The sequence below is a fragment of the Pelecanus crispus genome, chromosome 2, assembly GCF_030463565.1.
Source record: "Pelecanus crispus isolate bPelCri1 chromosome 2, bPelCri1.pri, whole genome shotgun sequence".
Lineage (NCBI taxonomy): Eukaryota > Metazoa > Chordata > Aves > Pelecaniformes > Pelecanidae > Pelecanus > Pelecanus crispus.
Window position 1 is genome coordinate 651,846 of NC_134644.1, and position 63,220 is coordinate 715,065.

General features: G+C 60.4%; 4 protein-coding genes across 4 annotated transcripts in view; 3 read left to right on the top strand and 1 right to left on the bottom strand.

Moving 5' to 3' along the window:
- LOC142593035 (zinc finger protein 212-like) overlaps positions 1-1,496 on the bottom strand; it is a 6,595-nt gene extending 5,099 nt beyond the window's left edge. Inside the window, 2 exon segments of the mRNA XM_075706340.1 lie at positions 836-1,213; positions 1,473-1,496. Of these exon segments, the coding sequence (XP_075562455.1) occupies positions 836-1,213; positions 1,473-1,496 (402 nt within the window).
- A 7,137-nt stretch (positions 1,497-8,633) lies between these two features.
- LOC104038305 (zinc finger protein 777) lies at positions 8,634-14,598 on the top strand. Its single transcript, XM_075706341.1, has 6 exons — positions 8,634-9,024; positions 9,637-9,753; positions 10,224-10,331; positions 11,099-11,212; positions 11,454-11,555; positions 13,700-14,598. The coding sequence occupies exons 1-6, from the start codon at positions 8,634-8,636 to the stop codon at positions 14,596-14,598; spliced, it is 1,731 nt and encodes a 576-aa protein (XP_075562456.1).
- Positions 14,599-22,573: 7,975 nt separating this feature from the next.
- LOC104036383 (uncharacterized) lies at positions 22,574-25,901 on the top strand. The gene is made up of 6 exons (XM_075706506.1): positions 22,574-22,946; positions 23,096-23,206; positions 24,093-24,191; positions 25,199-25,315; positions 25,494-25,607; positions 25,843-25,901. The coding sequence occupies exons 1-6, from the start codon at positions 22,574-22,576 to the stop codon at positions 25,899-25,901; spliced, it is 873 nt and encodes a 290-aa protein (XP_075562621.1).
- Positions 25,902-25,922: 21 nt separating this feature from the next.
- On the top strand, positions 25,923-52,815 carry LOC104028752 (uncharacterized). Its single transcript, XM_075706507.1, has 16 exons — positions 25,923-25,989; positions 28,063-29,102; positions 32,786-33,043; positions 34,234-34,354; positions 36,074-36,175; positions 36,313-36,937; positions 41,355-41,434; positions 42,468-42,548; positions 45,988-46,235; positions 48,481-48,882; positions 48,980-49,106; positions 49,493-49,606; positions 50,300-50,410; positions 50,545-50,668; positions 50,713-51,476; positions 52,730-52,815. The coding sequence occupies exons 1-16, from the start codon at positions 25,923-25,925 to the stop codon at positions 52,813-52,815; spliced, it is 4,350 nt and encodes a 1,449-aa protein (XP_075562622.1).
- The last annotated feature ends 10,405 nt before the right edge of the window (positions 52,816-63,220 follow it).

Sequence of the window (63,220 nt, forward strand, 5' to 3'; positions counted from 1 at the left end):
ATCCCTGTCACCTTCTGCACATCCCTGTTACCTTGGGCACATCCTCGTCACCTTGGGCACGTTCCCATTAGCTGGGGCACATCGCTGTCACCTTGGGCACATCCCTGTCACCTTGGGCACATCCTCGTCACCTTGGGCACATTCCCATTAGCTGGGGCACATTCCCATTAGCTGGGGCACATCCCTGTCACCTTCTGCACATCCCTGTTACCTTGGGCACATCCTCGTCACCTTGGGCACGTTCCCATTAGCTGGGGCACATCGCTGTCACCTTGGGCACATCCCTGTTACCTTGGGCACATCCTCGTCACCTTGGGCACGTTCCCATTAGCTGGGGCACATCCCTGTCACCTTGGGCACATCCCTGTTACCTTGGGCACATTCCCATTAGCTGGGGCACATCCCTGTCACCTTGGGCACATCCTCGTCACCTTGGGCACATTCCCATTAGCTGGGGCACATCCCTGTCACCTTCTGCACATCCCTGTTACCTTGGGCACATCCTCGTCACCTTGGGCACATTCCCATTAGCTGGGGCACATCCCTGTCACCTTGGGCACATCCTCGTCACCTTGGGCACATCCTCGTCACCTTGGGCACATCCCTGTCACCTTGGGCACATTCCCATTAGCTGGGGCACATCCCTGTCACCTTGGGCACATCCCTGTCACCTTGGGCACATCCTCGTCACCTTGGGCACATTCCCATTAGCTGGGGCACATCGCTGTCACCTTGGGCACATCCCTGTTCCCCTGGGCACATTCCCGTTAGCAGGGGCTCGTCCCCGTTTGTCGCCTTGGGCACGTCCCCGTCACCCGGGGCTGGTCCCCGTTACCTTGGGCTCGTCCCCGCCGGGGCCCGTGCCGGGCCTGGGTGCCCAGCGGCTGCGGTGCTGGAGCTGGCGCTCGACGTGCTCCAGCCGCCGCGTGTTCTCCTGCACCAGGGCGGCCAGGGCGGCCCACTTGCGCTCCAGCCGGCTGCCGAAATCCAGCACCGCCTTCTCCAGCCCGGTCACCTTCTTCTCGGCCGTCTCGGCTCTCCCCTCCAGGCTCAGCAGCCTCAGGGCCTGCGACTCCACCTTCCTCTCCACCGCCTGCACCGCCGCCACCACGGTCCAGAGCGAGATCTCGGGCACCGCCGCCGGCTTCTCCGCCGCGGGGCCGTGGGGCTGCGGCGGCAGCGGCTGCCAGGCCTCGGGCCCCCACTCGGGCTCCTGCGGCGGGGAGGAGAGGGGCGATGAGGAAGCGGGGGGGGGGGGGGTCCCCCGGGGCCGCGGCCCCTCCCGCCCCCTCCCCAGCGGCGCCGGGCCCCGGGCGGGCCCGCAGCCCCCAGCGCGGCGGGCGCAGGCCCAGGCTCTACCGGCGGCCGGGGCCCTGCGCCCGGTGCCCGCGGAGGCGGCGGGGAGGGGTGCGGGGGGCGCGGGGGGCGCGGGGGGGGGGGGGGGGGGGGGTGGGAGCCGCCGCCCCCGGTACCTGCGCGGGGCCCCAGCGGGCCATGGCCGCCCTGCCGCCGCCCGTCACAGCGCCCCCTGCCGCCCGCCCGCAGCGCCGCCCCGCGCCCGCCCCCCCCCCCCCCCCCCCCCCCCCCGCCTCGGGACCCCCCCCCTCCCGCTCCGGTGCCCCCCGAACCCCCCAAACCAACCCCGTCCCGGTCCCCAAACCGTCCCCATCCCGTCCCCATCCCCAAATCATCCCCCTCCCCCTCCCATCCCATCCAAACTCATCCCATCCCATCCCCTCCCCTCCCATCCAAACTCATCCCATCCCCATCCCGTCCCCAACCCTGTCCCCATCCCCATCCCATCCCATCCCCAAACCATCCCCATCCCGTCCCCGTCCCCTCCCCTCCCATCCCATCCAAACTCATCCCATCCATCCCCATCCCCTCCCCAACCCTGTCTCCATCCCCATCCCCTCCCCTCCCATCCAAACACATCCCATCCCTATCCCATCCCCATCCCGTCCCCAAACCATCCCCACCCCGTCCCCGTCCCCTCCCCTCCCATCCAAACTCATCTCATCCCGATCCCATCCCATGCTGTCCCCAAACCATCCCCAACCCTGTCCCCATCCCATCCCCGTCCCATCCCTATCCCCTCCCCTCCCATCCAAAACTCATCTCATCCCGATCCCATCCCCATCCCGTCCCCAAACCATCCCCAACCCATCCCCATCCCCTCCCCTCCCATCCCAACTCATCCCATCCCCATCCCAATCCCATCCCCATCCCCGTCCCCAAACCATCCCCAACCCTGTCCCCATCCCCATCCCATCCCCAAACCATCCCCTCTCCTCCCCATCCCCTCCCCTCCCATCCAAACTCATCCCATCCCAATCCCATCCCCATCCCGTCCCCAAACCATCCCCAACCCTGTCCCGATCCCCATCCCATCCGTCCCCAAACCATCCCCATCCCATCCCCGTCCCCTCCCCTCCCATCCCATCCAAACTCATCCCATCCCATCCCATCCCCATCCCCTCCCCAACCCTGTCTCCATCCCCTCCCCTCCCCTCCCCATCCCATCCAAACTCATCTCATCCCAATCCCATCCCCATCCCCTCCCCAACCCTGTCTCCATCCCCTCCCCTCCCCTCCCATCCCATCCAAACTCATCTCATCCCAATCCCATCCCCATCCCGTCCCCAAACCATCCCCATCCCGTCCCCATCCCCTCCCCTCCCATCCAAACTCATCTCATCCCGATCCCATCCTGATCCCATCCCATGCCATCCCCAAACCATCCCCATCCCATCCCCGTTCCCAAACCATCCCCGTCCCATCCCCATCCCCTCCCCTCCCATCCAAACTCATCTCATCCCGATCCCTTCCTGATCCCATTCCCATCCCATCCCCAAACCATACCCAACCCTGTCCCCATCCCATCCCCCATCCCCATCCCATCCCCACCCCATCCCAAATCCCCATCCCCACCCCATCCCATCCCCCATCCCAAATCCCTATCCCATCCCCACCCCATCCCTAAACCATCCCCAACCCTGACCCCATCCCATCCCCATCCCCATCCCCATCCCAACCCCTTCCCCACACCAGGACCATGGCTCCTGCCCGTTATTCCAGCCCACACCCCCCACCATGCCCGGTGCTCCTCCGGCCTGACTCCCCCATCACATCCCACCAGGAAGACCCCGCCAGCGATCCCGGTGCACGCAACCGGCCGCAGCGCTCCCCAGGGACGTGCGCCGGGCACGGCAAGGCACCCCCTCCACCGAGAGCCGGAGGAAGCTGCGTTCAGCCACGGGAAGCATCCTGATTTCGACAGCATCTATTGGCACTCTCCAGAAAAAGACGAGTCCTCCCTCCACCGCGGCAGCACCCGCTCCCGGCGTCCCACCTGCTCCCGGCGTCCCACCCGCCCCGGCTCACAGCGCAGGGTGACCGCGCACCGAGGGTCTGCACGGGCAGGGCTGGGCACCCTCCGCCGCCGCGGCCGGGCAGGAGGAGCCGCGCGACGCTGCCCGTGCTCCAGCTTTCGTCCGCCCCGCTGGCGCCCGCGATCGCGGAGGGCGAGAGGAGAAGGCCCAACACCGTCCTCCCGTCGCCGGGCGGCCACCTCCCGGCTTCCCACCCGCTTTTCCGCTCCACTTCCCGCATCCCGTGTCCCTGTCCGCGCTTAAATGGGCGCCGCCGGCATGGGCAGCGGGTTCCGGCAGGGATACGGCCTCTCCGGCCGCACGTGGATCCGCTGGTGCACGTTCAGGTGGTAGTGCCGTTTGAAAGTCTTCTGGCACACGCCGCACTTGTAGGGCCGCTCGCCCGTGTGGGTCTGGTGGTGGCGGACAAAGTCAGAGGCCCACGTGAAGCTCCTGTTGCAGCAGGGACAGAGGATGAGGTCGTGGTTCGTGTGTTGGTGCTGGTGCAGGATCAGGAAGCTCTCGCTGGAGAAGTTCTCCATGCATTCGTTGCACGTATATGTCATTTTCCCCGGCGACAGCGGGTATCTGTTGGGGCTGGGCTTCCCCCACACCGTGCCGCAGTCCGTGCTCGGGGCTTGGGGCTGGGAGGCAGGGCACGGCGCCCGGCTGGAGCATTCCTCCGCCTCCGAGGGCTGGCAGAACCCTTTGGACGCCCGGACCCGCAGGTGACGCCGGATTTTCTTCTTGGACATGAAGCTGCGGTCGCAGTGCGCGCAGAGGTAGGGCTCCCAGTTGCTGTGGCTCCGCTGGTGGATGACGAGGTTGATTTTCAGCAGGAAGTTTTTCCTGCACACGGGGCAGGAGTAGAATTTCTCCCGGGTGGAATTTCGCTGGCAGGCCGCAGTCCGGCCCACGCAGGAGCCCTCCACGGGCTCTGCCGGAGAGGCGACCGCGCAGCTGGGACCTGCCTGTGCCGTTGCTCTGCAGACATCTGGTATCGCCTCCTTACTCGGCTCTTCGGGAACGTCTGCTGCCAGACCCTGGCCGCCATTCCCTGAATCTTTCCCGTCCTCCTCTTCCAGACCCTTCAAGGGCATTTCAGGCACCGCCGGCTTCTCCGCAGTGACCTCCTCCTGCGGTACCTCCGTTGGGATCCCCACCTCGGCATCTGCTGGAAATTTTTCACGCTTCCACGCGGTTTTGAGGACAAGGCAGAAACAGCAAGAGGCTTTCCTCCCGCCCGCCCCCCTCGCCTCCCGCAGCCTCCCCAGCCAGCAGCCAGCACAAATCTCAGCCCCGTGCTCCCCTTCTAGCTCAGTGTCTTCACACCTGGACTGCTACAGACACCCCAAGGGCGGTTTGCGAGGACAAACATCACTTCGGTGGGACGCGGGGAGTCTAACAGAAACACTGGGGCTCGTCCTTCGAAGCAAATCAACTGGGTGGGCCAGTTCGCACCATGCCGTGCCTCGTCCTTTACGGTTTCAAGGCTGGCAACGGGATTTACTGCCAGAACCCTTTCTTGGCCCGTCCAAATCGTGTAAAACCCTGTCCTGAAAGCCCCAGCCCCAACCCTGCGCAAACCTCCTGCTGCTCTCGGAGCATGCCGGCGCTCCTCGAGGCTGCCGGCCGCGGCAAGGAGGGAGGAAGGGCTCTGTCCCAGTACCTGCTGCGGGGGGAGGCGATGGAGACCGTTTCAGATTCACCGCTTCACAACACCACGCAGAGTGAGGGCAGGAAGGGGAGGGGGTTGGCTGGCTGAGATCCGCTGGGACGGCGGTGGCTTCATGAGGGACGTGCGCTGCGAAGGCAAGAGGAGCGGTGATGATACAGGGCGAGATACAGCCGGGCAGGCGGCCCGGGATCCCTCACATCGGCTGGGTTTGCCAGCCACTCACGTGCACTGCAGTTCGCCGTGACCGCCAAGCCCCTGATTTCCTCCGGGTCCCTACAGTTCCCCTCGCAAGACTCCTTTGTCTTCATCTCCAGCAGACCGTCGTCGCTCGCGCAGCTCGGGCGGTCTGGCTCTGTGGAGGAGAAGGGCGCTCGGCTTTTACCGGCAGCCAGCTGGGAGCTCGGAGGAGCAAGCGCAGGGGCGGGCGTCCCCCCCCTCCCCCCCCCTCCCAGGCACACAGGGCATCAGGATCTCTGCAGCACACAGCAGCTGCTGGCTCAGGGCAGGGTTTCCAGGCTACGGATGTGTCACAGAATCATGGAATAGTTTAGGTTGGAAAAGCCCTTTAAGATCATCCAGTCCAACCATTAACCTACCACTGCCACGTCCACCACTAAACCAATTAAGGGCAGAGTAGCAATTTCATGTTTCCTGGCTTGGTGGCTGGATTATTTTTTAATGAGAGTAAAAACTGGGAATCATTAAGGTTGGAGCACATGCCCCCTGCGTCCTCTCCCACCACAGACTGTCCACAACATCATGGGAGACACCTCAATCCCTGCGGCTGAGGGCAGGGACTGCAATCATCCCGGTAAGCGGCCAGGAGCCAGAATCCCGGCACAGAAGAAACCCACGCACCTACGGCTGGCTCCAGGGACACGTCTGCTCCCTCCAGGTCTGACTCCGCCGACGCGCACAGCTCTTCTTCTCTTTCGATCTGAGATAAGAGTTCAGGCTTGGATAGGGCACAGTCTGTTCAAGAGCAAGACAGACATCAGAGGCAAGATGCGACAGCGTCTCTGCGGATGCACCCACAGCCTGTCATCACAGAGTCAGTCCCAGCCCAGAAAAACTCCATCTCCAAGCGGGGCAGCGTTGGTGCCGGCACACAGGGAGTTACGGACACAGACAGGGACCAGCAGGCAGCACTTCTAGGGGGGAATCCGAAAAGCACCCTCTGGCATGTCTGACAACCCACGCCGCCAACAACGGCAAGAAAATTCATCCCTGCTCCATGGGGGGGAAATGCCTGCTGCAGAAACCCCGCCCTGTTCTCCCAGAAATTCAGCTTACGGATAGGAAAATACCCTGAAGCGCAGGAAGAGAAGCATTCAGGATGTGGATTGAACGGGTGCAGCTCCCCGCAGCCTGCCTCACGAGCTGCACCCGCTCCAAACCACCACGTATCGGTACTGCTGCTCCTCACCAGGCAGGAGCTTGGTGCCGGCTGAGGACGAACGGCTGACTCCCCCCACCGCGACAAGAGGCACGGCCACGAGTTCCCTGCCCTGCTCGGGGATTACGCTCGCCCCTCGCCTCCTTCCTCAGCAATTTCGCTCTGGCTCCTCGGGCTGCGCTTGCGGGGGAGTCCCGCTGCAAGAGGGGGTGGCCCTGGCTGGGAAGTCCAGACCCCCGCTCCATCATCTGAGCACGGGAAAGAATTAATTACGAGCAGGAGGCCCTGGCTGGGCTAAGCAGGGTGCCATAGAATCACAGAATCATTTAGGACGGAAAAGACCTTTAAGATCACCGAGCCCAACCAGACTTTTTGGAAAGCTCATGTGCAGCTGCAAGGGCCACACATTTGAAAATACAGCCAGAAGCACCCCAAACGCTGCCCCGTGAGACCCTCTCCCCTGCCCAGCTCTCCCCCTGCGGTGAGGGAACGCGACAGCTGGGGTCCCCACGCCAGGACAAACAGACGGCACATCCACCACGCTGACAGGAAACCACACGAGGATCTAGACAGACACGGAAGGGGGAATTTCTGTGATGAAAAGAGGGAATTTCTGCGATGACAGCCCAGGGAGCTCAGTGTACCTGTTCTCTACGAGGACAAGACACCGAGCACTTACTACACGCTCCTGCGTGTACCTGCCAACCTCCGAGCGCTGCCAGAGGGGACAGGGAACTGAGAGGATCATTTGAGGGCCGGAGATCCCAGTGAAACGCAAAGAGACAGAAAAGGAACCCCGAGAGAGCTCCCCGGGCAGCGAGGGCGGCTGCAAAACCAGCGCAAACGGAGCCTACACAGGGACACCAGCGTCTCGTAGTTGCTCTCCATCACGGTCCTGTAGAGTTCCTTCTGCCCATCGTCCAGGCTCGCCCACTCCTGCCTGCTGAAGTGCACCGCCACGTCCTCAAAAGTCACCGGCACCTGGGAGCACAGGGGCTGGGCTGTAGGAGGGGGCAGCTCCCCCCCCCCCCCACCTCCCCCTCCCCAAAACAGCTCCCGGCCCCTCAGACATCACCCCCCGGCCCTTCAACGCCCCAAAACGCAGCTCCCCAAAAGCCCCTGTGAGGAGACCCACATGCTCGCTCCCAGCCCCCCACAAAGCCCCCCCCCCCGCCGCTCCCAGCCCCCCAGCACCCACTGCATGCACCCCCAGCCTCCTAAAATCCACCTCAGCCCCCCCCCCCACGGCCCCCAGCCCCTCCACAAGCGACCCCCGCGCTCACTCTCAGCCCCCTCGGCCCCCCAACAGCCCCCGGCGCGGCCCCGCGGCTGGCTGCCAGCCCCCATCCCCAAAATGGCGACCCCCCCCCGGGGGCTCGGGCCCGGCCCCCCGGCCCCGCCGCGTACCGCGGGCAGCCGCGGGGCCCAGGGGAGCCCGCCCCGCACCGCCGCCTCCGCCCGCTCCAGCCGCCGCTCCAGCGCCTCAAGCCGAGCCTGCAGCTCCGCCATGGCCCCCGGGACCGGGGCCGGGGAGGGCTAGAGCAGCCCTTCCGCCGCCCTCCCGCACAGCGCCCCCTGCCGGCCCGGAGGCCGCCGCCCCCCCCACAAGCCCGGGGGCTCTCCCCGCTGGCCGCCGCGCCCCCGGCGTGACCCACGGGACAACGGAGACTTGTGAGGGCTTCCTCCCCCTTCAAACCGGCCACTGCTGGGCGATGGATAGCTGTCAATCATTCCCGCCGCGCTGCGGACCGCCGGCCGGCTAGGGGGCGCTGTGGCGGCGGGAGGGGCGCCCCCTGGCGGCAGGCGGGTTGCGCTTCTAAGGAGGCGGCTCCGGCCACGGCGCGCTGGGACGGGAGCGGCGACCGGTACGCGGCGGCGAGCGGGCCCGGGGCGGCGGGGAGCGGGGAGGGGGAGGGGGGCGAGGAGGAGGAGGAGGAGGAGGAGGAGGAGGAGGAGGAGGAGGGGGGGGGGGGGGCAGGGCTCGGCGGCCGCAGCGGGAGGGAAGGGCCGGGCCCGCTGCAGCCGCGGCCTGGCGTGCGGGGAAGGGCCGGGCCCGCCGCGCTTGTGGCCCCGGGGGGGAGGCCGGGCCCGGCGTCCCCGCCGCTCCTGACCCGGCTCCCCGCCGCCCCCCAGCAGCCCCGGAGGACGGCCCGGCCCGGTGGGAGCCGTGGTGCGGCGGGAGGAGGGAATGGAGTCGCCGCACCCCGCGAGTTTCTCCGTCGCCGCGGCTCCGCCGCCAGCAGCGGGCAAAGCCCCGAGGCCGAGCGGTTCCAGCATCTCGCTCTGGACGGTGGTGGCGGCCGTGCAGGCGGTGGAGCGCAGCGTGGACGCCCACGCCTCGCGGCTGCTCAACCTGGAGCGCCGGACGGTGACCACCGAGAAGAAGTACTTGGACTGCGAGAAAACGGTGGTGGATTTCGGCAACCAGCTGGAGAGCAAGCTGGCCGTGCTGGGCACGCTCATCCAGGAGTACGGGCAACTCCAGCGGCGCCTGGAGAACATGGAGAACCTGCTGAAGAACAGGAATTTCTGGATCCTCCGGCTGCCCCCCGGGGGCGAGGTCCCCGAGGTAACAAATGGCTCTGGGTGGGGAACACACGCACACAGCGACCGGGGCCGCTTTGCCCCGCCGAGCTCCCACACGCCTTCGCCCGGCAGCCATCTCCCGCGAGCCCTGAAAGGTTCAGAGAAAGCCCCGCTCCCCGTCTCTTGTCATGGCTTTCCTCGCCTGCCATGCGTAAGCGTCGAGCCGGGAGCGATCGCTCAGCTCTGTGTGTTAGGTGCAGCCGTATCTCGCTGCAAAAGGACGGGTCGCGGCATTTTGCGATAAACGGTGGGCTCTTCCTCACACCGAGGGCGTGACAGGATCAGGCTCTGCAGGGCGGACGGGTGCGTGCGAATATTGTGGAATGCGAATATTGTGGAATGCGCGGTTCGTTCTCTGAGAATGAGCTGAGCGCAAGCGAACAAAGTCCTTTAAACTGAAGAGCTGAGTCGTTTCTCTCTTTGTGCCACAAGAATGCCCCAGGGCAGGATTTTTTTTTTTTCCCCTCCTTTCAGTACTTGATACACAGCAGCAGCAATAAATAGAAAGGAGGGTGTTTCCTAAGGATGTTTCCTAAGGATGATTCATGGGCTCCAGGTTCCAGACCCGGTGCCGAGTCTGTCGCTTTTGTGATTTCAGGCCCCAGCGTTGGAAAGCAACGCCGCTTACTTTTCTGTGCAAGAGTGGGAGAATCTGGAGGAATGGCAGAGGGAGCTGTACAAAAACATGCTGAGAGGGAAGAACGAATCTCTGATCTCTCTGGGTAAGCATCACTTTTTCAGTCAGTCAGCGGCGCTTCTGAACTACCTCCATTTTGGGGGCTTTTTCCCACACCTGGCAAGCAGATTTGTAGACAGTCCCCGTTGCTGAGGGCAGCGTAGAGCGCAGCGCGCATCACCTCCAGTCCCTCCGTCTCCAGCTCGCCGGGTGTGGACACTGGCTGCAGTCACCCCCGTGTCACAGCCCGCTCCCTGCGGTGCCCGGCACCGGCACAGTCCGCACGCCCCTTCCCTCGTCCCGCTGTGGTTTTCCCCACTGGGGTGGGGTTGGCTGCCACAGGCAGAAGCCGCCGTCTCCCCGTGGGCCGTGCAGAGGGCTCTGCGCGCTGCCAAGCGGTGTGTTGTGGCCGATGGAGCCGGTTGGGGGAGCGCAGCTGAGTGTGTTCCTCCCCGTGGACACGGCGGGCATTTTGATGCAGCACGGCAACCTTGGTATCTCTCTGTTCCTCAACAGATTACGCAATCTCCAAACCTGACCTCCTGTCCCGGCTTCAGAGAGGAGAAGCGCCCTGCAATGGGGATGAGGCGGCCGCGAGAGAGATCCCAGCAGAACCAAGTGCAGGCAAGAGATTAATTAAACTTTATTCTCATGTGTAATGTTTGTGTGTTGTTGTCACCAGAGAGAGAATGTCACAAGGTGATAGTCCTGACTTGCTGTCCTGGTTTCGGCTGGGACAGAGTTAATTTTCTTCCTAGCAGCAGGCACAGTGCTGTGTTTTGGATTTAGGATGAGAAGAATGTTGATAACGCACTGATGGTTTAGTGTTGCTCAGCACTGCTTATGCCAGTCAAGGACTTTCCAGCTTCCCATGCTCTGCCAGGGGCACAAGAAGCTGGGAGGGGGCACAGCCAGGAGAGTTGATCCCAACTGCCCCAAGGGCCATTCCATACCATACGGCGTCATGGGCAGTATAGAAACTGGGGGGGTTGGCCGGGGAGCAGCAATCGCTGCTCGGGGACGGGCTGGGCATCGGTCAGTGGGTGGTGAGCGGTTGCATCACTTGTTTTTGCTAGGTTTTGTTCCTCTTTTTTGTTGTTTTCCTTTTCACTACAATTTATTACTATTATTATTGTTGTTGTTATTTTATTTCCTTTATTAAACTGTTTTTATCTCAACCCACAAGTTTTCTCACTTTTGCCCTTCCGATTCTCTCCCCCGTCCCACCGCTGGGGAGGGTGAGCGGCTGCGTGGTGCTCAGTTGCCGGCTGGGGTCAAACCATGACACTTGCTATGGAGGGAACTTCTCAGATCTCAGGAGGAGCAGGTTCAGAGGGAGTAACAGAGTGTTAGAAAAAAAACGTAACGGGTTTGGTCTTTCCCATTGGCAGAGTCTCTGCTGTTTAGACTTGATGCGAACAGCCAGGACAGCAGCGAAGGAGCACAGTGCCCAACGGGACAGGAGGGCCTGGAGGGAACAGCAATGCTGGCTGAACCTGGACCTGGTGAGTGTCGTTCCGAACGGGTGTGCTTGGACACACGGGCAGGGAGGACACACTCCTGAAATGGTGGGTAAAGGGGAAACCACTTCTCTGCAGGGTGGAGTAAAGCTCCCAGAAGTAGGAATGGGAGATGCTGGAGAGAGGCTGTATATGAAAGCAGGGTAGCTGGCAGCAAATCTCCTGGGCAAGGGGACAGCCAAGCAGTACTGTGATAACCAGTAAAGTTTCCTTTTTACATCAACAGACTACGGCATTCCAGAGCCGAGCTTTGTGGGTGTTGTGAAGCAAGAGGAAGAACTGTGTGCGGAGGAGCAGGGAGCCGCAGAGTTTACCGAGCTCAGTGTGGGTGAGTTCCGAGCAACCCCACAGTGTGCTGTGCAGCTGGAGATGCGGGGAGTCCCCGACGTTCCCGCTGTGGGACAGCATATGCCGAGACGCGGGGACTGAGGAGAGGCAGGCGGGGCAGTGGGGAAAGAGCAAGAGCCACGCTGAGGTTAGGAAAGCAGGCAGAAAGCGTACAGATCATTTTACTGGTGGAAGATTAAAGTGCCGGGTAGACAAGACACTGCAGGTGAGGAGACAGGCATCCCTAAAATAGATCAAACAGAATACAAGGCATCATTAGGAAAGAAGTCAAGAACAATTTTCAAGGTCATCTCCGAAGATGATGTTATGCCAAAGTATCTGGGGAGCTGAGTGAAGTTCTGCTCACTCAGTCTTGAAAGGAACGCAGTAGGCAGAGACGCGGTCCAGAGCAGAGCAGCGAGGTGGAGAGCGTCCGTATCAGGAGACTGAACGCAGTAGGACGACTGAGCTGAGGAAGGTGTGGCAGCGAGGGGGTGCAACACGGGTCTGTGGCTGGGTGAGCAGGGCACAGCAGGAGCTGAAGGAATGAACCTTCGCTCTTTCTCACCGTCCAAGATCCAGGGAGCACCCGGTGAAACGAGCAGGCGTTCGCTTTAAACCAAGCAGGGCAAAGTCTGTTCTTGTACATGTGCAAGCTGTAGAACCTGCTGCCACAGGGCACAGCAAAGGCTGAAAACAAAATGGGATTAGAAGGGGTTTGGGCAAATTCCCAGATGGAATGTCACCTCCGGCTCCCACCCTGCTGCAGGGAGGCCGTCCCCAGTGTTCAGCAAGGCCGTGGCTGATGCAGAGCTCGGCTCTTCCCTGCAGCCCCTGGGTTTCTCAGCACCCAGCCCAGAACACTCTGCTCCCTCTTGTGGGTCCTGTCTCGTGTCCTCCAGGGCAAATCTGCTCTTCTAGAATTTCTTCTGCTTGGTGGCTGCATCCTCAGAAGAGGGAGCTGTGCTCCCGGTGAGCTGGGATGGCTGTGTTATTCCCAAGAACAATGTAATATTTACTCAGTTAGTGAACCACCCCCAGCTCACCAGTCACTTCCTCACCCTCAGTCCTGGTCTCTGTTTATTCTCCTCGTGCCACCTCAGAGGCGTCAGTGGGGCTTGCTCAGTTTTTGATGGTGTTTGCCCTGCTGTGACTAAATCTTAGATGTTTTTTCTCACACCCCTTCTGTAGCCTCTGCATGTTGTCACCTCTCTGCTGTCAGTCACTGCACAGCGCTAGTGAACTGGGGAATGATGCTCTCCAGACAGGAGACCAATCCTTGTTTAGATTCTGCCCTCACACTGTTGACAGCATTCAAAATGGTCGCGTGCTGGCAGTTTCCTTCCTCGACCTTTGGTTGGTTTTCCACCAATGGGCCATATTCATATCCAGGTCAATTAAAATTAAGTGTTCAGGTAGGAATGAGAGAGAAGAGAAAGTTTGAGACAGGTTAAGCGTGAATAGAAAACCCCAGGCACCTAGTTTGGAGATGAAAAGCAATGAACCCTCAGAGAAAACATACTCGTACTGCCTCAGTGAGGACCACGGAGGAGGCTTCCTCATTACATACGTATCCTGAGCAGTAGCAGGCATGTCTCGAGTCAAAACCAGCCAGTGTTCATGTGTCCCCTTTAAAGAAGGGGGCTACACAGGTGGGTCACTACATCCTAGGAGTAGAGGGAAGGTGGATCTCGGGGAATGAGCTGGTGCTTTCTGAAGAGTGAGAAATAGCGAGTCATTGGTGTGGGGAGGGAGCCAGCCATGCTGACAGAGAAGTAAAGGGCTGCCCCAGGCCCATGAGATCTTAGCGCTTAGGAGAAGGAAGATGGCTGGAGATTACTTTGGAAACTGCTGAACTCTGCTGTCTTGGGAAGGCAGCACTTCCCTCTGCCGCCTCCCTCACGGCTTCTCACACTCACTGCTCAGCCAGCTGAAAGGGAAGCATTCCTGTGCTTTTCACTCGGATTCTGTCTTTTCGGTCTTTCAGCTCACTGTTGGTCTGTGAGCACAGCTGCCTTTCACGCTCCCTGTGTAAGACGGGCCTGTTTGATTCCGGGTGGCGGGGGAAGGAGCGGCGGCGGGGGGGGGGAGTTCAGAAGCATTTTGTGTCTCATCAGTGAATGCCCCCTTTGTTGTTCTTGTTAGTTCCAGCAGATGAGGTGATAACATTCAAAATAGAGCAGCTGGACTCTGAGGAGTGCCCCCAAAGCTCAGACCCTGCCGCGACTTTAACCAGGGAGTCAGAGGAGCTGGTTTTCCAGGGTCCCAGCGAGGCGCTGCCCTTTGATAGTCAGTACAGCTCTTCTGTGCAGCAGGGAAACCAGAGCGTGAGCAGGCTGGTGCCATCCACTCTGGGGGAAGAGAGTCTCAGCGAAAGCAACGCTGTCACATTCTATGGGCAGAACTGTCCCAACAAGAGACCTCACTCGTGTACTGCGTGCGGGAAGGGCTTCTGTCTGAAGAAGATGCTGATGACTCACCAGGAGGGCCACGGCACACAGTGCAGCAGCGAGCATGCTGGAGAAGAGGAGGGCTTCCTCCATCAGCAACACCAGCAGGCCCACGTGGAAGACGGGACCCGCGTGGCCACGGAGAGCTTCAAGCAGAACCAGAATGCGAAAGCCCACACCAGCATCCCAGCCACGGACAAGGCGTACGGCAATCCGAGGTGCGTGAAAAGCGTCAACACCAACGGCAGCTGCAAGCCAAGTCAGAGGAGCCACCCACGGGGGCGGCCTTACAGGTGCGACAAGTGTCAGGAGTGCTTCTCCCAAAAGAAAACCCTCATCATCCACCGGCGTATGCACTCAGGTCGGAGCGGAGGGGTCCTTTGGTGCTCATACTGTGGGAAGACCTTCAGCCACCCCTCCAATCTGATCCGTCATCAGAGGATCCACACAGGGGAGAGGCCATACCAATGCAACGAGTGCCCAAAGCGCTTCACGCAGAAGCAGCACCTCCTCCAGCACGAGAAGATCCACCTGCGTGAAAGGAACTGTGTGGTCACACAGAGTGCGAGGAAGGCACCGCTACACAGCTTCTAGGCTCTGCAGGCTCACAGAGCCCTACAGCCCCGGGAGCGGAGCGGAGCGGAGCGGAGCGGAGCGGAGAGGAGAGGAGAGGAGAGGAGAGGAGAGGAGAGGAGAGGAGAGGAGAGGAGAGGAGAGGAGAGGAAGAGGAGTCTCTGCTGCTCAGCGTTAAAGGCTCTCTGACAATTTATCCCAAAGAAAGTAGAATTAGGACCCACCTTGGCACCACTGCCCTTTTCTTCACGGTGGTGATGGTATGCCACAGTACCTCATAGTCTGCCCCAAAAACTCTCCAGAATAGAAGTGGTTTGGGCCTCTCCAAGTCTGAGTCAGTTGTCTGAACTGGTTCCAGCGAGGTTGAGGTTTTTGAAGCCCTTTGCCTGGAGTTTCCCTGGCTGCTCCCCTTGACAAAGTTCTGCTGGTCTCAGTTTCACGGGCGATTTTGAGTTGCGCATTCGCAAAAAGACTCCTGGCAACTAAACACGTGCACAGGGTGAGGCCTCGCTGACAGCTTGTGCGGATGCCCCCTTTGCCAAGGAGGGGCTGCCAGTCTGTTCCCAGCTCTCTCCGTGCCTCAGCACCGGCCAAATGATGTTTTCACTGCTGCTTCTGCTCAGGAAGCTAGCTGGAAAAGATAGGTTCAGTTCCTTCTTTAGAGCTTGAAATCAGGTTTAGTTTGCTGTAAATTATGAAGATAGGGCCATGGTCTCCTTGGAGTTCCTCTGGTGTGCGCTGGGACGTGCTCTGCTGGAGATTCGGTTTGCGCTGCAGTAACTGTGGGGAATTTGTTCCATTTTCTATCACCTCTGAGTGCACCCAAAGGAAGTGGCATCGCCCAAACCCCTTCTCATACCTCTAGAAGACCCCCAGAGGAACTGAACGGGAAAACCACTTGTAAGCCAGAGGTGGGGCACACCTGTACTCCCAGGCGGAAGCGAGTGTTGGGATAACTTTTTGCTGACTGCCTGTACATTAACACTTCTTTTCTTTGTATTTCATTATTGCCTTCATCTCCCTCTCCTGCTAGCTTGGGGTACGGATGGTTTTTGGGTTTGGGGATCAGCTTTCATCATATCCCAAACCATTAAGAAAAAATTTCCAGCATCTGAAATGTGTTTAGCAAATTGCCCAGATACGTAGTGCAACTTCAGGGCCGGCGTTGCTGCCTGAGCTGTTTTAAACCTGCTGCTTGTTTTCCTCATCACTAATTGGCCTTTAGAAACCCCTCTGTCGCTTCCTGGTCCCAAAGTGGCTGCCAAGGGGAGGGTGCAGGTGGCTGGCTCATCCCCTGAGAGACAGAGATGCTCCTCTGGCTCCAGCTGGCTGCTCTGGCAGATGTTTTAGTCTGGAAACTCCTTTGGCCAAGGCATGAAGTCTCTTTCCAGGTCCTTTCTGTTCATTCTCCTGCCGGCAGTGTGAGACAGAGGCGCTCCTGCGTTTGCTTCGGCCCAGCCAGCGAGGCCAGCTCAGAGCTCTGGGCTGTTGAAGCTCATTTGATTCTTGCCCAAGGGCGGATTGGGGCGAGCCTGTGTGAACCCGCTCTGAACCCGTGCTGTGGGAGCTGGCGCAGAGCCACGCGTGCCGAAGCACCTTCAACCACTGCAGGTGTTTGCCTGGTGACTAACTGCTGCCTTTTCTCGTCCCAGTGCTGCTGAGGTTTTTGATTTCACAGTTCCTGACGTGTCTGAGTAGGTCTGCGTGTGATGAGCCCCTCTCTGTGCACGTCTCCATTTACCTTCCAAATAAGAAATCTGTCAGGACAGAGGGTGTCGTGTTTTGTCACTTCTCGGGGTTCGGTGGCCACTTGCTACTATCAAGCAGTGCACACGGACCGGTTTTTCTCCGCTGTTTGACGTGCCGAAGGAGAGTCTCTTGGCAGTTAGCAGTACGGGGCATGTGACACCCAGACAAGCAGTTTGGGTCTTGTCCGATAAGCAGGTAAATTAATCAGTTCTCCAGTGGTTTCCTACTGAGTCCGGTTAAACTGCTTGTTTATGTTTTACACTTTTATCACTTAGACTGTGAGCCTTCGGGGCAGGGAACTTGTTTCTATCTGTAAAATGCCAGTTAAATTTGCAGCAGTAGATAATTGATTTTTAATAAAGATAACATTAAACTTGAGTGGATTAAAGCTGCAAAGTTCTAAATGCTTCATTTTTTTTTTCTTTTTTTTAAAATCATTTTACCTGCTGGTCAATGCCAGTTTGTAGTATCGTACCTTACTGATGGGGAGACAAAAGTCTACCTTGAATTGGAAAAAGAATGGAGTGGGTTTCATTGGGTTTTTAATATTGCAGTGGAACCTGAGCAGGAGCATTGTTTTCCATGTGTGTATCTGAGACCCGAACAGGCCGTGAATGGTAAGAGCATCTAAAAATAGGATGTAAATAAGCTCACTATACAATTCTCATCCTGCAGGGAGATCACATCGATCCTGCTGCCAGCAAAAAGTTTTCAGCAACCACAGCGTTGCAGTTGTTATCAGTTTAGCACAGTCGTTGAGTCTAGGAAGAGCAGGATGTGTTCTGGGATAAAGATGCTGCTGCATTCCCCTGTGACCAGAACATCTTGAACCTTAGGATCACTTCAGCAGTGCTCGTTGGTTATTCTACCAACAACCAACTTCAGGTGCCTTTTCTGGGCTCTTTCTGCATCTTACAAAAGGACAATAACAAGAAACATCAAAGTCCTGCCACGTTGCCATCTCTCCTCCCAGTTGCACTATTGTCGCGTATGTTCTAATGCTGACCTCCTACCGCTTCATTATTATTATTAGACTTTTTAGTTTCAAACATTAAAGAAAAAATGAAGAAGCTGTTGTGTTCACATCTGAGAGGTGTCTCTGTAGCTGCAACCGTAAAAGAATCAATGTTCAGGTAGTGAAAAGATGGGCGTTTTAGAAGTGTGAGCTGGGGAGGGCTATGCCATCTCAACAGTACTCCTATTTTTACTGGAAGACTTCATATGTTAACCGCTGTCTGAGCACTTGATGTGCTCCTATTTCATCACCTCTTGATGCTGCCTTTGATAATACAGACGAAGCAGTATTTTGCACAGTGAGTCACAGTTTCCATATTCTAGCCCAGCTCCCCTGTATTTCAGAGACAAATATGTATATTTATAACAAATCACAGAGCTATTCTGAGATTAGTGCTGCTTAAATTGCAAAAATTCAACCCTGAATCCAAGCAGAAATGTCAAGTGACATAGAAATGTGTTGCTCTTCCAAGACCAAGAGGAAGAAGAGAAATCCTCCCCTCGCACATAGAGTGATGCTTACAGGAAAGAGCAGAAGCTACAGGGGAAGGCAAGAGAAGATGTGGTGATGGGGAGGGAGGGAGTATTTTGGGAATGCAAGTTCTCCTACACCCACCCTGAGATGGATCGTGAAGTCTCCGCACCTTCCACGAACAAGCGCTGAGCTTTTATCATCCTTGGGTAACGCTTCTCAGCGTGCAACTTTTTTCTGACCTTCTGTTACTTGGGCTGCTATAGCTTAGGCTGGAGTAGGACAGCGGCCGCCACTGCAAAGCCAGATGTCTAGGCTGAGATATTCTTCATAAAAGAAAGCAAAGACATGCACAGAAAAAACGAGAAAAAAAAAAAAAAAAAACCCTGACCCAGGTGCACCCAGGACAGCAACGTCTTACTATATTCTCAAGTTCCAGCAAATGCAAACTTTTGCTTAAAAGCAGCTCAAGCTTTTGTTTGTTCATTTTGCAAGTGCTTGCTGTTGTTAGAGCAACTCCAATTTTTTTATTGCTTTACGACTTCAGGTTTTTGTTTATAAACGCCTCTCTGTGTCTTACCACGTAGAGGTTGGAATTCTTTGCATCCCATGGAACCCTGCATTTCGGAGAGGTACGCTGGCTCTCCCGCATCCAGCTCCTTACGTAGCAATTAAATGCAAGATGAGAAGAATGCATCTAAGTACAGAGGAGCCCTACCATCCTCCGGTGGCCTGGCTCTCCGTGCAGGTCTGTCCCTCACCAAGAGGACCAGAACCACGCGCATGTCACAATAGGTGTCACCTAGCGCTGTTGTCAGGTTCTTAAGCCTCTTTCTGTCCCTTCCCGGGATGGGCCTGGTCCTTTCCAAACACTGGAGGGGAAGTCTTCTGCTCCAGCCACCCTCAGCACAGCCCCGCAGTGCACACAACTTGTGCCGAGCTGAGGGGCCCAGCATAGCTCAGCTGAATGTCCCCGGGAGGAGTATGAGGCCACCAGCCTCCCCTGGCCCAGAAGCAGGTCCTCTTCGCCATGGGGTGGGACACCCAGGCAAGGTTTAAAGAAGGCAGGTAAGAGCAGTTCACTGTACTGGAGGTCAAACACCTGATTCCTGCTACCGGAGGAGGCTACAAAGAGCTGAGAGAACTCAGCACCATCCTGAGACCTACCTGTAGCAAAGCACATCAGCCATGTAGGTAATGTTAGCAAGTGAACTTTGCACTTTGCAGTTTTTATCGCCTCTTACGGTAACGGAGGTCCTGTTCGGCATGGTTGATGGCCAGACAGTTTAGCAAACTTACTAAATTAGGATGATAAGGTGAGGTGGTGATTCCAAGTAGACCGTCGGTCACGCAGTGACCTGAGGGTGTCACCCAGCTGAAGGTGCCTCTGTGGGGATGCCTGCAGTGGAGATCCCGGATGCTTCTGGAAGACCTGAATTTGCTGAATTCCCCTGTTGTGGGTGTACCCTGTGCACAAGATCCAATAAATGCTTCCAACCACTTCAGCTTTGTGCTCGTTTATGCAACGTACCTAAGACATGAGCTTCTCCTGATGCTTGTGCAGACCAGGAGAGCCGAGGGGCTGCTGCAACTGCAGATAGAATCATAGAATCATAGAATCGTTTAGGTTGGAAAAGCCCTTTAAGATCATCCAGTCCAACCATTAACCTACACTACCAAGTCTACTCTAAGCCAATCAAGGGTAGACCAGACTAAACCATGTCCCCAAGTGCCACCTCTGCCCGTTTTTTGAACACTTCCAGGGATGAGGACTCCCCCACCTCTCTGGGCAGCCCGTTCCAATTCTTGACCACCCTTTCCGTAAAGAAATTTTTCCTAATTTCCAACCTAAGCCTCCCCTGGCGCAGCTTAAGCCCATTTCCTCTCATCCTAATGGGACCATTAGGAGGGCTACCTCCCCAGGGAGGTCCCCCTCAGCAAGTTGGCAGAGCAGGAGCAAGGCCTCACAGGTGGCATCCTGTGAACCACAGCCGAGGGCCAGGCTGCACCGCACTGTCTCATCACCCCATCCCGGGGCCATGGTGGCACCTGGAACCATGCTGAGATGGACCACAGAGACCCTGCGCTGCGCCCTGGCATGGCGGGCCAGGGCAGGACTACCCGGGCACAGAGGGGATCCTGCACCCTCACAGCTCTGAGGGGATCCTGAGTCCCCATGGCTCTGAGAAGACCCCAAGCCCTCACGGCTCTGAGGAGATCCTGAGTCCCCATGGCTCTGAGAAGACCCCAAGCCCTCACGGCTCTGAGGGGTCCCCGGTCCCTAATGGCTCTGAGGAGACCCCGGTCCCTCATGGCTCAGATGGGTCCCCGATCTCTCCCAGCTCAGAGAGGACCCCAATCCCTCCTGGCTCTGAGAGGGTCCCTGGTCCCTCGCGGCTCTGAGGAGACCCTGATCTCTCATGGCTCTGAGGGGCACCTGATCTCTCATGGCTCTAAGAGGGCTCCTGGTCCCTCACGGCTCTGAGAGGATCCCCGGTCCCTCCTGGCTCTGAGGGGACCCCAATCCCTCCTGGCTCTGAGAGGATCCCCGGTCCCTCCTGGCTCAGAGGGGACCCCAATCCGTCCTGGCTCTGAGGGGATCCCGGTCCCTAATGGCTCTGAGGAGACGCCGGTCCCTCATGGCTCAGATGGGTCCCCAATCTCTCCCAGCTCAGAGGGGACCCCAATCTCTCCCGGCTCTGAGGGGTCCCCAGTCCCTCATGGCTCTGAGGGGACCCTCGTCCCTGCCGGCTCTGAGGGGACCCCAATCTCTCATGGCTCTGAGGGGACCCCGATCTCTCATGGCTCTGAGGGGATCCCGGTCCCTCATGGCTCTGAGGGGACCCCAATCTCTCATGGCTCTGAGGGGACCCCGGTCCCTGCCGGCTCTGAGGGGACCCCGATTTCTCCCGTCTCTGAGTGGACCCCGATCTCTCATGGCTCTGAGGGGCCCCTGATCTCTCATGGATCTGAGAGTGTCTCCGGTCCCTCCCACCTTTGAGCAGACCCTGGTCCCCACCGGCTCTGAGGGCCCCCCGATCGCTCATGGCTCTGAGGGGCCCCCAGTCTCTCATGGCTCTAAGAAGGCTCCCAGTCCCTCCCGCCTCTGAGGGGACCCCAATTTCTCCTGGCTCTGAGTGGACCCCGATCTCTCATGGCTCTGAGGGGCCCCTGATCTCTCACGGCTCTGAGGGGATCCCGGTCCCTCATGGCTCTGAGGGGACCCCAATCTCTCATGGCTCTGAGGGGATCCCAGTCCCTCATGGCTCCGAGGAGACCCCGGTCCCTGCCGGCTCTGAGGGGCCCCCGATCTTTCGTGGCTTTGAGGGGCCCCCGATCTCTCCCGGCTCTGAGAGGGTCCCCAGTCCCTCCCTCCTCTGAGTGGACCCCAATCTCTCATGGCTCTAAGAGGGCTCCCGGTCCCTCCTGGCTCCAAGGAGACCCCGGTCCCTGCTGGCTCTGAGGGGCCCCCGATTTCTCCTGGCTCTGAGCAGACCCCGATCTCTCATGGCTCTGAGTGGACCCCGATCTCTCACGGCTCTGTGGGGCTCCCGGTCCCTCATGGCTCTGAGGGGACCCCAATCTCTCATGGCTCTGAGGGGATCCTGGTCCCTCACGGCTCTGAGGGGACCCTGATCTCTCATGGCTCTAAGAGGGCTCCTGGTCCCTGCCGGCTCTGAGGGGCCCCCGATCTTTCGTGGCTTTGAGGGGCCCCCGATCTCTCCCGGCTCTGAGAGGGTCCCCCGTCCCTCCCGCCTCTGAGTGGACCCCAATCTCTCATGGCTCTAAGAGGGCTCCCGGTCCCTCCTGGCTCCAAGGAGACCCCGGTCCCTGCCGGCTCTGAGGGGACCCCGATCTCTCATGGCTCTGAGGGGCCCCCAGTCTTTCGTGGCTTTGAGGGACCCCCGATCTCTCACAGCTCTGAGAGGGCTCCCGGTCCCTTCCGGCTCTGCGGGGCCCCCGGTCCCTCCTGGCTCCAAGGAGACCCCGGTCCCTGCTGGCTCTGAGGGGCCCCCGATTTCTCCTGGCTCTGAGCAGACCCCGATCTCTCATGGCTCTGAGTGGACCCCGGTCCCTCATGGCTCTGAGAGGGCTCCCGGTCCCTCATGGCTCTGAGGGAACCCCAGTCTCTCCTGGCTCTGAGGGGATCCCGGTCCCTCACGGCTCTGAGGGGACCCCAATCTCTCCTGGCTCTGAGGGGATCCTGGTCCCTCACGGCTCTGAGGGGCCCCCGATCTCTCATGGCTCTAAGAGGGCTCCTGGTCCCTGCCGGCTCTGAGGGGCCCCCGATCTTTCGTGGCTTTGAGGGACCCCCGATCTCTCACAGCTCTGAGGGACCCCCGGTCCCTGCCGCCTCTGAGGGGCCCCTGATCTCTCCCGGCTCTGAGGGGCCCCCGGTCTCTCCCGGCTCTAAGAGGGCTCCCGGTCCCTCCCGGCTCCGAGGAGACCCCGGTCCCTGCCGCCTCCGAGGGTCCCCCGATCTCTCCCGGCTCCGAGGGGCTCCCGGTCCCTCCGGGCTCTGCGGTGCCGCCGGCCCCTCGCTCCTCCGCGCCCCCCCCCTCCCCCCGCCGCCCCGAGCCCTCCCGCCGGGGGGCGCCGCAGTGCGCGGCGCGGCGGCCGGCAGGGGGCGCTGCGGTGCCGGCGCGAAGCGCGGCGGGGCCGGGGCCGGGGCCGGGGCCGGTGTCGGTGGCGGTGGCGGTGTCGGTGGCGGGGCCGGTGGCGGTGGCGGGGCCGGTGGCGGTGGCGGTGCCGGCGGCGGCCATGGCCGGTCCGCGGGTCGGGCGAGCGGAGGCGGTGGCGGCGCGGCTGCTCCGCCTGGAGGCCCGCCTGGCGCGGGCGGAGCGGCAGCTGCGGGCCGCGCTGGCTCTGCGCGGCCGCCTCCGGGCGCTGGAGCGGCGGATGGAGAGCGGCGGCGGCGGCGGCGGCGGCGGCGGGGCCCCTCGGCTGGCGGCGAGGCGTGGGGCGGGCGGCGTTGGCCGGGAGGCAGCGCGGCCCCGGGCATGGCGGGTGCCGGTGAACCTGGAGGACGTGTGGGTGCACTTCAGCGAGCGGGAGTGGCGGGCGCTGCGCGGCTGGCAGCGGGCCCTGCACCGCGCCGTCATGAGGAGCAACTACCACATGCTGCTCTCCCTCGGTAAGGGCCTGGCGCCGTCCGCGACCCGGAGGCGGGAGCGTGGCGAGGGGTCGGAGCGGGAGGCGGGCGGGCGGCGGGTCCCCGCCGTCCCCTCGACGCTGCCGTGCCGGCGGGAGCCTGGGCTGCGCCTCACCTCGCGCCTCCCGCAGAGCCGGATGCTTCCAGACGCGACGGCCAGGCCCGGTCGGAAGATGGAAACCAGCCGTGTGCTCGGAGCTGCGAGGACGGGGACGGGAGAGGTGATCCCGCGGAGACCGGCAGCAGTGAGTGGCTTCGGGACGAGCGGGCTGTCAGGACGTAGACCGCCAAAACCCGGCAGCTGGGCTCTTTTGGGGACTTGCTGTGTTGAGCATGGCCTTCATACGTGGCTCTTGGGCACCTCATCCCTCCCGGTCTTACCAGAACGCTACATCAAACCTCCTTTTTTTTCCTCTCCCGGTTGCTGAGCTGCGACGGAGTTGCAGTTGCCGGTGCCAAACCTGCAGTCCCCTTGCCTTTAGGCCGTGTCTGCATGGCCAAAGTGGGATGACGTTCTGTTTTCCAGCCTGAAGGCCGGCTGTCGAGAGGACTTTCTATTCTGTGTGCACAAACCTACAGAATGTAGCTGGTTTTACACACGCACGAAGTATTCATTGATTGTGTTAGAGGTATAAAGGTAACGTGCAGAGCGGTAGCCCATCTGTATCTCCTTATGTATTTCCTTTTTGTTTTTCTTTTCTCAGTAAGTTTCATTCATAATTCTGACGAGTGCTTTTCTGATGGGTTAGAAGTGTGTTTTACCGAGACTGACTGAAAAGGGAATGGCATAGCGCTGGCAGAGCCAAAAGAGAAGCAAAACTCGAGAAGGAGAATTCAAGTGGCACTCTCCCGGGGCCACGGAGAACGTGTTTTCATTTGCTAATGGGCGCCGCAACAAAATGGAGTTTACACTTGCATGAAACTCTTGTGTTTCTGAAGCTCAAACATCTGCGGAGGGTTTTGTGACAAATACTTTAGGTCTGTTAAGGGACCTTGGTCAGTGAGAACTAGAACTGAAGTGAGGTTTTCTCTAGAATGTGAGCTAGAACAGAGCTGCTGTGCCTGGGATGGGATCAGAATTGGAATTAATTTTGTGTATGGAATTAAAATAACATTGGTTCCTATTAGCAGAAGACAGCATAATCCATATTAAGCAAGAGGAAGAGTTGTGTGCTGCAGATCAGCAGGAGGGGGAGGCTGGAGAAGCTCCTGAAGAGTCCTGCCCGGGTGAGTAACTGCATACCTCGGAGGGAAAATGAAACACAGGCATTACATTCCAAGGGCTTGGTTTTTTTTTTTTTTTCCACCTCTTCGCACGTATTCCAAATCTTTTATAAAAAGCTCACAAGTTTTGAACAGACTCGCCACCAGTCCTGACGGGTAGAGGCTGGTATTTCGTCTTTCCCTTCTCACGGCCATTTTGGAGCTTGCAGAGTATGTGGCTGGTTTTCATCCAAGCAGTGCAGTGTGGAATAGGAAATGTTTCATTCTCCCTTAAATTCCTTAACTTTGCTTCCCTCAAGTTGATAGCTCTAAGCTGGTTAAATATCTAGCGCAAAGCGGGTCATTAGTCACTTTTTGGGGCCGATGGGTTAACTGAGGAGGTGGAAATCAGTGCCAGAACGAGGTCTGTGGTTGGTGCCACCCGCTGCACGGCTGCTTTTGCACGGAGGCAGGGCCGCCTGCGCTGTCCTGGCTCCAGGGGACTCGGAGTGCCTGTGGCAGCTCCTCAGCTCCACGGCCCCTGCAGCCTTCTCTTGCAGGGGCCGCCGTGCCTCTCCTCCTGCGTATCCAGCGGCCTCAGGTTGCCTTTTCCCTCCTCCCTTCTCTTCTGTGGTTTTTCTGTGTACACGAGCAAGCACACCGACTCCTTGGTAGTGCTGCTGCGGTAACGGGCGGTACTCGGGGAGGCTGCGCAGCGCAGGGACCCGTTTTTTGCCTTCTCGCTCGGTGGTACCTCTTTGCGTCACAAATAAAGTATTCTGCTTTGGAGCTTGGCTGGCCTTACTCTTTGCAAAGGGTAGCAACTCTATCTGTTGGCTCCGCTGTAATTTTAGTTGGCTGCCAGTGTATGTAGCAAACTGGGATTTTTAGACCTTTCCATCGGGTTTCGTTAAACTGGGCTTATGGGATCTTGTGTAAAATCTAGGGTTGGCTTGGGGTGAAACAAGAGCCCTTGTGAAATCCTGAGCTTACGCTCTTATGATAGGCTTGTCTTGAATTTTCTCCTTTAGCAGAGCAAGCGTTTTATGAGCCTGAGGCTTCAAGTCAGGCCAGGAAAGGCAGGGAGGCGTATGCCAGGGAGCTGCCAGGCGCAGAGGGCGAGGACCTCCCAAGAGACCCTGACACAGGTGAGGATTCCCTGGCAAAAACTCCCACTGCAGGAATTACCCCTCAGGTGGCTTTTTATGTCCTGTCTTCCCTGAGGCTTTGTCAGCACTTTTCTTATCTTTGCGAATGCCCAAATCTTCTGTGCTTTGCATCTTTCTCCAGTGTTTCTCAATTGTGTAAATTCTCCCCGACGAACAGGATTTCAGACTTACGCAACTGATGTTTTATCATGGATTAAACAAGAGGAGGAGCCACGCTGCCCTGAACGACAAGACTTGGAGAAAGAAGAAATCTCTACAGATCCAAGTACAGGTCAGTAATGGATTTCAGCTGAGATTTCTGGGACAGCGAATCTAATTTAAAGCATTTTTCATACTATATTAAATGTCACGACCTTACAATGTAAGCTGTGAAAGAACTGGAACAAACCTCAGTCTGCTAGTTAATATCTGTTCACAAAAATTTCAAATTCTGTCAGCTGAAGAGGCTCCTTCCCCCTTCAGCTGGCCTAAAACTGTCATAGGCGCTGTCTTGGGTTTCTGTTTAGGCAAGCACAGTGGTGTGCTCAGACCTTACGGATCAAGTTTGTACTTCCAGCTGGCTTGATGGTGACTAAACCTGGTACCGATGAACACGGAGCCCTGGCTTCACGCTCCCAAGCAGGAGAGCTATCCTGCAGCGAAAGAGAAGGCAGGTTTAGTGCAAAACAATTTTAGGGCGCGCTGTTTGGAGAGGTGCATGCTAACATTCATTCAGAGGAGGTTTTGTACAGAGCGCACTTGGAGTACGGGTCATGCTTGAGGGAGATTCAATCTTTGAATAATAGAGGGAGATTCATAGAATCATAGAATCATAGAATCGTTTAGGTTGGAAAAGCCCTTTAAGATCATCCAGTCCAACCATGAACCTACACTACCAAGTCCACACTAAACCAATCAAGGGTAGACCAGACTGAACCATGTCCCCAAGTGCCACCTCTGCCCATTTTTTGAACCCCTCCAGGGATGGGGACTCCCCCACCTCTCTGGGCAGCCTGGTCCAATGCTTGACCACCCTTTCCGTAAAGAAATTTTTCCTAATTTCCAACCTAAGCCTCCCCTGGTGCAGCTTGAGCCCATTTCCTCTCATCCTATCACTAACTACTTGGGAGAAGAGACCAACATTCATCTTTGGATCGAGGCTTAACCTCAGGGAAAGGGTGTGCAATTTGGATGGGGATATTAATTAAATACAATCTCCTGGGCCACAACCCGGGACCACTCAGTATAGCTCTCAAGTGGGTAACCGAGGGGGTGCAGAGGAATATTTTGTGTAGAAATCGGTTGGTGGCCTGCAATTCCTTCATCTCATGTGAGTTATTTAAACATTCATGGCCACGTGATGACGTTACTATAGAATAAATCAAGAGGGAAACTCTCAGCATGCTGGGAACTGCGTGGGAACTGCTGACGTGAATGGTTTTGCCCCACAGAAAAAGGTCACCCAGGATATTGCCTTGGTGTGAGGCTGGATCAGCTCCACCTAACTCCTTCCCAAGGGAGATCTGTTCCAGCTGCTCTGAGAGAGCTCATACGGTGGGCTCCCCAGCTGACTCTGTTCCAGACCTTCCAGTCTGTGCTTACACATAACCTGGAGTTACTGGGGTGAGAGGACATGCTTAGACAATTACTGTAGAGCAACCAGTGCCTTTTATGTTCACGCTTTAGCTTGGCCTGTGGTAACACGTTTGTCTGCTGATGTCCCAGTACACAGCCAGAGAAATGAGAGCTCAGGATGTTTCTGCGGTGCAGGTAACTTTGGACTTCTCTGGCTGGTGTTGCTGAGAGACCCGCGGTGCTTCGTGATGCTCAGTGGAGCCTTTCTGTAGCAACCCTCAGGTGTTGGGTGACAGGTCTTAGGGGATAGAAAAATCACAAAGAGCGTTAGAAAGCTGGCCTGAAGAGCATTGGTGAAAAAAATCTGGAAAATGAAACACTGGGTGTTTGTCACAGGAAACAGCAATTACAGAAAGAGGGAATTTGCAGGTCGGCAGAACAATTTTGCCCAGTGGCAAATCTAGAGCTGTGCCTAAGCAGCTGAGGCGCCAGGTGCCTTTTTGGGTTGGATTATCGGGAGTCGTAAATGTTTTCCAAGGAAAGCAGGAGAGGCGTCTAGGGGAGAGGCAGTCTGACTGGCAGCTCTCAGTCTGGGCATGCCTCTGCATCGAGCCGGAGCTGTGTGCCTCTCTGGGCATCACTTGTAAGGTGCGAGAGCCTTCCTCTCCGCTCAGCACTGCTCCGAGCTCTCTGAACAAAGACACGGCAGGAGAGCGTCTCCCCGCAGAAGCCCAGCCTGCAGAGAGAACGGTTCCGTACAAGAAGGGGTGCACCCACACCGACTCGCTGAGCTGGCTTCGGTGCCTCAGCTTGGAGCCTTGCTTCTCTAGATGCTCGCTGGAGTGTCTGGAGAGCAGCCGAGGGCACTGAGGTGTGACGGCGTCCACTCTGTCAGGGAACTTAGGCCTCGCACTTCAGACATCTGAATGAGAGGGTGAAGATGAAACATCGCCTTAGTGAATTTTCATGTAGATTTAAAGAAATATTTGCAAAAGGACCTTTTCTTTTCCTGGAGTTTTTGTTTCAGTGGAATGCTGGTACTTGCTCTTCCCCTCGGTATTAAAGCCTTCTGTCTTACTTGTCTTTCCATTAGCATGACATAGCTGTAGACTTGGAGGGATATTCTTAAGCGGCTTCTTTAACTGAAAGACTCTGAAATCTATCTGTTTCAGTGCATGATGAAAACACAAAGAGGGACACTCCAGCAGATTGCTTTGAAAGCACAGTGTGCGACTCCGAGATACCAGGAAGACCTGGAGAGAAGTTTTCCAAGGATCCTAGCCCCGGAGTGACATGGGACAGTCAGTGGAATTCAGAAATGATGGAAACAAACACCACTGGGAGTGGCCTTGGGGGTGACACTCGGTACGACCGAGGGTTCGGTGAGCACTTAGATTTCTTTAGCACTCAGGAGGAAAACAGTGTCGGAAAGAGACCATGCACATACAACAAATGTGAGAGAAACTCCAGCCAGCAGGAACATCTGCAGACTCCCGAGGGAGCCGGAGAAGGGGAGATGTTTCCAGGCCCCACGTGTGAGAAGAGCCTCAGCGAAAAGGTGTTCCATCTGCTGCACTCGCAGCCGTGTGCTCCAGGTGAGAAAGGAATCGGGCAGGGGGCCGCTCCTGCCTCCTGCGAGGGGCTGCCCGCGGGGCTGCAGCTGGTGGCCCGCACCGAGCGCGGACAAAACCCTGCGGGCGGAACCAGGCTTCGTGACCACGACGGCCTCGGCGGAGAGGAGCAGGCGTCTGCGGAAAGCGAGGAGAACTTCCCCACGGAAAACCCGTTAGCCAGCCCCTGCTGGGATCACCCGCAGGACAAGTCGGAGGCCTGCAGCAGGTGCAGGCAGCACTCGGCGCCCAGGGGCAGCCCGGCAAGCCAGCAGCAGAGCCAGGGCAGGGGCAAGTCCTACATTTGCAGCGACTGTGGGAAAAGCTTCGTTTGCCATTCGTGGCTCGTTAGACACCAGATGACTCACACGGGGGAGAGGCCCTACAAGTGCTCCGAGTGTGACAAAAGCTACAGGAGAAAGGATTACCTTCTAAACCACCAGCGCCGGCACTCGGGAGAGGGTCTCTTCCAGTGCCCCCTCTGCAGGAAAAGGTTTGTGCTCAGGAGGAGTTTCATGAAGCATCAGGAAAGTCACATGCAAGAAACACATCTGACGTTGGCAGGTTGGCCCTGCACAGAGATCAGGGGGTCTGTAATGCACTCCATATAGAAATTCCCACCTGGAATTGGCTGTCACCCTTGCTGAGCGGGAGGCAGGGCCGTAGCTGGATCTCCCAGCTCTGTGCTGGACCCTGGTGGGAGGAGGCGGCTGTCGAACAGCTGTCCTGAGCCCCCTCCCAGGCAAAAGGAGAAGACTGGGGGGGTTATTTTCTGCAGACCGCGTTGCAATGGCCTGCGGAGTGGTTTCACAGCTTTCACTGGTGCCTGTAGCTGTTGGGGATGTGCTGGAGCTGTGTAGGACGTCTGCGGTGCTCGGAGTTACTGCTAGCCATGAATCCACGTGGGAGAGAAATCACATCGACACACGGAACAATTTGTAATGCTTCAGGCTGGAGAGTATCTAAAATGTTATCCCTAGGCTGCTGGGAGTCCAGAGTCCAGGGACTGGGCTGAAAACAAGTGAGTTAAAGTTACTAATTGTCCACTACACAAGTGAAACAGTGTCAGGAGACAGCTACGTGTGTGAAATGCTTTGAGAAAGGAAGTGTTGACCCTGCGGCTGTTTAAAAGAAGCCTCTTCAGGAAGTGGCAGCTAGACAGAGGGGAGCAGAGCCTGAGAGGCAGCTTGTTCCCGCAGTTAAATCACGGAGCTCCTGGGGCTCCATGCTGCTGACCCCCGAGAGAGGAGTCCTGAAGGCTGGGGGTCCTCGCCTGGAGTTGTAAAATGACCGGGAAGCCTGGAATATGATTTTCATTTTGTGTAGCCTTAAAGTTATGTTGCACTTACTTTACCACGTTGTTACAGGTCCTCTGTGTTTGTTCAATTTTCCGAATCCTATGAAAACAGAAAATTTAGATGCTCATTAAACGTTCTCCTTCAGAAACTGTATTTTTACTCATATTCAGTGTCTCCTAAGGGGGAGAGTGCTGTTGAGAGTCTGACGTGTGACGTTGCAAGGACACGATTCATTCCTTTTAGTAATAAAAGGGTCTGGATATATCGTCTGTCACCTTGTTGTCGAGGGCGTTGAGCCTTGTGGAAAAAAAAAAATACAGAAGCAGCAGCACTGCCTGAGTCAGGCAAGAGCCCATTTTGGTTCAGCGCTCCTTCACCGTCAGACAGTTGTGACAAATTTTGTTAAACGGCCTTTTTATGTGCATGCTTCTGCTGAAGTTTTGTTTAGATGCCTTTTTGTTGGTTGGAAATGTCTCTTTTTTTAAAAAAAAAAAAATTAAAATGGTTAGAGAAATGCTGTGGGTCATTCTGCAGGGGGTGGAGAAAAGATGAGCAAGGTTGAAGCAAGAGGAGGAACTCTGGATGTGCTGTCCCCCCACGCCCCCGTTTTCAAGGCAGATCTTTGCTTTAGAAGATGAGGGAATGACCGCCAACGGAGAAGGGGGAACAGCGGGTTTCTCCTCAGGCCGGGATGGGGCTCGTCCCTGGGGTCAGCCCGCCCGGGGGGACCCCGAACGTGCCCCCATCCCCGGGCTGGCCCCGTGCTCCGGGGCAGCGCATCCCCCCCGCTTCCCACCGCCGCCCTCAGGCTCTCCGCGCCCCTCCCGCCGCCGGGCCTCAGTCAGGAGGCCCCGGGCCGCCGCCCCCTGCTCCTGCGGGCAGCCGGGCACGGGGTTTCGCCGCGGAGCCGCTTCCCAGGAGCCGCCCCGCGCGTTTGCCGGCGCCTCCCGGCCCCGCTCTCCCGCCCAGGCCCCGCCGCGGCGGGGAGCGCCTGAGGCCCGGCCCCGCTCTCCCGCCCAGGCCCCGCCGCGGCGGGGAGCGCCTGGGGCCCGGCCCCGCTCGGGCCGCCGCCGCCGTTGCTATGACAACGAGGAGGCGCGGGCTCGCAATCCCCGCCTCCCTTCCCGGGAGGTCACGCTCGCCTCCTCCAATCGGAGTCCCGTTGCTTCGCCTGCTGACCAATGGGAATGAAGGCGTCTGCCCGACCCTCCTGGTGGAGGCCGCGCCGCCCGTGCGTGATTGGCTTTCGTCGGTCCGCGCGCGCCAGCGGGTGGGCGGGGGCAAGAGGCGGCCGGCCAATGGCGAGGGGAAGTATCCCGGCTCACCCCGCCCAGGGCTGGCGGCGCGTGGCGGCTGACGCCCCACCCGATTGGCTGCCACCCGGGCGAGGGGCGGGGCGCGGCGCGGCGCGGCGGAGGAAGATGGCGGCGCGGTGAGGGCGGTGAGCGGCGCGGGGCCCGGGGCGGCGGGTGCGGGCCGTCCCGCGGCGCTCGGGGCCCCTCCGGACGATGCCCTGGGGAGGCCCGAGGGTCCCCGAGAGGGGCTCGGTGTCCCCCCCTCGGCACTGGCGGTGCGGGAGGCAACGGCCGCCCCGGGGGGAGCGGGGCGGCGGGAGAGGCCTGTGCCCGCCGGCGGGGCGGGGCGGGGGAGGCAGGCCTGTGTTCCCCCCGCCGTGCCCCGGGACGGGCTTTGCAGGCCACCGGCGCCCCTGGGCCGCGTCCTGCCTCCCCCCCGCTTCCGCACACGCTGCCCGGGGGCTGCGGGGGAGCGTTCCCTCGGGCCTGGGCCGGGGCTGCCCCGCAGCGCGGGGAGGGGAGCGCTGGGCCGCGCTGTGGAGCGTGGGGGTGAGGCGCAGGGGATGGCGGCAGGGCTGCCGCTGCTCTCGGTGCCGTGGGAGAAGTGAGGGGTGCGCTGTTTTCCTCCGCTCTCAGCTCTGGAGCTCGGCTGTCGGGCCCGGGGGCAATGGGAATGTGCGTGGGAATGGGTAGCGAGTGGGGGCCGCAGCAGGGCTGCAGGTTGGCAGAATGCCCTGGGGCAGAGGTGCCCCGTTTCTTCCTACGGCTGATAACCAGCCTGGGTCATGAACCATACGCGTTCCCAGAAGCGTTATGTGATGGTGAGAGTAGTTGGTAGCGTTAGATCCGGCCTATGTTTGTTTCCGGAAGCGTTCCCCATGTGCTCTGCAGAGCTCTTCCTCTTCCTGGGTTCTTTTTGTGGGTGCGTGCCCTCCTGGCGATTTCTGTCTTCGTTCTTTTCTAACAGTGCCTCTCTGTGGTTTTCTCCTCTTTTCAATGCGTCTGTCCAAAGATCTCCTCTCCGACTGACGTCCCCGAGACTCCAGCACGCAGCCGATACGATGGGGAAGCCCTGGCTCAGACCCCACGTGTAAACCCGAGTCTTCACTTTTTGGAAGTTATTTGGCTATCGCCCTTTTGTTGCTGCCTTCTGAATAACTGTATAATAAGCTTCGTTGTGGAGCCTGGAAGGATTCCTCATGGATATGCAAATTAAATAAGTGCATATATATGCGTACATAAACCTAGGTCTGCATAGTAGTGGTCCATTAAGCTGATCTTAAAGATTTTTGCCTTTCAGATTGCATGCTGTTGCTTTGAAGCGGGGAAGCCGCGTGCTCTGAAAGGGGAGCTGGCTCCTCCTCTCCGTGTGCTGCAGACATCGGCTGTGGCGAGCCCCACGTCTCTGGCAGCGAAGTTCAGCACCGTGTTTCACTTCTTCGTGACCTCAGCTCTTTCTGTCTGTCAAAACCACGTTTTTTCTTGAAAAGTTCAGGCTCGTTTAATACTGAAGTCGATTAGAAACTTTTAAAACCCTCCTCCCGGCACGTTATTTTTGGACTTGTTCCTGGTTTTCATTTTACAATGGTTTATTGCTCGGCGCTGAACTGTCAAAATGCCACCAGTGGGGTGTACAAGAACAGTACTGTTACTTTCTATGGTTTTCCTTTACAAAATCAACCTCTCTTGAAGCAGTGGATTCACAACATGGGCCGGGACATGGGAACACCATCCAAGCATCAGCGACTCTGTTCGAAGCATTTTGAGGACAGTTCTTTTGAAAACGACCCCTTAAAAATTAGAAAAAACAGACGTCTGCTGAAAGAAGCTGTTCCCAAAAAATTCATTTTGGGTGAAGACGGAAACTGGCTCGTTGGCACACCTCAAAGTTTCTGTGGTAGGATAAGTAATAAAACTCGAAAACGAATCCGGAATCCTGAGCACTCCAGGGTAATTAAGATGTTTTCCATTGTGTTTACTTCCCTTAGGTTAAAGGAGGATTTGCATGTAAAGCGCTTCAAGGAAGCCGTAGGTGAAACATGCTACGTGGCAGTAAAATGTTTTCATTTTTCTCTCTGGTATTGCAGAGTGTGGAGGTGGCACTGGGAGGGCGGTGACCGGGGAAATTAAAGGCATCTTGGTGCTCTCTGTGCTAGAATTCCAGTTTTGTGCCTAAATGTTAGGGGGAAAATCCGCTGTTTGTTGGAAATGCAGCCCCGCTGCATGCTGTCAAATGGAGTCGCTCCCTGCGGACCTGTATGTGTGCACGACAGTCCTCATGCTTGGAAAAATTTCCTTTAGAGTCACTGAGGTGATTTTTTGGTGGCACCGTGCCCACAGTGTGGGTATTTGGGGCTGAGACAAAGGCTTAACTTCCACTCAGCCTTCTCCCCTGCATACTTAATTTGGCGTATGATCCCATCTAGCGACAAATTAATGCAACTTAATTATTTCTCTTGGCAGCGGACTTGTACAACTGGGTTTCTGTGTGGGGCAAGCTGCAAAGCGCCTGAACCAGTGAGATGTGCGTTAGGTTAAAAGGGAAATCAAAGCACATTCAAAGGGAAGCACGTACAAACATGGTACTCTGTGGATATAAAGTACAGATACAAAGTATGTACACAGTATGTACATATACATTGCAAAAAATGCAGTATTAATCTCTCAGTATTTGTAGGGTGTAATTTTTTTGTTTGTGTTAACTTTTATTATTAGGGAAGAACTCTTGCAGCCAGGCCTGACAGCCTGTGGCACTGCCCTAGGCCTTAGTTAAAATACACTCTGCGATATTTTCTGGTTTTCAGTGAAAGGAAGAGCCAAATTCCTTGATTAGGCTGGGTGTCGATGGTGACCGCAGATTTCTTTTACCACTCTAATTTTTGAGCCAGTTGTTCTAGAAAGGCATTGTTTCAGTTGAGTCACGTTATTTTTTTAAGTAATTTTACTCATTCTGAGCTACATACAGAAATAACAGTAGAAGATTCCTATATAAAGTCCTTAATTAGTATGCCGGTTGTACGTAACGTGGGCGTTGCTAGAAACAGTTGGCTGTGACCGCTTGTTTACTACTCTTTGCAAAAGAGGGCTTTCAAGGATGTAGGACTCGCCAGTGGCATTGACTATTGAACGCTTTGTTTTAGGTCCCTGGGACATTTGATAACGCTGCAGCGCGTGAGGGGAAGGACTTGGAAGACTGGCAGAAAGGACTCTCCAAGAAAGTGATAAAGGGGCATTACGAATCCTTAACCGTGTCGGGCAAAGGTTAGTTTTCCCTTTCTCGCTGAAGGCTAACAGATCTGTGCTGTTTCTGGTCTGGCTCTTGTCTAACAGTCACTCCTCAAATCTCTTGATTTCTAGTGAATTAATCTTTAGATGCTTCTGAATCTTTGTGAGAGACGATAAGCTCCACAATCTTTTCTTTAAAGGCTGAAGGACGGTCGCTTTTCTAACACCTCCACGACTGCTGCCTCCCTGCGCTCGGATGTCAGATACTCAATCTGTGCGTGTAGGTGATACCTTGTCTGCATGATACGGGTAGAATAACGGAGAGCGAGAGGGTCTCCCCGGGTAGAGGGGTTTAGGATCTCCGACGGTGCCCCTGGTAATGCATGTGCTAGTTAAAACAAAGAACAAAGGAGAGCGGAAAAGGTTTAGATACACGAGCTCAGGAGCCGCAGTGACATACGGTATCCTGAATCCTGTGGACTTGTTAATTCTAGTTACGTTGTGAGTATTTTCATCGTCCCCAAATCCTGATCTGTGTTTGGTTTTGTGATTCACTAAAGAGTATTGAACTGTTTTGATGCAGAAATAGTTAAATAACGTGAATGATGCCCTAGAAAACGAGGAAGTCTGATCGGTTAGTTTTAAGTGCCCAACTGTACATTTGTTTGAAGTCATTGGGTTTTTTTTTTAAATTTGAAGACGTGAGCCCTCACTGGCTCCTCAGCTTTCGGGTAATTCCTTGGATTAATAGAAGAAGAACCTGCTGTAATTAGGGGCTAAAAGTGCTTTAAGGTGTCCTCTGGACCGGAGGAACAGAAGTGCTGTGAACCCCCGGAGCCTCAGTTGTTGCATAGTCTAGCTTACGCTTTGTGACGCTCTTCAGTTCTGAAGAAGCTTCAGTTGAGAAATGCTGATTTAGCCTAACCTCATTCTGTTGCTACTGCTGCGCTTCCAAATTTGAAATTTCATGAAATAATGAGACAATGTAATTCCACTGGTTTTTATTCTTGATATACCTTCTATTTTTTTTTTACAGTAGAGGAACTAGAGTCGGCAGGCAGCTGCCTGTATTTTTTGTACAGCTCTGATCTGTTAAAAAAGTATGTGCTGTGCATTGCACAAGGAGGGATTAGCTGGGGGAAAATAAGTTCTTGCATCAGAAAGGCGGTTAGGACTGAATCATAACACACAGCACCAGACAGCTGAATTACGCCTTTATGGCTGTAATCAATTTGAGACTTTCCACTTTGAACATGTAACTTTTCAACCTTTTGGATATAATTTCTGGAATATTTTAAAAATTGGAAAAAAAATGTTGCTCACCTCCTTGCCAGCCACCCTCTCTAGATGCCAGCGCAGATGCGTTTGCTGCTACCTCCTCGTTGGACCTTTCCCTGAAGTAAAAGGCAGTGGGTTATGCAGGTATTTGCTAGCAAACAGCATCACAGAGTCTTTTCTTATAGTTCTAGGAACAACTAGAAAATTATTGTTCTTTGAGAAGGCGAAAGGCAGTATTTTTCATGTAAATTAACAAAAATGGGTCATGTTACAAAAAAAGGGCATAAATAAACTACAGGGCTCAGAGAGGTAAAGCGAACAGGCTGACCAAAAGCTATCTTCGGCACTGGTCTTCGTGCAACGTATCCTTTGTCTACATCGATACAATTAAAGTAGTTAGGAAATGTCTTTGTAATAATGGAAAAAAAATCAGAGGAAAATAATAACCATCATTTCCGTGTTCTGGTCCTCGTGCAGACTATCCTGTTCCCAAAAGCCATATCCAGGCCAGAGATGCGCTGCATGTCAAGGATCAGCAGGATTTTGAGGAAAGGGAGATTCCCACAAGTCTTAGCGCAGGTGCGTGGTGGTCTGAGATGCGTCAAAAATTAAATTGGCAGCACGTTGAAACTGCACAGGCTCGTAGGATTAGAGGGAGGGGGGATTCTAGCGCATCCCTGCTTTTTTTTTACCCAAAGCTTGTTTTGTTTGTTCAGGTGTAGCCACAATGAATCAGGAATTTTTGTTGTTTGGCAATTCATGTTATGCCACATCAGATGAAGGGAATGTTTGGAATCTTTCTGTTCCAGGCTGCGGTGGTACTGTGATCGGATCCGAGTTGCAGAGTCACGCAAAGAGTTCAGAAACTACAGAACTGTGTGGATCATTTGCAGGAGGATCCCGAGACCTGACTTGCCACATTTTGGACAGGGGAGTAACGCCTGAGAATCACCAGAATTCAGCAACAGATCAGGCAAATCCAATGGGAAGCAGAAGAGGTAACAGCTCTCTTGAGGAAGGAGAATCTAATGAATTCAAAGAGATCCTTTTTTATCGGCAAACCCGTGCAGGAGAAAGACTGTATCTGTGTACAGAATGTCAGAAGACTTTTAAATTGAAAATTGGACTTCTCAAACATAAGCAAATTCACACCAATAAAAAGAACTGGGCATCGTCGTTCATATGCACAGACTGCGGTAAAAGCTTCGGTCGCTACGGAGACTTGATTCGCCACCAGAGAACTCACACAGGGGAGAGGCCTTACAAGTGTACGGAATGTGAAAAAAGTTTTATGGAAAAACCGAGACTCACTAATCACTTGCGAACTCATAACATATACATGTAAGCGGTGTGCCGAAAGCTTTCCTGGGAGAGATTTTTCCATTCAGTTGTTGAAAAAACCCCTCTGCGTCCAGAGATGATGGCTTATAGTCATATATTGATTATAGGGGAAGCTTTAGGATAAGACAGTTTTACTAAACTGGATCAAGTACAAGCATGAAAGGCATCTGCTTGGTGCCAGCCTAATAGTCATTGATTAGGAGCTGATTTTAATTAGCAGCTAGATGATTCATATCTGGGAGGAGGAGTTGTATAGAGCAGCGTTGACTGTACCAAATGCATTTTTAAAAAACGCTTCTGGCGCAGCAGCAGCGCGTGCTAGAGAATGTCTGTATTAATGCAGAAAAATGCTGGGAGTTTTTCAGGTAGGAGAAGAGTGAGAAAATGTCACGATCAGAACAGGATCGTCGGCAGACCTATAAGCAGGAAATGGAGCTTCTAAGAGTGTAGGTTAAGAATGGTTGGGTTTGATGTAAAAACAGCAACCAAAAAAAAAAGAAGTTCGTTCGGCAGTTACAGTCATAGGACAGCAGTGGTGGCAGTGAAAGCACTGTCACATGGAAATAACGACCAATTGCTTCAAACATCTGTTTACTGGGGGGCGAGATGCCAGTTTAATTTCTGAGATTCTGGAAAAGAGCATGGCTATATTCTTAACGTATGCGCAACGTATAGATAGCATTACTCTGTGAACTAAAAAGCGGCGGCTTCGGCTACAGGGACAAGATCAGCAGGCAGGAGGGGCGTCCTGCAGAGCCAGTGTTTGTAGATCACGCGTCTTCTCTCCACAGGCCAGCAATATTCAGTGGTTTTGCTTATTCCAGTTGAGTGCAAAGAGTGAAAAAGTCGCGTTGCCTCCAGTTCAAGCACCTGCTTTGCAGCGAGCCCTTGAGCGAGGTCGATGAGGAGCGCAGAGCAAGAAACGGCTGGTGCTGCGGTGGAGTTCAGTAACTTCTGAACTGATCCAGCCCCAGTGGGTTCCCACCCATCCCAAATATGGGAGTAATGTCCAGAAAACTTTTTTATCTCTGGCTTCTCATTATTTCCTTCTCATAATTGCCCTGGGGACAGCTTTTCTTTTATTCTTCTCCCACGCAGCTTTAACGCCTTAGTTGTCACAGGTACACTGTGTGCTCCTGAATGAGGATTCTTTGGAGCGAGGCGATTCCTTGTGGAGCAAATCCTGTAAAACATCATCCTACCAAAACTGCGGTTCCCTCTGTGAAACAGCTGAAGAACAACCTGGAATAGCGAGGCTGAATCTGTCGTGTGGTCGCACGCCTGCAGCGGTTCGTTCAGGAGCTGCTGGAGGTAAAGCCTGGATGAAAGCCTTGTGTGGGAAGCTCTGCCTCCTTCCCCCACTTGCAAGCACAAAGCTAAGGAGCATCCAACCAGGCAGAGATGGTCGCTTCAATCTGAGGCTTTGTTTGCACTGAAATACAAATAATCATCTTGTTTAGAGGTTTAAGTGGAGATGGAGATTAAATGGAGTTAGAGACGGAAAGCCACGCAGCTAGCGCGGCTATCCGAAATGACGACAGTGTAGTGTTTCCCTTGCTCAAAATGCTAAGCGAATCTTAAACAACAAAATTAAGCAAAAATGTTGAAGAGGTTCAGTAAGAAAACTAGGTGTCTCCCACGTGAGAAGCGTTGAAAGATGGGGTTAGCAGTGGGCGCAGCGAGGGTGAACAGCTAGAGGAGTCATGATTGCTGTAAAGCGTATTCCGTGGTCCTCTTCGAACAGTGAAAGTTCAGATGTGCAGGGGAAATCCAGTCAGAACGTATTGAAATTACTTGCGTCCTGAGAACTGAGCGACGGAGGAATCAGGAAGAGACTCGGTATCTATGATTTGGTGAAAACTTTTGTGTCAGTTCTCTTTGGGCTGTCAGCAGAAGGGCCCTGGTGTGGCAGGTGGATTTCTCCCAACATCCCGACCCTCTCGCCTGGAACCCGGAGTGCACGCGGAATGAAAACAGCTTCTTACAGCGTCCCGCCGCACCGGCTCTGCTTAGGAGTGCAGAGATGTTAATGCAGAGATCCAGCTTAAAAAAAAGATAAGTTTTGTTGGTTTCGTTAGTCATATGGACCCTCCTTCCCCTTCCACTGCTGTTGGCAGGAATTTTGCCTTGATTGAGCCTTGACTTAGCCCAGAATGATTAAGCAAATAGTTTATGTGCGAGAGTAATCGTTCCCTCCGCGTGTTGCTGTTATACTGTTACAAACTTCAAAAATAGTTCTTTCTGAAGCTGTATTTAAACAGTGTGTTTCCAGTCTCCATGGAAAAAAAATAACACTGAAACGTAAAACATGAAAGATTTATGCCCAGTGCTAAGGGACGTGGAGCATTAATGCATCAGAGGTTACTCGGGGCATTTCTGTTCCTTCTACACCCAAGGAGCAATTCCCCGTAGAGCAAAGCAGCCCGGTGTCAAGAAGAGCGGAGTGGTACGATGCCTGCCTGCGGCTCCGCTTTTACAGTGCATCTCTTCAGGTATCTTGTGTTACGATGCAGGGTCGTCCCCCTTGTCACCACACGTAAATAGCCTGCGCGATGAATGTGCTGCTTAAATTAAAAAAAAAAAAACAAAACCACAAACAAAAAAATGCAAACAAACCCCCGAACAACTCCCAAAACCAACAAAAAAACCCAGTAGCATAAGGTAAGCATCAGAAAGCGCAGTGAGATAAACAATTATCCCAGTCCAAAGCTTAAGCTAAGGGAGAACAGAACAAATTTGGCTGAAGTGGGGTATCAGGAATAGCGTGGCCAGCAGGAGCAGGGCAGGGATCGTCCCCCTGTGCTCGGCACTGGGGAGGCCGCACCTGGAATGCTGTGTCCAGTTTTGGGCCCCTCGGCACAAGGAGGACATTGGGGTGCTGGAGCGTGTCCAGAGAAGGGCAGCGGAGCTGGGGCAGGGTCTGGAGCACAGGGCTGGTGGGGAGCGGCTGAGGGAGCTGGGGGTGTTCAGCCTGGAGAAGAGGAGGCTGAGGGGAGACCTGATCGCTCTGCAGCTCCTGGCAGGAGGGGGCAGGGAGGGGGGTCGGGCTCTTCTCCCAAGGAACAGCGATGGGACGAGAGGAGATGGGCTCAAGCTGCACCAGGGGAGGTTTAGATTGGATATTGGGAGAAATTTCTTCACGGAAAGGGTGGCCAAGCACTGGACCAGGCTGCCCAGAGAGGTGGGGGAGTCCCCAGCCCTGGAGGGGTTCAAAAAACGGGCAGAGGTGGCACTTGGGGACATGGTTCAGTCTGGTCTGCCCTTGATTGGCTTAGTGTGGACTTGGTAGTGTAGGGTAATGGTTGGGCTGGATGATCTTAAAGGGCTTTTCCAACCTAAACGATTCTATGATTCTCTGAAAAATTGGGTGATCCTTTAGCGCAGCGTCTGCTGGAGTACTTGGGAAGTTGAGGTGGGAAAAGAGTAGAAGGGGTGTAGAAACTCGCCATTCCTTGCCCGAGTCTTTTCATGGGAACACGCACAGGAGTCGGGAATCGGGAGATTCTCTTGATTCCTCCCTGGGAAACTTTGCTTTAATTCTCTTGTAGCAGGGAGACTAAGAGTTTTTTCATAGACTATGTTATTAAATAAGAAACTTAAGCTGATAATCTGTGTGCCTGCCTTGAGAAATAGTGTTCGTGCATTGGGAAATACAAGCAACTGCATAAACTCTTGGGTTTGTGCAGTCAGAGGAAAAAGAAAATATCTTTAGCAAGATAGGTTTTCTTTAAAGAGAATTTCCAATGCATTTATTTATTTTTGAAAACTTTAGGTCGTGTTAATCTGCAAATGTAAAGCTTGCCCTGCTCTGTACCACCTTGTCAAGAGGAGCGGTGACAGAAACGCACCTGAGAATAAACCAGGTTTAGTTTTAAGCTCCCCTACGTCGTCTAAACAGTAGAAACAAGGTCGGGATGTAGCATGTGAGGCGCTTCTGCCCTTTCTGGTTTAATTATGCTTTACGGATTGCCGTCTGAAGTGTCCTCTCCCTTTCTGTTCTGTTTAGTTTGCAAATTAAGAGAGGTCTGGCATTTCGTGATTAATGTTGGTAAAAGTTCGTTTCTTTTTACAGTTTCTCTGTACTTGTCTGTCTCTCTCCGCTTACCCCTTCAGATGAAGGGTCTCGTCTTGCGTGTTCGATGGGCGCCTCGTGGGCTGCAGGTGCTGCCGTGATGCAAATAAACACAAAACTACAGGAGCTGAGCTTTTGTACGAGAACTTTCTGGGAAGAGATTGTCTTCCCTTCTCAACGTGGCTTTTTAGTAAAAGCAATCAAAAAAAAAAAAAAAGAACCCTTTTCCCAGAAAGCTCCACCTGCTTTTGTGTGGGTTTGGCCTTATCTTGTTTGTTGTGCATAATTTCTATTTTATCCCATCCTGAGTGGATCCGGGCTGTGCCCACGCATTGTGTACACCAGGCATTTCCCGCTGCCCCAGGTGGGAAGCAGAGCTGGAAACTGTTTTGCGGAGGGCGGCTGGGAGACATCAAGTGAAACCGGTAAGCGGCGGGTTCGAAGCGAAGGGAAGGCGATGGTTCTTCACGCAGCGGTTAGTTACGCTGGTGGCTTCCGTGCAGCAAGATGCTGCAGGTGCAGGGACTTTACGCTGTTTCAGAATCAGCTGGATAAATTCCTAGAACAAAAAAAAACTTAAAAAAAAAATTGATAGAAACTCTTAAATGGAGAGATGCCATTTCTGGCTCAGGATGTCCCTGAGCTGCAAGGTGGTGGAGAGGCTTCAACGTTAGCGCTGCACCCTCGCTGCGGTCTTGGGCCTTTCCTAGGCGCCGCCGCCGCTGCTCCTGGGACAGATCCGAGCCCAGCTGGATCTTGGATCTGACCTGCTGCCGCTGCTCTTGCGGAGTTACGTCCTTGTGGGACCGCTCAGGTGCCCGCGGGGGGACATCAGGGAGAGGACACGGGGAGCGAGCGGCGGCGCGGATGGGCTGCGTGGGCGCGGCGTCCACCTCGAGGGAGCCCTGGGGCCGTGGCAGCAAGCGAAAACGAACACTTTACAACCCCGAAATGGGTGAAACGCCCAATCCTGGAGACCCTCGGGATGCTCCGGCGTGGGACGTGGTGTCACAGCACAGGCATCCTGCACCATTCCCAGCCCTCCGAGAGCCCTGGCGGGAGAAAATGCATCCCCCAGGCTGGGGCGCGTCTCTTCCATGCAGAGGGGATGACTCCTCCTGTCTCCCGAACGCTGGATCCCACGGGATGTGCCTGGCTCCAGCACCCCTCACTCCTCCTGCGGGGACAAAGCCACCGCATCGGCCCGTGCTTTTAATTCCTTGCTGCCACAAAGAGCGGGGTCGTTATCAAATGTTGTCCTGGGTGATCAAATTTTCCCCCAGGAGCACTTGACATTCCCAGGGAAATACTACCCTGCGTGGTAAGAGACATTTGAAAAAAATCTCAGGGATAAAACAAGCAAACCCTGCCTGAGCTGACACCAGCTGCATCTGTGGCTGAGAAAAAGAAACCCCCAGGTCCCAGGAGATATTTTATGGTTTTTCCCGTTGTCCCCAGCACGGGAGCTCCTGATCCACTCCGGCAGCGGGCGAGCTCTGGCTCAGCACCGGCTCCGGGCGCAGCGAGTCTCCGACCCCCGTGAGCCGTCGCGGGCAGCGCTGCCTGGCTCTGGATTTAACCCGCAGTTTTACACAGCGCAGGAGCAGCCCTAACCTCAACTCTCGCCAAAACCACGTGCCGGCGAGCGGTCTCGTGGGAGGAGAGGCTGAAACGAGGGGCTCGCTGCCCTGGGCAGGGGATGCCGGGTGCCCCAGCCCGCCTGCCCTGTCCTGCGGGGGCCAGGGAGCCTTTTTGGTCCTGTGCCCTCGCAGCGGTGGCCTTGCCCGGTGGGTGTCTGTAAACACAGCAGGGGAAGCACCGAGGGGACGCAAGAGATGCAAACCACTGCAAGCAGGGAGGGATTTCGGCAGCCCCCGGCACCCAGCAGCAGTGGCGCAGCGGGTCCTTCCTCTCACCCATCACCCAAAGGCCTTGGCTTCGTACCCTGGTCTCTGAGGGTCACCGATCCTGAACAGGTTTTATGGGGACACATTTTTTTTTATGACCAAAACCTCCGCCAGCCCCAGTGACCGTGTGGCTCCCTGTTGTCTCCTGTACGTCAAGGCGTCAGTTTTTCATGCGTTCCATCGCTGTGCCTGCTCCCTGTGAGCAAGAACCTGCTGCCGGAGCTGGTGAGAAGGTGGGAGAGCGGCTGGTCACCGTGACCTCCGGCGGGAGCTGGCTCCTTCCCACCCAGAGCTGCTGGGTGCGAGGGGATGGTGGGGAGTGGAAAAAAAAAAAAAAAAAAAAAAAAAAAAGAGTAAACTGCCATTATTTGCTGGTTTCCCAAAGAAACGGGGCTTACGTGACGGTGCTGTGTCTGTCTGCTGGTCCCCACCGCCAAACGCTCTCCCCCGGAGCGCTCCCGGTCCCCGCCGTCGTGTTGAGGTGCTGCGTGCCGAGCTCCGGGCGAGGGGATGCAGAGGAATCCCGACGCCTTTGGGACCGGGGTGGAGAGGGCGGTGCTGGATGGGTGGCACCTCCGCACGCCTGAGCTGGGGGGTTTTTTTTATTTATTTTGCCGAAGACCACTGTTTCCCACCCCCTCCCCTTAATTGCACAGAGAGAACGAGCTCCCCAAAAAGCTGCGTAAGCCGTTTGCTTTGGGGTCCCTGTCCCACCTCCCCCAGCTTCGGGAGCTCCCCGGCCCCCATGGGGCATCACCAGCTGCCCAAGAGCCTTGGGCTGAGTCTGTACCCCCGGTCCCAGGGGACACCCTCGTCCCCCAGCCCGTGGCAGAGCCCCCATCCTGCCCCGGGCACCGGTGGGTGCCAGCTGCCCCAGCTCGGCCCCGGGGGCCGGGAATTCGGCGGCTGCGGGAGCCCCCGGGGCACTGGGCCATGGGGCGGAGGTGCCGGGGGCTTTCGGGAGCTTCAGGTGCCCCAGCTGGGGACGCGGCGGGAGCTGCGGCGGGAGCGACGGCGGGAGCGATGGCATCCTCCACCCAGCGAAATGGCTGCTCAGGCTCCCGTGACGCCTGCTCAGCCCGTTAACCCTTCTTGTCCCACCGCCGTCTCTGCCCGGAGGCCGGGGCCGTCCCGGTCCATGTCCGGCCGAGGGGACCCCCCCGCCGTGGCCCACCCATACAGACCCCGGCGCACCGAGGTGCCGGAGGAGCTTTTCCCGGGAGGTTGCCGTGAAGGCAGGACCGTAACGCTTTTCCCTGGTCTGGCACCAGCCCCAGCCCCCAGCGCTGTTAGACCGAAGGGTCCCGGGGTGGGGGTGTGGGCACAAGGGGATCCCCCAAGCCCCCTACATCCCTGCACGTGGGGCTCCCACCCGCCCCTGGCCGGGATGGGGGTGCTGGCGTGGGTGCCCGGGTGCTCCCCTCCCCACACCGGGCGTTCACCCTGCGGGCTCCCGGCCCTCCGGCGTCACCGGGCGTTTGCTGGAGGGAGACAGGGGGTCCCAGCAGCACAGCCCGAGGGCGGGCGGCAAAGACACCCCCTTCCCCAGCCCCGCCACCCTGGGGTGCCGGCGGGGATGCGGTGCCCAGCTGAGTGGGGCAGCACGGGGGCTTTGGGCTCAGGGCACCCACCGGGCTCGGTGCTGGTGCTAGCGCTGGGGCTGGCGCTGGGGCCGGGGCCGGGGCTCGGTGCTCGTGCTGGTGCTGATGCCGATGCTGGTGCCAGTGCTGGTGCCAATGCCAATCCTGACACCATTGCTGGTACCAGTACTGGTGCTGGGGCTTGGTGCTGGTACCAGTGCCGGTGCCAGTGCCCACGCTGGTCCTGATGCTGCTACTGGTGGCAGCGCTCAGTGCTAATGCCAGTGCCGATAGCCGTGCTGATGTCGATCCTGACACTGGTGCTGGTGCCAACACCGGTGCCAGGGCTCAGTGCCAGTGCTGATACCAGTGCTGGTGCCCGCCTTGGTGCCGATGCCCGTGCTGGTGCTAATAATACCCGTACCAGGACTCAGTGCTTATACTGGTGCCAATGCATGTGCCGGTGCTAATACCCATGCTGGGGCTCGGTGCTGACACCAGTGACCGTGCTGATAAGGTGCCAGTGCCTGTATCAGTGCTGATGCCCATGCCAGTGCTAATACCCGTGCCAGGGCTTGGTGCTGATACCAGTGCTAGTGCCCATACCGGTGCCGGAGCTGGGTGCCAGTGCCCACAGCGATGCTGGGGCCGGGTGCGGGGCTGGGTGCAGGGCTGGGTGCGAGGCTGGGTGCTGGGTGGGGGCCGGGGCCGGGGCCGGGGCTGGATGCCGGTGCTGGGTACCGGTGCTGGGTACCGGTGCCAGTGCCAGTGCGGGGCCGGGTGCCGGTGCCAGGCTGGGTGTGGGGCTGGGTATGGGGCTGGGTGCCGGTGCCGGGCTGGGTACCGGGGCTGGGTGCCAGTGCTGGTGCTGGTGCAGGGCCGGGTGCCAGGCTCGGTACCGGGGCTGGGTGCCGGTGCCGGGCTGGGTACCGGGGCTGGGTACCGGGGCTCGGTGCCAGTGCTGGTGCCGGTGTGGGGCTGGGTGCCAGGCTGGGTACCGGGGCTGGGTGCCGGTGCTGGGCTGGGTACCGGGGCTGGGTGCTGGTGCGGGGCCGGGTGCCAGGCTGGGTACCGGGGCTGGGTGCCAGTGCCGGGGCCGGGTGCCAGGCTGGGTACCGGGGCTGGGTGCCAGTGCCAGGCTCGGTGCCGGTGCTGGTGCGGGGCCGGGTGCCAGGCTCGGTACCAGGGCTCGGTGCCGGTGCCAGTGCGGGGCTGGGTGCTGGTGCCGGTGCCGGTGCCAGGCTGGGTGTGGGGCTGGGTGCCGGTGCCGGGCTGGGTACCGGGGCTGGGTACCGGGGCTGGGTACCGGGGCTCGGTGCCGGTGCCGGGCTGGGTACCGGGGCTGGGTGCCGGGCTGGGTGCCGGTGCCGGTGCCAGGCTCGGTACCGGGGCTCGGTGCCGGTGCCGGTGCGGGGCTGGGTGCCGGGGCCGGGTGCCGGTAGGCGGCAGTGCTCCGCGCTCGGCGCCGCTCCCCCGCCCGCTGCCGCGAAGCCCGGCGGAGGCGGATGCAATTCCCCGGCTGCCCCTGGCTCCTCGGCGGGGCGGCGGGGCCCGGCCCGCAGCGCGCAGGCACCGACAGCGGCCCCGGCCCCGGCCCCGCTCCCGGCCCCGGCCCCGGCGCGGCGGCGGGCGGCAGCGCGGCCCCGCTCCGCTCCGCGCTCTCCCCGCCGCGGCCCGGCCCCAGCCGCCGGGGCCCGGCCCAGCACCGCGGGGCCATGGCCGAGTGGGCGCCCGCCCAGGTAAGCGCTGGCCCGGCCCGGGGCACCGGGCACCGGGCACCCGGCACCGGAGGCGGAGCCCGCCCCGCCCGCCGCTCCCCGCCGCCGCCCCGGGCCGCGCCGTGAGCCCCGGCCGGGACCACCCCCCCCCCATCCCCCGCCCTGGCCCCCCGGGGCCCCCCGCCGGCACCCCCGGCCCGCCGGGCCCCGGCGCCCTCCAGCCCCGGGCTGCCCCCGGGGACCTGCCCCGGGATGGCCCCGGTGCTGCCGGGACGGCTCCGGGCACCTCTGACCCGGGATGGCCCCGTGCCCCCGGGGTGCTCCGGTGACCCCCGGGATGCTCCGGTGCCCCCGGGATGCTCCGGTGCCCCCAGGGATGCTCCGGTGACCCCCAGGATGCTCTGGTGCCCCCGGGATGCTCCGGTGCCCCCAGGGATGCTCCAGTGACCCCCGGGATGCTCCGGTGCCCCCGGGATGCTCTGGTGCCCCCGGGGATGCTCCGGTGCCCCCAGGGTGCTCCAGTGACTCCCAGGGATGCTCCGGTGCCCCCGGGATGCTCTGGTGCCCCCGGGATGCTCCAGTGACCCCCAGGGATGCTCCGGTGCCCCCAGGGATGCTCCGGTGCCCCCAGGGATGCTCCCATGACCCCGGGGATGCTCCACACGTCTGACCCGGGATGGCCCCATGCCCCCGGGGTGCTCCGGTGACCCCTGGGATGCTCTGGTGCCCCCGGGGATGCTCCGGTGCACCTGGGGATGCTCCGGTGCCCCCAGGGATGCTCCGGTGACCCCCGGGATGCTCTGGTGCCCCCGGGGATGCTCCGGTGCCCCCGGGGTGCTCCGGTGACCCCCGGGATGCTCCCATGACCCCGGGAATGCTCCACACGTCTGACCCGGGATGGCCCCGTGCCCCCGGGGTGCTCCGGTGACCCCGGGGATGCTCCGCACCTCTGACCCGGGATGCCCGTGCATCCCCATGATGTCCCCAGGCACCTCTGCCCTGCGATGGCCCCATGCCTCCGGGGTGCTCCGATGCCCCCGGGGATGCTCCGGTGACCCCCAGGATGCTCTGGTGACCCCCAGGGATGCTCCAGTGCCCCCAGGGATGCTCCAGTGACCCCCGGGATGCTCCGGTGCTCCAGGGATGCTCCGGTGACACCCGGGGTGCTCTGGTGACCCCCGGGGATGCTCCGGTGCCCCCAAGGATGCTCCGGTGACCCCGGGGATGCTCTGGTGACCCCCGGGGATGCTCCACACCTCTGACCCAGGATGCCCGTGTGTCCCCATGATGTCCCCAGGCACCTCTGCCCCGGGATGGCCCTGTACCCCCGGGGATGCTCCAGTGACCCCCAGGATGCTCCGGGACCCTGGGAATGTTCCAGGGACACCCAGGGATGCTCTGGTGCCCCAGGGATGCTCCGATGCCCCCAGGGATGCTCCAGTGACCCCCGGGGATGCTCCAGTGATCCCCAGGATGCTCCCCGCAGGCTCCAGCCCTGGGGTGCCCTGGGCACCTCTGCCTTGGGATGCCCGTGTGTCCCCGGGATGTCCCTGTGCCCCCGGCTGCTCCCTGCCCACCCAGCCCCATCCTGCTCCGGGGGGAGATTCCTGCCTGGGCAGGCCCAGGGAAGCCCCGGCGAGGGCTGGGGGCACGGGGTGCTGGGGAGGAGGTTGCTGCCCTGCGGCGCTGGCAGCTGCCCGCACGGCACGGTGACCTGCCCGGTGCTGGCCGGTGTCCCATGGGGACAGTGACCAGCGCTGACTTTGCGGCCGCACTACAATCCCTCCCCAACCCGCCGGCCAAGAGGGACGCATCCTGCCCAGCGGTGCTGGCGGACCCTCCGTGGCCGCCCCTCACCGTCCCCTCAGGCCTGTCTGCCCCGTTCCCTTCTGGAGCTCAGACCAAGCCCCAGCAGCTCCTTCCTCGCCTGGGCAGCACCAGTGACCGCTCCAAGGGGCCAAATCCTGCCCGGCCGAGTCGTTAGCAGGGGGTGGGCAAGGTGGCGGCCGTAGCGCAGGTCCCCGGGGTGCCTGGGGCTGGCAGCGCCCTTCCCACAGCCCGGGCAGGCAGCACGAGGGCAGGGCTGCCGGCTTCGGGCAGGTGGGTGGTGGTGGGCATCGCACGCGGGGGTCCCCGGCGGGGTGCTGTGGCCAAAAGTCCTTAAATCGGGGGAAAGCGGTGCCCGCCGCAGGGCCGGGGCTCCGGGTGTGACCCGAGGGGGCGACCGTGGGGCCCCCCTCCCACCCACGCCCTCCCCACGGCCCAGGTGCAGGAGTGGAACGTGGAGGCCCCCCACCTGATGCCGCTGCAGCCGCCGCTGCTGCCGGAGCGGGCACACGTGCGGGAGGCGCAGCTCCACTCCGCCGAGGCTTCGCTCTGGACCGTGGTGGCCACGGTGCAGGCGATGGAGAGGAAGATCGACCTCCTCGCCACGCGCCTGCTCAGCCTGGAGGGTCGATCCGGCACGGCCGAGAAGAAGCTCCTGGACTGCGAGAAGACCACCATGGAGTTCGGCAACCAGCTGGAAAGCAAGTGGGCCGTGCTGGGCACCCTCATCCAGGAGTACGGGCTGCTCCAGCGGCGCCTGGAGAATGTGGAGAACCTGCTGAAGAACAGGAATTTCTGGGTGCTGCGGCTGCCCCCCGGCCCCCGGGGCGAGGTCCCCAAGGTAACGGCTCCCAGGGGGGCTGCGGGCCGGGCGGGGGGGACCCTCGGCTCCCCTGGGGAGCGGGCGCCGCTGAGTCGCCGGGGGCTTGTCCCTGCAGGTGCCGGTGACGTTTGTTGACATTGCCGTCTACTTCTCGGCGGAGGAGTGGAAGAATTTGGAGGAGTGGCAGAAAGAGCTGTACAATAACCTGGTGAAGGAGAACTATGAGTCTTTGATCTCCCTGGGTAAACATCCCTTTTCGCCCCTTTCCCGGCAGGCCGGGGTGATGGCCGCGTCTCCCCGGAGGGTCGCGGACGTGGGTGCCCCGTGAGCGGTCGGTGCCGGTGCACGCCGTGGCCTCGGGGCCTCCCGTTTTGGAGGGAACCCTCTGCGGCTCGTGCTGCGCACGCGGGGACAGGGTGCCGTGCCGTGCCGTGCCGGTGCCGCTGCGTGGGGCAGCCCGTGCCGCCTGGCCCCGGGGAGCCGGAGTGGGTTTTTGTCTCCCAAAAGCGATGGCCGGAGCACGGCACAGGCCTCCGGCGCAGAGGTCCTGCCGAACCTTTCGGTGACAGGGAGGGTCGGGCGGGCGCAGCCCCGCCACCGGTGCCAGCCGCGCTGTCTCCCCGCGCAGACGGTGCCCTCTCCAGAAGCGAGGCGCAGCCCCGCAGCGAGCGCGGGGAGGGACCCTGCGTCCCCGAGCAGAGGGAGCTGGAGCAGAGGGAGCTGCCGCCGGACGCCTGCGCGGGTGAGGCACCGGCCGGGAGCCAGGGCAGTGCCGGGTCCCCCCCCCCGCTGTCCCCACCACCTCCCACCTCGTGTTCCCGCACCCACTCCTCACCTCAGGGATATCCCTGCTCCTTCCCCGGCAGTCCCAGCTCCGCAGGGAGCGGTTTTGAAGCCGGAGCCGGGCTCTGCTCCCACTGCACGATCAGGGACCACCACGAGTGACCCCGGAAAATTCCCTGTGGCTGATGTGTCGGGTGTCTTGGGCATCCATTGCTGGGAGAGCCATGCGTCCCCCACCGCCACCGCGTCATGTCAGAGCCCGTGGGCTGTCCCAGTCACCCATCCCAAGGGCTGTGCCGTGGTCCCCCATCCCAAGGGCTGTGCCGGGGTCACCCCTCCATCCCCATGGGCTGTGCCATGGTCCCCCATCCCCAAGGGCTGTGCCGGGGTCACCCCTCCATCCCCATGGGCTGTGCCATGGTCCCCCATCCCCAAGGGCTGTGCCGGGGTCACCCCTCCATCCCCATGGGCTGTCCCACAGTCACCCGTCCCCACGTCTCCCCCGGGGGTTGTTTGATGCCCCATAACTGCAGTGGGACGGGGACGTCCCGCACGGCTGGAGCCCGGGGGTCCCACACCCCGAGGCGCGTTGGCCGTGGGTCGCACCGGGCAGCCGCAGCCTGGCGCCGGCCAAGTCTTTCCTTGAAAACAGAGTCGCTGGTCTCCACCTCCGACATCCTGTCCCGGATCAAGCAGGAGGTGGCCTTCGTCGGGGAGCAGCAGTTCGCAGAGGAGCGGGGGATGCCGGCGGACCCCTGTGCAGGTGAGCCCGGGACTGTGCCGCGCACCCACCGGCCGCCCGACGCCGACAGCAGCCGCTGCCTTTTGGAGCCGTTGCCTCCCCGGTGCAGGATGCGGCCCCGCTCGGCTGAAGCCCGTCCCCGTCCTTCCCTGCAGGCGCGGACGCCCTGATCACAGCGCACGACTTCTTGTCGTGGATCAAGCAGGAGGAAGAGCCCTGCGTCCGCGAGCCCTGGGAGCTGCCGGAGAGGGAGATGCTGACGGGTCCCGGTCCCGGTGAGCGATGCTGAGCCCGGCACCATGGGGCTGGGATGGGGAGCACAGCCCAGGCTGGGCTGTGGCTCGGGGACATCCCCGGTGTCCCTGGCAGGCGCTGACCAGAGCCTTTCCCTCCCCTGCAGCCGGCGAGGGGCTGCTGGTGAAGACGGAGGAGCGGTGCCCCCACGCCGAGCCCCCCGAGGAGGTGGGCTTGCCGGGCGGCTCCGGGGAGCTGCTCTTCCCCGGCGCGGGCTTCGGGAGCCCCGAGGGACAGGCAGCGGCGGCAGCGGTGGCGGCGGTGGCTCTGCCGGCACAGCACAGACTGGGCAAAGCCCCAGGCTCAGAGCCGGGGCCGGGGGCCGAGGCGGCGGGGGTCCCCACCGCGACGCCGGGACCCGCCGAGGAGCGGCCGCACAGCTGCACCGAGTGCGGGAAGAGCTTCAGCGGGAAGAAGAGCCTGCGGATCCACCAGCGAAGCCACGCGGCCGAGCGTCCCTACCCCTGCGCCGAGTGCGGGAAGAGCTTCAATTGCCACTCGGGGCTGGTGCGGCACCAGATGATCCACCGCGGCGAGCGGCCCTACAAGTGCGCCGAGTGCGGCAAGTGCTACAGCCGCAAGGAGCACCTGCAGAACCACCAGCGGCTGCACACGGGCGAGCGGCCCTTCGCCTGCGCCGCCTGCGGCAAGAGCTTCATCCGCAAGCAGAACCTGCTCAAGCACCAGCGCATCCACACCGGCGAGCGGCCCTACCAGTGCCCGGCCTGCGGCCGCAGCTTCCGCTACAAGGAATCGCTCAAGGATCACCAGCGGGTCCACGGGGCCGAGGCAGGCCCCCCGTCGCTGCCGCCCCCCCGGCATCATGCCCCCTGGGGACTAGGGGTCACCCCGCCGCGGACTGACACCCCCCGGCACGGGGGCAGGCGCCGGCCACGCAGCTTCCTACCAAATACAGGCGCCCAGCCGGGGCGGGGGGCACGGGGAGCCCCCGGGGGGGGCCGTGCACCCACAGGTCCCCCCACCCGGGGCCGGCCCTGCCACGGATGGACGCTCTTCGGCCCCCACCGCTCCCCTTACCAGACAATCTCGCTGCACAGGATGGGGAGCAGCCCCCCGCCGCATCCCCCCGCCCCCGCCGCCACCCCCCGCCTGCCGCTCTGCTCCCTGGCCCCCGCTGCTTATTTTTACTGCCCCCCGCCCCGCGCCGTCCCGCTCTGTACAGTGCTTGGGGTGTAGTTTTGTATGGACGATGCGACACGGAATAAAGTCATGCTGGGCTTCAGCGCCTTCGGCACCACGGGGTCCCCCGCCATCTCCCCCCAGTCCTGCGGCCACAGTCCTGCCCCATCCCCGGGATCCTGCACCCAGGAAGGCAGCGGCAGCGCCTGCAAGCTCAGGGATGGGGAAAAGGAGGGGAAAAAAAATCACGGCACAGCATGGGGCAGTGGGAATGGCAGCACGGCGGAGCTGAAGGTTGAGGGGGCTGCCAGCGGTCCCGGTGTCACCGGCTGCGGTGGCTTTGTGCTGGCTGTGCAGAGACCGCCGCAGAGCGCGGAGTGGCTGCACCCACGGGTGAAAGCCTGCAGGGAGAGGGAAGGACAGGCACCGATGGTCCCGTGGGCACGTGTGTGCACGCCAGCTGCGGGTGTGCAGGGGCGGCTGCATGCGGTGCGGGTCCCGCGTCTCCCCGGGCAGCTGCAGCCCCTGCCCCAGCAGGCCCCTGCCCTTAGCAAACACTTCCTAGCATCTCTAATTCCCAACATTTCTCATTTTTCCCGCCTTTCCCCGAAATTCTTGGGCAGCAGGCTGTGGCCAAGCCCCACCCGGGGCACGAACCCTGTGCCCACCTCCCTGCACTCCCCAACACCCCTCTGCAAATCATTTCACCGGCTAATAGAACACAACCGGACGGCAACACCCTGCTCGCATTGGCAGCAGCAACAGGCAGCGCTCCCATGCGTCCTGCCGTCGCTCAAACCACCTGAACGCCCACCCGGCTCCTGCCCGCTGGCACCAAACCCGGCCCAGGTCTCTCCTGCCCTTGATTTGGGTCTATAAGTTATTTACACACAGTTCTAACTGCAGCCAGCTTCCGCAGGCACCCCGAGCTGGGTGTCACCGTCCCCCCGAGGGAGACGGTCGCCCCGGGAGGGCCCAAGCAGCGTTGGTGACCCAGCAAGTGCGGCGGCTCAGGCTGCTCTGCCCGGCAGCTGCTGCCCCACGGCTGGCACTGGTGGTGCTGCCGCCGCGCAGGGACATGGCCGTGCGTCCCCGCATGCTGTGGTTGCTGGGGTGGGGGAACGCATCAGCCCAGGGTGGGCTTTTTAGCTGTGCTGGCACCCTGATGCGGGCTGCAGCTGGAGGAGGTGGCAGGGTGTGTGGGGCTGCAGCTCCCTGGGGACCTTGCACCCTGCCTGGTGACCCTGCGTGCTGCCTGGGGACCCTGCACGCTGCCTGGGGATGCTGCACCCTGCCTGGGGACCCTGCACCCTGCCTGGGGATGCTGCACCCTGCCTGGGGACCCTGCACCCTGCCTGGGCACCCTGCACCCTGCCTGGGCACCCTGCACCCTGTCTGGGCACCCTGCACCCTGCCTGGGGACCCTGCACCCTGCCTGGGCACCCTGCACCCTGTCTGGGGACGCTGCACACTGCCTGGGCACCCTGCACCCTGCCTGGGGACCCTGCGTGCTGCCTGGGGACCCTGCACCCTGCCTGGGGACCCTGCAGGCTGCTGGGGACCTTGGACGCTGCCTGGGCACCCTGCACACTGCTGGGGACCTTGCACCCTGCCTGGGCACCCTGCACCCTGCCTGGGCACCCTGCACCCTGCCTGGGGACGCTGCACGCTGCCTGGGCACCCTGCACCCTGCCTGGGGACCCTGCGTGCTGCCTGGGGACCCTGCACCCTGCCTGGGGACCCTGCACCCTGCCTGGGGACCCTGCAGGCTGCTGGGGACCTTGGACGCTGCCTGGGCACCCTGCACCCTGCCTGGGGACGCTGCACACTGCCTGGGCGCCCTGCGCCCTGCCTGGGGACCCTGCATGCTGCTGGGGACCTTGGACGCTGCCTGGGCACCCTGCACACTGCTGGGGACCTTGCACCCTGCCTGGGCACCCTGCACCCTGCCTGGGCACCCTGCACCCTGCCTGGGGACGCTGCACGCTGCCTGGGCACCCTGCACCCTGCCTGGGGACCCTGCGTGCTGCCTGGGGACCCTGCACCCTGCCTGGGGACCCTGCAGGCTGCTGGGGACCTTGCACACTCCCTGGGGACCCTGCACGCTGCCTGAGACCCTGCACACTTCTGGGGACCCGCAGATTGCCAGGGACCCGGCACGCTGCCTGGGACACTGCTCACTGCCCAGGGACCCTGCATGCTGCCCAAGGGGCCTTGCACGCTGCTTGGGGACACTGCCTGGGGACCCTGCACGCTGCTTGGGGGCCCTGCACCCTGCTTGGCACCCTGCACGCTGCTGGGGACCTTGGACACTCCCTGGAGAGCCTGAATGCTGCCTGGGCACCCTGCACACTGCTTGGGGACCCTGCACACTGCCTGGGGACATTGGGACACTCCCTGAGGACCTTGCACACTCCCTGGGGACCCTGCACGCTGCCTGAGACCCTGCACACTTCTGGAGACCCTGCAGACTGCCGGGGACCCAGCACCCTGCCTGGGACACTGCTCGCTGCCCGGGGACCCCCACATGCTGCCCAAGGGGTCTTGCATGCCACTTGGGGACCCTGCACACTGCTTGGGGACCCTGCACGCTGCCCAAGGGACCCTGCCTGGGCATCCTGCACACGGCCTGGGGTCACTGCACACTGCTTGGCACCCTGCACATTGCTGGGGACCTTGGACCCTGCCTGGGGACCCTGCGTGCTGCCTGGGGACCCTGCACACTGCCTGGGGACCCTGCACGCTGCTGGGGACCTTAGACACTCCTGGGGACCCTGCATGCTGCCCAAGGGACCCTGCACACTGCTGGGGACCTTGCACACTCCCTGGGGACCCTGCACGCTGCCTGAGACCCTGCACACTTCTGGGGACCCTGCAGACTGCCGGGGACCCGGCACCCTGCCTGGGACACTGCTCGCTGCCCAGGGACCCCCGCATGCTGCCCAAGGGGTCTTGCACACTGCTTGGGGACCCTGCTCCCTGCTTGGGGACCCTGCACCCTGCTTGGCACCCTGCACGCTGCTGGGGACCCTGCACACTGCCTGGGGACCCTGCACACTGCTTGGGGACCCTGCACGCTGCTGGTGATCTTGGACACTCCCTGGGAACCCTGCACACTGCCTGGGGACCCTGCACACTGCTTGGAGACCCCACATGCTGCCCAAGGAGCCTTACACGCTGCCTGGGGACCCTGCACTCCACTTGGGACCCTGCACCCTCCCTGGGGACCCGGCCCGCTGCCCAGGGGACCATACATGCTGTCCCCGAGCTGTGCCCGCTGCCCCACCACCCCAGAACCACAGCCGGCTTGGGGCAGCCCAGGAGCAGGGCAGGCCAGCGCGGCAGCGTGCCGGCAGCAGTGGGGATGTGAGCGGGGAGGAACCACAGGCAGGCGGTGAATTAGCAGCATGACACAGCAGCCGAGCAGCGCCGGCACAAGCGAGCAGGGACTGGGTCGGCGGAGGAGGCTCAAGAACATCCTTGAGGCCACGCGGGTGGCCGGGAGGGGACAGGACCCCTGACCCATGCTGCGGGGAGGCAGGGCAGGGGAGCGGGGTGTCCCCACGGGCAGCAGCGGCTCACGCGGCCCCGCTGCCAGGGGATCGGGCAGCTGCCTGCCCGTGGGGTGGACCGAGGAGGAGGATGTGGGGAGCACACGGCCCCCCTGGCTTCGCAAGGGCAGGATTAATCCTCAGATGTCCAACACGGGCACCTTGTCACCCCCGCGAGCGCCACGGCGGGCATCGCTGCCGGCTCGGCACCAACGCGGCCAGCAGCCGGCACAGCTCCTGGCCAAGACGGGAGCGTGGCTTCGGCAGGCGGCGCGGGAAGGATCGCAGAGGGCAGCAGGTCCCGCTCGCCTGGGACCCTCCTCACCGCGCCGCCCCGGCACCGAGTCCACACACAGAGACAGCGTTTCTGTTTTTTGGGGAATTTTTTTTTAACAGAAGTTTATGGTTATATGCAAATTAGGTCATTAAATGATTTGCATAAAATGTTCGCACATCAGCGACTAAGTGTTCCTAACTCCCCACCCCCCGAAAGGTAGTAATCCTACTCGACTAGTGCTGTCACACAGCCCCGCTGACACCCGCGCACGCCTCCCTGCCGCGCGCCCCGCTCCCGGCCGGCCGCGTTCGCGGGCCCTGCCCAGGCTGCCCGCGCAGGCAGAGGCAGGGCCACGGGCGCAGGCAGGCCTGCCGGGTGCTCGCGACGCCTTTACACACGCTCGCGTTATCGCCGCCTCCCTCCCCGGGCCTGCGCCCCGCACGCTCCCAGCGCGCGGCAGGCGTGCGCGGCGCCGGCCGCCCGTGCCCCCTTGTACCTTCCCCGTGCTCGTAGGGGTCCGGGCGTGCCGGCGGGGCAGGCGCCGAGCTCGCCGGCGGCCGCACGCTGGGGCACGCATCCCGCGACAGCTCCCACGCGCACAGTTCCCCCACGCGCACGCCACTCTGTCCGTGGCCGGGCACCCACCGCGTGGCCGGGACCCTGGGCGCGGGCGCCGGGAGGGCCGCAGGCACACCATGTCCTTGGCGGGACAGCGTCCCCGCCCGTCCCTAGCTGTTGGTGAGGAAGAGCCGTCTGTGTCTGGAGGCAGAGCCGCGCGGTCGGCCCCGACGCCGGCCCCGGCCCCGGTTGCCGAAGGGGCTTCGGCTGGGCACGGCGGTCTCTCCCCAGCTGGCGGTCCCAGCCTGCGGCTCGGGGAAGCTGGGCTCGGCTTTGGGCTGCTCGAGGAGCGGGCTGGGGTCCGGCCGGGTCTCGGCCGGCGGCGCCTGGCTCTGCCGGGCGCTGGCCCTCTCCTCGCGCAGGTAGCGCAGCTCGTCGCGGATGTCCGTCAGGACGCCCAGCAGGCGAAACTGGAGCTCGCGGTCGCGGGCCCTCTCCTCGCGCTGGGTGGCCCGCTCCTCTTGCCACATGGCCAGCTCCTGGTGGTACAGCTGGTCCCACTGCTCCTCCAGGTCCAGCAAGTGATGGATGTTAGTCCTCCAGCTCTCCCGGCGGTCTTCCCGCAGGCGGGAGCAGCCGAGGCCGCGGGGTGGGCCGGGGGCGGCCGGGGCGTCCCCCGGGGGGGAGGCGGAGGAGGGCAGCGACTCCTCGGTCAGGGCGCCGTGAAGCGGGGAGCGGGCCGGCGGCTCCTCCTCCGCCGTCGGCTTCTCCCAGGTGGGCCCCATCAGTACCCTGGGCAAAGCGCCCATCTCCGGGCCCGGGCCCCCTGCCTGCTCCTCGGGGTGCGAGGAGTCGAGCCCGCGGCCCAAGGGGGGCAAGTCGGACACCCCTTCGTGGCCCCAGTCCGAGTGAGCGTCCACGGGGTTGAGAGGGTCCTCGGGCAGGGAGGTGACGGAGCCCTGGGAGCTGCACCTGCGGATCAGCATGGCCTGGCGGGACAGTTTCATGTCTTCCTCCGCAGACATGGGGGCCTCGGGCCCGGGCTGCATCCCCACGGCCCCGCCGTGGCCCCTCTCCACCTCCCGGCCTTCCCGTTCCTCCTCCTCCGACATGGAGGCGTAGGAGACGAGGGACTCGTTTCGCAGGGACGGGGAAATGGCTGACATGTCCGGAGTCCGCAGCTCCGGTCCCGACTCGGCTGGAAGAGAAGAAAAGCCCTCCGGTGAGCCCCAGCCGCTTGCCCTAGCCCCCTGCTCCTCCCCGACACACGGACGTCCCCCTCACGGACATCCCCGAGGGACACAGTGGGCCCACGTGCCCCGTCTGTGCTGCCCTCACCCCTGCATGCCTCGCACGCCCCTCGGCCCCCCGCAGCGAGTTCCCCAGGCCCCTGCACGACACAGGGATGGCCACGGCCTTTGCCTTCCCTTGGATTTGCCGCCTTCTCCTGCCACCGAACAACCCTCGGCGGTTACGAAACTGCGCTCCGAGTTCCCCGTTACGCATCCGCAGCCCTTCGGGACTCATGGACCAGGAGACAATCGCACAGGCTGGGCAGGCGTAGGGAAGCGTCTCCGATTGGGGCGTCCCCCGTGGTGCCAGCCCCATCGCCGTGCCGAGGGCTGCACCCACCCCTGCCAGCAGCAAGACACCGCGCCGGGACTGGGCTCTCGGTGCAAACAACCATCGCAAACTTTTAACCAGCCGCCACGCTCCCAGCGGATCTCCATCCAGACCCTGCGCCCTCCCTCCGCCGCCTAAAGCCCCGCAGCAGCCTGTCCCGCACCCTTACCCGAACTGCTCTGTCCTTCCCCTCGGCTGTACTCGCAGATGACGGAGGGGTCGGGGCTCTGCACCGCCAGCCGGGGCACGGCGGAGCCCTCCACGTCCGGCAGCGACGAGGGCTGCCCGTTGGTGTCGATGTAGATGCTGGGGTGGCTCACGCCGGGCTGCAGGTGCATGAAGGACTGCTTGGTCGCGCCGGGGAAGAACAGATCTGCGGGACAGAGAGAATCCAGCCTCAGAGAGCCGCAGCGGCTCACATGCCCCCCGCGGAAGGGCGGACGGGGCTCCCCAGAAGAAGGGTCCCAGGGAAATCTGCAGGGGAGCAACGCTGCACGGGGGACACAGTTGCACCGAGGCGCAGATGCTCCTCCTGCAAGGCCAGCCCGCACGATCGTTCGCCCTCACCCTGCCCGGGACCATCCTGAACTCGCCCAGCCCCGAGGGGGTTGGCACCCCCTAAATGTCCCGCAGGACTTCTTCCTCCAGCCCAGAGCTTTTCTGCTTTGCAGCAAGATGGGCGTCTGGTTCAGAGCCTGCCTGAGTGAAACGAGACCCACGCCGCCCACCCGGCCCCACTGAAACCTGATGGGCCAAGCTGAAATCGAAGAGCAGAGGAAGGAGCAGGAAAAACTAACCCTGGTGTCCTCTGGGGATACAAAGCAGCCGGACACATCCCCTTTGTGGAAATGAAAGGGCAGGGCGGGTATTTGCCTCCTGGCCAGTAACAAAGCCCAGCTGGGGTGTAACCGCAGGCCCAGCCCAGCACTACTGCAAGAGTGACGTCGGGTCTTTCGCCAACATCGTGTCCCCCCCCGAGCATCTTTTGGGCATTCGCCCTAAACAGGCGTTATCAAGAGCGGGACCGGCAAGAGGGCTCTGCGGGAGGCCGAGACGCAGGTTTGCTCTGCAGGCGACGCAGGGGTCAAAGGCACAGCCCCATCAAGAAGGCACGGCCTGCCCAGGGACCCTCCGGCTCCCCCCCAGCCATGCACGGCACGCGGGTGCAAGATGCCGTGGGAGGACGGCGTGACTTTGTGCTGAAGCAGCTGCTCCCACTCCCTCTGGCCTCAGCTAACCATGGGGGACACTGACCCTGCGAGGAACGGGGGAAATAAAATCCCATCCCATCTTTTACCGGCTGCATTTAGATGGTATCCAGCAAGGCCAGGCACTGAATCAAATTAAAGAAAGAAAAAAAAAAAAACAAAACCCACACCCACAAAGTTTGAGATGTTCCTGTTGACCCAGGTTATTTCCGCAGTGGGTTTTTAATTCCAGCGCACACAGTTTCCAATGCTGGTGGTTTGCTACTCAAATACAACAGGACCACGGCCCTGCCGGGTGCTGTAATCCCGACAAAAACCGCATACGAGAGCAAAAACCCAAAGTCTCCTTCCACGATCCACGCCGCGCCGGCTAGCACAGAACGCAAAAGCTCAGCAGACCCCGGAGCTCGGGGGGGACGGTGACCTGGTGACGTTACCAGGCCGGACATCACTCAGAGAGCGCAGGTGGGGACACAGCACAGGACTCTGCTCCTCCAACTCTCCTCTCCCCAGAGAACCACCACGACTGACCTGGGTCCAAGATGATTTCGGGCTCCGAGTCGTGGCTGGCCTGCAAGAAGGTGGAAGCCACCATCTTCTCCAGGGGCGTGAGGCGTGGCTTGTGGAGGGGCCCACCGGCGCGGTTCATGGGCAGGTGCTTCTTGGAGGTGATCTTTTTCTTGACGTCCAACCGCAGGTCGCGCCACTTGTGCTTGAGGTCGTCAATGGAGCGTTCGGTGTAGCCCAGGAAGTTGACGCGGCTTTGGATTTGGGTCCAGAGCTGCTTCCGCCGCACGGGGTGAGCCCGCAGGGCTTCAGACCCATACAGGGCGCTGAAATGCCGGACCACATTCCAGACCAGCGTCTCAGTCTCGTCATTGGAGAAGTTGGCCTTCCTCTTCCGGCCAGACGCTGGCATCGCCTGCGAGGCTGCGGCAGAGGTGGAAGGGGCACAATTGAACCTCGGTCCCCACTCCTCTCTGTCAGCTCCTGGGGGGAACATGGGGCTGCGGGAGCCCGAGGGAGCCGCGGAGGAGGGAGCCGAAGCAAGAGCCCCCGAGGCATCCATGGCAGGGGAGGCTTGGGCCGGGGAGGATCTAAAGAGCCGCTTCGGCACACCACGCGGCAGGGGGGCACCTCATCCCCTCGCCCCGGCTCGAGAGCACCTGGGAGGGGAGAAAAGGAAAGGGCAGCGGTGGGTGGCGGCAGCGCGGGGTGACGGCGAGGGCCCCCGGCCCTCTCCAACCAGAGGCACCCGGGGGCCCCCAGCCAGCTACCACAGGGGCCGCAGAGAGGGTCGTGGTCACGGTGCGTGCGTTGGGACCGCGACAGAGGCCGTGGTGAGGGTCATGGCACGCGCCTCGGGGCCGTGGCGAGTGCCTCGGGGCCACGCAGAGGATGACAAGGAGCACCTCGGGGCCAGGCTGAGGGCGATGGGGAGCGCCTCAAGGCCACAAGCGAGGGCCTCGTGGCCACGTTGACAGCAAGGGCGAGTGCCTCCAGGACACGGCCTTGGCAAGCACCCCAGTGCCGTGGCAGGAGCCACAGCAACAACTTCGGGGCCGTGGCCATCGCCTCTGGGCCACAGCGCGCACCACAGCGAGGGACTTGACCACGGTCAGCGCCTCAGGAGATGGCAAGGGCCTCGGTGATGGCAAGCACCTGGGCACTGTGGCAAGGGCCACAGCCATGGTGAAAGCACCAGGGCTGCAGCACGAGGCCTCAGGGCCATGGTGAAGGCCTTGGCCATGGCGAGCGCTTCAGGTTCCCAGCAAGGGCCGCAGGGCTGTGGCACAGACCTCGGCCGTGGTGCAGGTCTTGGGGCCATGGCAAAGACCTTGGCCATGGTGAGCATCTCAAGGCCACGGTGAAGACCGTGGCTACGATGCAGGCCTTGGCAAGGGTCTTGGCAATGGTGAGACCCTCAGGGCCTCAGCGAGCACCTCAGGTACCCAGTGAGGAGCTTGGGGCCATGCTGAAGGCCTTGGCCATGGCTAGCACCTCAAGGCCATGGCAAAGCCATTAGCGAAAGCCTCTGCCATGGTGAATGTCTCAAGATCCCAGTGAGGGCCTTGGGCCCATGGCAAAGACTGTGGCCACGGCAAGCGCTTCAAGGCTGTGACAAAGACCTTGGCCATGGTGAACACCTCAAGCTCCCATTGAGGGCCTTGGAGCCATGGCAAAGACTGTGGCCACGGCGAGTGCTTCAAGATGATGGCGAAGGCCTTGGTCACGGCAAACACCTCAAGCTCCCAGTGAGGGCCTCAGGGTCACGGCGAAAACCACGGCCGTGGCGAGTGCGTCAAGCCCACGGCAAAAGTCTTGGCCACGGTGAACAACTCAAGCTCTCACAACGGCCTTCAGGCCAGTGCAAAGACCAAGACCACGGCAAGCGCTTCAAGGCCACGGTGGAGACCTTGGCGAAGGCCTCGGCTATGGTGAGCGCCTCAAGACCCTGGCAAAGACCGCGGCGCAGGTCCTGGGCCCGCGGCGAAGCCCCCGGCCCCGCCGAGCACCTGAAGGCCGCGTCGTGACCCTCGGCCAAGCTCTCGCCCACGGCGCAGCCCAAGCGCCCCGGCGCAGGCCGCGGCCCCGCCGACCCCCTCAGCCCCCCAGCACCACGGCAGAGCCCTCAACCGCCCTCAGCATCCCCAGGCCCCGCCGAGACCCCTCCGGCGGCCACCTCAAGGCCTCGGCCGAGCGCCTCAGACCCTCGCCCACCCTCCCCCGGGTGCAGCGGCCGCTCCCCCCTCAGCAGCGGGGGCGGGGGGGGGGGACACCGGTCACCGGCTGCACCCCCCCGGGCAGGGCCGGGGCCTTCAGCGGGCGGCTTTTGTTCGCGCTTCCGCCGGGCACCGGGGACAAAGGGGCCGGAGCCGGTGCCTGCCCCGAGGGGAGCGGGGAGGGGGGGACCCGTGGGCAGGCACCGGCGCCGGCCGCAGGCCTTTCCCCCCCCACACACCCCCCTCGGCACCCCCCGGGGGCAGGGCGGCGGCGCCTACCTGTGCCGGGCCGGGCGTGCGAAGGGGAGGAGGGGGGGGGGGGGAGGGGGGGGGGCAGCGGGGGCCGGCAGCGCGGAGGGGCCGGGCTCGGAGTGGGGGGCTCAGCTCCGGCGGCGGCGGCGGCGGCGGGTAATGGCTCCCGCCTCGGCGGAACTCGCCTTCATTTCCTCCGCCTCCGAGCGGCGCGGCGCGGCGCGGCGCGGGCCCTGCGCGCGCCCGCCCGCCCTTGGGCGCCGCCTGGCGGCGCAAAGCCGCAAGCCGGGGAGTGACCGGCGGCGGGGGGGCGGGAACCCCCCGTGCACACGCACCCACGCACCGCGGTCACTGCGCGCTCCCGGCAGCACCGGGCACCCCCGGGATCGCGCATCCCCCGTGGGGGCTTCCCTGCGCACCCAGTTCCTGCACCCCCGGGATCGCGCATCCCCCGTGGGGGCTTCCCTGCGCGCCCCGTCCCTGCACATCCCCCCCGGGCGCTGCGTGCACCCCCGGGATTGTCATTCCCGTGGGCACCCCCGCGTGTAGCCAGTCCCTGAACCCCCGGAGGGGGCCCCGGGCACCCCCCGTGGTTGCACATCCCTGGTGGGCGCTTCCCTGTGCACCCCGTCCCTGCACCCCCCCGGGTGCTGCGTGCACCCCCGGGATTGTGCATTCCCGTGGGCACCCCCGCGTGTAGCCGGTCCCTGAACCCCCGGGGGAGCCCCCGGGCACCCCCGTCATCGTGCATCCCCCGTGGGCGCTTCCCTGCGCGCCCCGTCCCTGCACATCCCCCCCGGGTGCTGCGTGCACCCCCGGGATTGTGCATTCCCGTGGGCACCCCCGCGTGTAGCCAGTCCCTGAACCCCCGGAGGGGGCCCCGGGCACCCCCGTGGTTGCACATCCCTGGTGGGCGCTTCCCTGTGCACCCCGTCCCTGCACCCCCGGGATCACGCATCCCCCGTGGGCGCTTCCCTGCGCACCCCTGGGTGCCCCTTCCTCTGTACGCCGGTGTTCCCACCCACGGTACACCCTGTCCCTGCACCCCCGGGGGAGCCCCCGAGCACCCCCACGGTTCTGCATCCCCCATGGGCGCTTCTCTGCGCACCCAGTTCCTGCACCCGCATGATCGCGCATCCCCCGTGGGCGCTTCCCTGTGCGCCCCGTCCCTGCAACCCCCCCGGGTGCTGCATGCACCCCCGGGA

Excerpts from the sequence above, each read along its gene's own strand:
- LOC104038305 (XM_075706341.1), top strand. The coding sequence starts at position 8,634 with ATGGAGTCGCCGCACCCCGCGAGTTTCTCCGTCGCCGCGGCTCCGCCG. Across the intron at positions 9,025-9,636 it reads GGTCCCCGAGGTAACAAATG|CGTTGGAAAGCAACGCCGCT; the intron begins GCTCTGGGTGGG and ends TTCAGGCCCCAG. Across the intron at positions 10,332-11,098 it reads CCCAGCAGAACCAAGTGCAG|AGTCTCTGCTGTTTAGACTT; the intron begins GCAAGAGATTAA and ends TCCCATTGGCAG.
- LOC104036383 (XM_075706506.1), top strand. The coding sequence starts at position 22,574 with ATGGCCGGTCCGCGGGTCGGGCGAGCGGAGGCGGTGGCGGCGCGGCTG. Across the intron at positions 24,192-25,198 it reads TCCTGAAGAGTCCTGCCCGG|CAGAGCAAGCGTTTTATGAG; the intron begins GTGAGTAACTGC and ends TTTCTCCTTTAG. Across the intron at positions 25,316-25,493 it reads CCCAAGAGACCCTGACACAG|GATTTCAGACTTACGCAACT; the intron begins GTGAGGATTCCC and ends CCCGACGAACAG.
- LOC104028752 (XM_075706507.1), top strand. The coding sequence starts at position 25,923 with ATGAACACGGAGCCCTGGCTTCACGCTCCCAAGCAGGAGAGCTATCCT. Across the intron at positions 25,990-28,062 it reads TGCAGCGAAAGAGAAGGCAG|TGCATGATGAAAACACAAAG; the intron begins GTTTAGTGCAAA and ends TATCTGTTTCAG. Across the intron at positions 46,236-48,480 it reads CCGAGTGGGCGCCCGCCCAG|GTGCAGGAGTGGAACGTGGA; the intron begins GTAAGCGCTGGC and ends CCCACGGCCCAG.